The sequence below is a fragment of the Lynx rufus genome, unplaced genomic scaffold (assembly GCF_022079265.1).
Source record: "Lynx rufus isolate CCGP_SWC_20201006 ecotype Redwood Valley unplaced genomic scaffold, mLynRuf1.p SCAF_6, whole genome shotgun sequence".
Lineage (NCBI taxonomy): Eukaryota > Metazoa > Chordata > Mammalia > Carnivora > Felidae > Lynx > Lynx rufus.
Window position 1 is genome coordinate 127,142,963 of NW_025814878.1, and position 72,089 is coordinate 127,215,051.

A 72,089-nucleotide genomic window follows, 5' to 3' on the forward strand; every position below is an offset into this window, starting at 1 on the left:
GAAAAACGACTCTGTTCCTGACACAAAATGACTAGGACCCAACAGCTTATTAAAAAAAGCTATGGTTCAGGGCATGTGAGGACAAAGAGGAGTGGTGAGCTATTTCTCTGTCTTCTAAACTCTGTATTCTTTCATAACTGGGAAAAGACCTCCAGCTTGCAAGTAGCTGATCACACTGGGGACAGCTGGTATCCAGGAACCAATTCAGTCCCATCAGAGCAAAGCAGCCCCATCAGTCATTCCTTCAACATGTATTTTTCAAGTGTCGGCAATGAGATTGCACTGTTGTAGCGCCTGCATTGTTGTGGGTTCTGGTGAAAGACTGTAACACAAAGTAAGTAAGGATCTTGCTGTCCCTAAATATATAGTCAAGGGGGGATGACAGCCAATGAGGATCTAACATGTGCTATTGAAATTTAAAAGAAAGCAAGCTAGCGTGCCTGGGTGGCTCAGTTGATTAAGCAAGCATCTGACTTGATTTTGGTGTAGGTCATGATCGCACGGTTCCCGAGTTTGAGTCTCACTTTGGACTCTGTGTTGACAGTGAGGAGCCTCCTAATGATTCTCTCTCTCTCTCCCTCTCTCTCTGCTTTTCCCCTGCTCATGATGTCCCCCTCTCTCTCTCAAAAATAAATAAACTTTTAAAAAAATAAAAGAAAACAAGCTGACCTAGTCCAAGGGTAAGTATGGATCTACGTAGGGTTCCTAAAGTAAGTGACACATAAACTGAGAACTGAAACAAGAATAGACATTAAGCTGAGAAACAAAATGGGAGGAAAATAAGGAGATTTATGACGTAAAGCCCCTGAGGCAAAAGGTCCAGTGTAACTGGTTATATAGAGAGAGGAGAATTGTTTATAATGATACTGAAAAGGTATATGGGGGGTTAGATAAAGAGCCTTTTAGGCTACAGTAATTATGGATTTGTGAGAGCTAATAGAAATCTATTTCTTTACAATGTGTGTTTGTAAAAATAACTCACTGCAGTATGAATTAAAAATTGAGTCAATAGTAGGTGAGGGGAGACCAATTTTGCACTAGACAAGGAAACAAATGATGTTGGGCTAAACCATGAGGAAGATGATGGAGATAATTACAGGTGGATTTGTTAATAAGTAATACATTTATTTCAAAATAACCAGAGAAGAGGTAAAAGGGTTTTTGTTGTTGTTGTTGTTGTTGTTGTTTTGTTTTTTAGGTCAATAAATAAAAGAATCAAAGACTCATTGATCTGGAATCCAGGAACTACTTATGGAAAACACATCCCAGACTTTTTTTTTTTTTTAATTTTTTTTCAACGTTTATTTATTTTTGGGACAGAGAGAGACAGAGCATGAACGGGGGAGGGGCAGAGAGAGAGGGAGACACAGAATCGGAAACAGGCTCCAGGCTCTGAGCCATCAGCCCAGAGCCCGACGCGGGGCTCGAACTCACGGACCGCGAGATCGTGACCTGGCTGAAGTCGGACGCTTAACCGACTGCGCCACCCAGGCGCCCCACCCAGATTATTGACTTAAAAAAAATCATGTTTATTTTTGAGAGAAACCTATAGACAGAGAGCAAGAGGGGGAGAGGCAGAGAGAGCGAGACACAATCTGAAACAGGCTCCAGGCTCAGCACAGAGCCAGATGCAGGGCTCGAACTCACGAACCATGAGATCATGACCTGAGCTGAAGTCGGATTCTTAACCAACAGAGCCACCCAGGCACCTCCAGATTGCTGACAGAATCAACTAAGGTTATTATGAAATAACATATCTGAGTTTATGTTATGCCCATTCATTGTATTGGTATCCACTTTTATTATAGAAAAAATATATACTGCTGTTTTCTTCTGTCTCTATATTTTCTCTATAATATGGAACTGGCAATAGTTAAATTGTGTAATGGATATCTCTTACCTGATTGATTATAGAGTCTGTCTTGATTATTTTTAACCAATGGAATTATAATTAGATACCTAATTTATGGAAAAAATATTTTAGTAATTAAGCATTTATAAAATTAACAAGTGACTCTGTATATAAAGTTGCTTCTTTTCCATACTTCATATGAAGGAAACAAATGCTGAACATAGATAGCTCACTGGTTTAATATTCAAACTTATACTTCTCATTGTGAACAATAGAAGCTGGACCGAAAAGGCATATGGTCAAACCCAAGGTGTCCTTGGCACCCTCCAGGAGGATCCAGGGCATAAAGTAGGTTAGAATTCCAGAAGCAAAGAAAAAACAAGATGCAGAATTATGTGAGGACAGACTCCAAACCCTTTGAGACAGTCTAAAACTTCTACTCAAAGGATGAGCAAAAAGCTAAGAATTGTCAAGAGGAAGGACTTCTACAAATCCCATCATCACCAAAAAGGTAAAAAATGTGATTCTGGACAATTAACAAGGAGTGGAACCAGGAGAATTTTCTCAAGAGATTAATCTAGACGAACCTGAAGCTCTAACATAGTTAGGGAGGAAACCAGGTTTTATACCACATCCACCAACATCATTGCTCCTAATGAAAGTATTTTCTTGTGGTTGTTACTTTTGCTATTGTGGGAAAACCTCTAGCTTTCTCTAGTATATTTCCTTTTGTTTTACTCTCATGGGTGTGCTATGATCAAATAATCTCAAACTTAGGAGTCAGAAAAACTAAATTCATAGTCCAATATTGCCAATTACTAGTTCCTAGCACATTATTTCAACTAAAGGTTTAATTCACTCATCTGTAATGTGCGGCTAACACACACAAATAGGACCATACAGATGTCAATAAAATCTAATATTATAGCTCAGCAATTATTTATTTTATGTTAAAAACCACTAACAAAACTGCATTTCTTTAAACTTTCTAAAAAACAAAAACATTATATTCCATTGTTTATAATAATTAAAGCAGCAAAATGTGCATGTACCCATCATAGAAGGCCTATTTTTATGTTGTTTTAAAGAGACCGAATACGTAATAAATATATGCTGATATCATGTTGCTTTTGTGTTTAAAATAGTGGGTTATGGACTATTCCCTTCACAAAGATATAGTGTTGCTTAAATTCAGGACCATAGAGTGAATACTTATGTAACTCAGTCTGATCCCCATCCAGTCCAACCATTAAAAAATTCGATGTATTCCCTCTCTTAGTATTTTATAGCTGTGTAACAAATTACCACAAACTTAAGGACTTAAAACAAGACAAAACTATTATTGTCTCACAGTTTCATGGGTTAGGAGTCCAGGTACAGGCTAGATGGGTTCTTTCCACATGATCTTACCAGGCTGACATCAAGGTGTTATCTGAAGCTCAAGGTTCTCCTCCAAGCAAGTGCACCGGTTTTTCACAGAATTCAGTTCCCCGACGTTGTAGGACTGAGGTCCCTGTTTCTAGCTGACTATCAGTTGAGGGTCATTTTCAGCTTCTAGAGGCTGCTCTTATAACTTGGCAGATTACTTCATAAAATCAAGCAGGGGAACCTTTCTCCATCCAAGAGGCTAAGAGTCTTATCCATGGGAGTGACTATCCTGACATAGTCAGAGGTTCTGTCCATACTCAAGGGGAAATGAACATGGGCATCTATCCCAGGAGGCAGACATTTGGGGAGCCATTTAAAAATTCTGCTAACTACACTTCTTACTTCCTTATCATGTTATATGGTAATTTTTACAATGACCATGCCCCTAAAAAGTTCACAAAGTTGTAACAAACCAAGAGGGCAACACAACCCGGTAACTCAATAGCTTTTCCTCCACTGGCAAAATAACTCAATGAGAGTGCTTTGTGAAGGATTAGTCCTGCCATCAAGAAATGATTCTGTTTCTGTTTACATCTGGCCAGATTTGGGGGTAAATTGGAAAAGAGCACCCCATCCCGGGGAATAGAACACTGCCTCCATTTCAGCCTGCATCCACTTCCCTGGGCTGAGTGAGCATCCTTGCTCCAACACAATGCATGCACCTGCACGCAGAGGCCTTGCTTTGCAGGGAGCTCTCCTTCTTTGAAGGGACACGACTCAGGCCTGGCCATTTTATCTTTCTAAAGCACAGATTTCCATCTGTAAAAAGGGAATAGTAACTATACATTGCTTACCCTAAAATGGATTATTTTAGGGATCAAAGAAGATAACACATATTGAAGGACTGTCAACTATAAGATGCCACGAACATATGGTGTGATATACTTCTAGCAGTCACAGGGCCAGGCTGACCCATATGAAACGGCCACTTTGTAGGGCAAAACAGTTGAGCCTCAGCCATTTCCTTTGAATCAACACAAAAGCATAATTATTTAAATGCTACTTATTCCCAAGGAGTATTGGCAAATATTTCTTTTGAAAAATTGTTCTGTGGGTCTCTTACATCACCAGAAGTAGGATTGTAATATTTATAGCCCAGAAGGAAATCTTTTCCAGGAAAAGAGAGGAGAATCTTGTGCCCTCTGGAGGTTTTAAATGGCGACCATACAATCTTCAGTAATATTTTTTTTAAAAAAATTAATGTTTATTTCTTTTTGAGAGGCAGAGCGCAAGCGGGGGAGGAGCACAGAGAGACGGAGACAGAATCTGAAGTAGGCTCCAGGCTCTGAGCTGTCAGCACGGAGCCTGATGTGGGGCTCTAACTCATGAGCCCTGAGATCATGACCTGAGCTGAAGTCAGACACTTAACCGACTGAGCCACCCAGGTGCCCCCAATCTTAAGTATTATTAAAAGAATATTCCAGGGCAGTAGTCCAAGATGGCAGATTAGAAAGATCCTGAACTCACCTACTCCCATGGACACAGCAAATATACAGCTATTTGTGGAACAACTGTCTCTGACAAAGACCTAGAAGCTACCTGAACAACTCCTCCACAACAGAGAATAAAAAGGTCTATAGGAGAGACAGGGATGGTCTCGCTAAAAAACCCACTCTGGCATGATGACCCATAATTGAGAGGGATCTCACAAAACAGGAGTTAGTCCCTCAGGACGGAGAGGTTTGTGCACCACAGCATACACCCCGATTCTTGCAGCCTGTACTGGAGAGATAAGTCCCCAAAATGTCTACCTTTGAGAAACAAAGGGGCTTATGTCCGGGAGACCCAAATGGCTGAAGAGGGTTTTCTCAGGGCTCTCAGGCGGACTCACTCACCCCAAGGCCCAGCATGAAAGTAGCATTTGGAAAAGTGTCTAGGCTATTTCTGAAGGAGTCCCGGTTGCTAATCTTACAGAGCTTTCCGGAAGGGCTAAGGCCCCCTCAAACTCTCTATCTGGCTACCTCAGGCAGGCACGTACAATCAAGTCCCACAATTTCTGCTGCCCACCTAAAGCCAGGAACATGGCCCACCCCTGTGCTCTCCTGCTCCTGCACTGAAGCCTGTGGGCACAGGGACTAGCTGGGGATTCTCCTTGATGGCCTGGCTCTGGTGGCCGTGGGTGGGCGCAGGGATTGTGCACCTGTGTCCCACGGGACTAGAACGACTGTTCTATACAGCCTACCACCCCCAGGGCCCCACACAGACAGCAAACTGAAACCCAGGCTTAGTCTTGCTGCGACAAAGGCCTATTCACTTATTCTGAAAAGCAGGCATCACGTTTACACACATAGGGACTACAGAGATGCTCCCAGACGATGTAGACTGGGAGAGGCCATTTTGGGGGGAGGGGGTGGGTGAAACAAGTTAAAGGGGGTCAAGAGGCACAAACTTCTAATTATAAAATAAATAACTCACGGGGATGTAACATAAACCGTGGTGATTATAGTTAATAAGATGTAGTGTAGGTAGACTTGAAAATTGACAAGAGACTAAATCCTCAAAGTACTCATCGCAAGAAAAAAAAAAAACAAACCTGTAACTTTGTCTGGTGACAGATGGTAATTAGACGTATTGTTGTGTGATCATTTCGCAGTGTATACAAATATCAGATCATTATGTTGTATACCTGAAACTAATATAATGTTATGTGTCAATTATACCTCAATAAAGAAAAAGAATATTTCTGAAAGAATTCTGAGTGAACACCCTGATGAATAATTAAAATAATGCTGCAGACCCTGTTTTGTAATTTAAAAAAAAAACAACAACAAAAAACAAAAACGGAATTGAGTTTCTAGGCTCATACGTTACGTTAGTATCCTAAGGCTTTCTTTGGTGAAGGGTGTGGTCTGTGGGAACCCAACATCACTTCCGGTGTCCCACTGGTTGAATTTCAGAACTATGTCAACTGGCCTTCAATAATGACCTAGGGAAACACAGGTCCTTCCTCAGCTAGACTGTGTGACCTTAACTCTACAGACAACTTACCGGTAATGAGGGAGATAAGAATCCTATTATTCCGCCTTATGTCTGGGTATGGTCTCAGATCTTACTGAAATCGCGCTAGTGATTTCCCACATTGTTATTAGGGCAAGATAATAACTATACAACTTCGAACAGATTTTAAACCAATTTTTATATCATTGTAGGTGGTACATTTTTTAATGTTTATTTATGTATTTATTTTTATTATATGAAATTTATTGTCAAATTAGTTTCCATACAACACCCATTGCTCATCCCAAACGATGCCCTCTTCAGTGCCCATCACCTACCACCCCCCCCCACCCGCCATCAACCCTCAGTTAGTAGGTGGTACATTTGTAATCAGATCACTTTGTTCTTTTGTATTTCACATTTAGGTTTGTTAAAAATCAATCCCAAGCCCTGTGATAGGATCACTGAAAAGTATAAAGCTGGATGAAATCGCAGAATTTTGAAAATTAAAGGCCAACATATAATGACAATATACAAATTAAAATTTCCTCTTAAGTTAAAGTAAAAAAATAATTCGTTGACAGATTTTTGAAAAACGTATTTCCTTAACATTTTCAAAGGGCTCCAAACATCGTGAAAAATGAAAGCAATCAAGAAATGTCTTTGGAATATTCCCTGGTAAAGAGAAAGGGTTGAGGGGTGCCTGGGTGGCTCAGTCGGTTAAATGGCCAACTTTGGCTCAGGTCATGATCTCAGTGGTTTGTGAGTTTGAGCCCCACATGGGGCTGTGTGCTGACAGCTCAAAGCCTGGAGCTTGCTTTAGATTCTGTGTCTCCCTCTCTCTCTTCCCCTCCTCTGCTTGCTCTCTCTCTCTCTCTCAAAAATTAATGAACATTAAACAATTTTTTAATTAATAAAAAAGGGTTGAGGTCACGTCTAAGTACGAGTGAGGAATTTGTAAACATAAGTTATTCGTTCCACTGAATCTTTTTATTTTTATTTTTTATTTTGTTTATTTTTGAGAAAGAGAGCACACGCACAAGTGGGAGAGGGGCAGACAGAGAAAGACAGAGGATATGAAGAGGGCTCTGCGCTTACAGGAGCGGGCCCAATGTGGAGCTCGATCTCACCAACCGCGAGATCTTGACCCAAGCTGAAGCTGGAGGGACGCTCATCCAACTGAACCACCCAGGCATCCCAACTGAATTATCTTATTTTTTTTTAATTTTTTTTTCAACGTTTATTTATTTTTGGGACAGAGAGAGACAGAGCATGAACGGGGGAGGGGCAGAGAGAGAGGGAGACACAGAATCGGAAACAGGCTCCAGGCTCTGAGCCATCAACCCAGAGCCCGACGCGGGGCTCGAACTCCCGGACCGCGAGATCGTGACCTGGCTGAAGTCGGACGCTTAACCGACTGCACCACCCAGGCGCCCCTGAATTATCTTATTTTTTTTTTTTTTAAATTTTTTTTCAATGTTTATTTATTTTTGGGACAGAGAGAGACAGAGCATGAACGGGGGAGGGGCAGAGAGAGAGGGAGACACAGAATTGGAAACAGGCTCCAGGCTCTGAGCCATCAGCCCAGAGACTGACGCGGGGCTCGAACTCACGGACCGCGAGATCGTGACCTGGCTGAAGTCGGACGCTTAACCGACTGCGCCACCCAGGCGCCCCATGAATTATCTTATTTTTAAAGAAGAAATGAAAAATGAAAGTTTCCGGGGTGGAAGCGGAGAGTAGCCTCCAAAGAGGCACAGAAATGGGAAGATATACCTCCTGAATCAAGACCATCAGGTAAGACATGTCATGACTCACTGGCTGGCAGAAGGCTGCTGGATAGCACTATTCGCAGATGTGAAAAATCCAGAGGGACTACAGAGGTCAGAGAACATTTATTTTCACCAGGGTGGGATCCACTGGAAGCTAACGTAATGTTGTATGATGATTTTACCTCAATAACATTTAAGAAAAGAATATTTCCAAAATAATTCTGAGTGAACACCCTAACGAGTAATTAAAATAATGCCACAGACCTTGTTTTTATAATTTAAAAAAAAATAAGCTGGTATTTTATGTTCATGACCTGTCTAATCAGAGCGCTTAGCCGATGATAGAAGTGGGGTGCACAGGACAGTCAGGGTACCCAAGACCCTCAAAGACGCTGTTTCCCTTCTGCTGGGGAGATCTTGGTCATGTAGTCATATTTTTCTTTTTTCTTATTACAGACATTTCTTGTAGTTTTGTTCATTTCCAATAAGTATTGACCTCTTGTATGAGATTCAAGGCAGAGAAAAGATACCTGTCTTGGACTCCGGGTAGTTAACAGCAAGGTTGTTAACCGAGCAGGCATTTAGATGGCGAGATCTACCTCGGCTTCCACCATGGAGACCTCGCCTCGGATGCAAGGTCTTGCTTCCCCGGGCACATCTGGGCCCTGCCAGGCAGGTAGAGAAGGACAGTCTGAGAGGTAACGAAGAGAATAACAAGCTTGGACGATTACAAGACAAGATTACAGGAACCTACTAGCTCTTCTTCCAGCCGGGACTCTAAGGTGGGACCCCAGTGGACCGCTAAACATGGCAGAACTTTGAGGACAAGGTCATACTCTTGACCTGGTCAGGCAGGGGCCTCAGAAGCTGGCTGACTCAGATGTCTGAAACATCATCCTCAGAATGTTCACCTTGAACTCCTCTTATGGCCCGCTTCGACTTAGGTCTGACTGTGCAAAACTTGAGGGGTTGTGAGAGAAAGAGGATAAAGATTGTTGTCTAGCTGAGCTGTCGCCGACCGAGAAGGGGAGAAGACATTGAGAGGCGGGACAAGCCAGGGTCTCTCCAGGAAGAACGGAGCACCAATCAGACACCAGAACTTGTCCCGTGAGACCTCCAAGACCGGCAGCACTGAGCACAGGGTACTGAAGCGGCACCCCTGAGGGCCTAGACGCCACATGCCACAGCCAGCATGCCTGTCGCAAAGAAAAAAATGGGGGAAAAAACACATGTATCTGGAACTTTCTACATTTCCAGTTGGGGGCAACATCAGCCACCCTGGAAGGCACGTGATAAGAGAATTGTCACAAATATCGGACAACTAAAACTGTTTCTAATGTCTATCAGAGACAGCATTATTGAACTTGACCACACACCTTCAACATCTTTAGGACCCGAGCTCATTAACCAGGAACTGCTGTTTCGGAAATAGTTTAAGAACTGGAAAATAGGACCCTAGCATCTATGTTACTCCTGTTGATTGACTGCATCTTTGTGTGTCTTTTCTGAGACACACAGCGTGCTTTTTTTCCTAGTTGCAATGGCTTTAACAACTTGTATTTTGTAACTCAGTTTGGTTTTATGTTTCTTATAATCTTTTGTTTTTATTTCTCTCTCTTTGACGTAATCTTACTGTCTCGGAGCCTTGGATATTTCCTTACTTGTACTCCAATGTCCTGATTTTAGCTTTTCTCGAAAAACAAGAAGACAAACAAGAAAAAACACAGGACACAGCTTTCTGAAAATAGTTATTGTACTAATTTCTATGTCCAATCACGTTCCTTTTGTTGTCGCTGTTTTGTTTTTTGTTTTGTTTGTTTGTTTGTTTCCAGACAGGAAGGCTCAGATCCAAATGTGCCACTCTGATACAGAAATCCATACTGAAGTTTGTTCCAGTAATTAAGTCACTGCCTCTTTTCAGGGCCAGACCCGTGCTTCTCTGCCCTGCTCTGTGAGGCGGGGCTGGGACTCTGAACCTCACTTCCGCTTTGCGTCCTGGTTTCTCGTTGGACTCTGGGATGGGAACCCCAGGAGGAGATGGCAAGCCTGGGGCAGGGAGAGGGGACCTGCTCTTTCCTGTTTCTTTCTTGCGGGCTCCCTCTCGCTCTTCTGTCTGCTTGGTGTCCCTGTGGTCGTCCAGCACCGGCATGGCCTCCTTGCAGAAGCAGCTACATCTAGTTTGTAGTTTTTACAATTTTTGAAGAACCAGCCCCTTGGGGCACCTGGGTGGCTCAGTCAGTTAAGCCTCAGACTCCTGACTTTGGCTCAGGTCATGAGCTCATGGTTCATGAGTTCGAGCCCCGTGTCGGGCTCTGCACTGATGGCTCGGAGCCTGCTTGAGATTCTCTCTTTCTTTCTCCCTCTCTCTCTCTGCTCCTCCCCTGCTTGCTCTTTGTCTCACTCTCAAAATAAATGAAAATAAACTTACATAAAAAAAGAACCATCTCCTTCCTCGGAGTCTTGAAAGCTTTAATAATTCCAGCCTCCTGCTTTTCCCTCCTCAGCCCTAGATGTAGCTTCTCCCAGAATTTGTACCTCTGTAATACCTTTGATTTGTTTTTTTTTTTTTTTTGTCTTTTTAGTTACCTCATTAACACTTTATAGCTAGCTATCAACTCTGCACATGAAATGCTCTCTGCTTAAGTAGCTGGTGTGGTTTCTGCCTCTCCATTGCCCATCACCGGATATAGACTTTACTATCTTCACATCCATATTCTAATTCTTCCTACTGATTTATATTTTTCTCAAGCCATTTTTGTTTGTTTGTTTGTTTCCTCTATTGCTGGTACAAAGGGTGGAAATATGAGGTCTAAAGTTTTTGTGAGTGCATGCTGTATTTTAAGGGAACTACAAAAAAAATTGCAAATAAAAGAAAGGCTTCCAAATGTGGGGAAGGGGGAGAGACCAAAGGAATAAAATAAATGTGGAAAGTTTAATGGAAAGATGGAAACGATGATTTTTTTTAAAAAGTCAAATAACAGTATAACAAAAATAAAATAATAGGAGGAAAAAAATGTATCAATATTTACTATGGATTATAAATAAATTTGGCTTTTAAATGGGAGAAATTCACAATCTGAGTGAAACCTCATCATTCTCTTTAATTTAGCTATTAGTTTATTTGGTAGTTGTTTGCTAACTAAGCAACTAAAACATAATAACCCATAAAATTAATTAGATTCCAAATTCACCATCACTCCTAAAGGGAGTAATGTATCATTGTATCATTTTGATACATTTATTTTTTCTTTATAACCTGTATTTTGTCATCAAGAAATTCATAGACATGGTGCTCTTGTATTTTTAGCTAATCTTCTTTTTAAATAACTGCAGATTCACATGCAGTTTTAAGTTCTCGTTTTGATTTTTTTGTGTGCATGTGTGCATTTTATATAAGTGAATCCAAATATTTTTTGAATTTCAGTGGCCTTAATAAAAATGTTTTGGTTTTTTTTTTTTTTTAATCTCATCACTCAAGTATGGCAGGAAGTAGAAATCAATCAATGGTTTTGTTTAATATAATAATAGCTCCCCAATATTCATCAGGCTTTTACTTAATGTCATCAGGCTGTGAGCTAAGCGCTTCCTAGGGCTTACCTTACTCATCACCAGAACTCCATGAGGTGGATATTGTGATTTTTACCTGCTTTACAGTAAGTCTTTCTAAGCGGTTTTAGTAGGATTAAGTAACATGCTCTAGATCACAGAGATAGCAAGAATAGAAATGGGATGTGATCCCAGGAGAGTTCATACCCTTAAATTTTGCCTTACCTGGATTTGAATCTTTTCTGGGGGGTAAGGAGCATACCCCTGGAGTCTAATATGATGCTTGTAATTGAAATGAACAAACCTGAAGAGGTTAGTCAAACTCAGGGTCATCGTAAGTTAATTCCTTGCTACCATTGTGTGTGTGTGTGTGTGTGTGTGTGTGTGTGTGTGTGTGTAAATACATTTTCATTGCTTAGAAACCTCTAGGTAGTTTGCTCATTGTATTGTGTTTTTTATCTTTGTGTTTCTGTGCTCTAATAGCTCAGAAGTATTACGTACACAAAATATCCATAAGCTTAGGAAGATTCAGCTCACTCAGTGCTCAATGAAAGGAGGCTCAGCTATTTTGTACTCTACAGTGGACATGTGGAACGGTCACAAATAGCACCTGGGCACCAACCCGCGGAGGAACTCTCCTTTCTCCAAAGCTTGACCTATTGACTTTCAAAGACTTGACAGGGTCCGTCATGCTTTACAGATACAGAGATGTGATTAGAACCGCTTTGGCTCACCTGTTCAATGTTCACAGGTGCTGCAAGGACATCCTGATAAAGATGTACACAAACACTGACATAGGTCCTAGAAATTAAAAGTACTCAAATAAAGAAAAAATGCAAAGCCTTTCTTGAAAAGAAGGACACCACGCATATGCATTATAAATTTCAACTGGAGGTAAATCTCAACTTGTTTCTGTATTTAACCCTCTGCTGAGCATTGTACATGGGACATTTCAAACCTGTGTCACTTGCAATGTGTTAGAATCATCGCCTGGTAATTGTCTTCCCTGGAACATAATGTTTCTTGGTAAATAAACTGTGGGCTCCGAGGAGTAGCTATTTTTAGAAAGAATTTGGGAGAGAGAAGAATTAATGTATTGATAATAAGGGGTAAACGTCCAGGAAATGGAAACAGCCTGTCAAAGAATTAACACAAGTATTTTCTGTCTTTGAGGATGAGATGAGTTGGGAGGAGAAGGATTGTCATTGGCCTTTAGTGCGTTGTTGCTGAGTAAGTGAAAATAAATGGAAAATGCGGTTCTTCCAATTTCAAACTGTTACAATATGGTTACTTTCATGCCCTACAGAGAATTCCTGAAGGCACAAACCCAGTCACAAATCAGTACACATCAGCATTTTGCATAAAAGGAAAACATCCATATCTGACTCAAGCAACGATGAAATCAATACAGAAACATTTCCAGGGAAGTCCTGCAGGTTTTGTTATGCATTAACAGCTAGTATATCGTGCAAAAAAATCTTCTGACTGTTTAATAAATCAACTTTAGATCCACAATCCCTAAACTTCCATGATTTTCTTTATCATCACCTAGAGAGCACCCTGCAGACATTAAGTTGCATTTTTCCCCCAACTGTTTATATCCTTATTAGATGGTTTATCCTGCTGCTGGTTTTTTGATGGGTTTGAATACAGGGGTTAAATTCAAATCTTGTAGGCTTTGTACTGCAGTCTCCTCCAAAGCCTGCAGAATATCATAAAAAGAGCATCTGACCAACTCCAGAGCCAAAATGCTGTCCTCAGCTCTCTGGCTTAGCCTAAACCTCTCTGTCAATAAAATTACGCCCATTCACGTAATTGCATTTGATTTTATTTACCACCAAATGTCTGAACTACTGGCATGAGTCAAATAATTCTTTTAGAAACTCCAAAAAGCATACTTGAAAAGGATTTTATGGGTATGTTAAATAAGGATAGCATTTAAATAACTTTAGGAAATGTTAAATATTGTTTCAAATTTTATTGGTGAAGAAATCTATCACCCTATATGTCATTTAAAAAATAAATTTGATGCTCTTAATAACATGGGAACGTCTATATATGATGCAATTGGCACGTTACATGAAGATGCTTATATTAGACAAGAAGGAGAAAATATTTTCCTCTTAGTAACTTAGCAGCCATTTTCATATAAGCAGAACAAAGAAACCAATCAATCAGCGTGGTTTGTTTTGATGAAAATCATCAGATTTTAGGTTAGACCCCCTTGCTGTACAATACCAAGATCTATTGTGATGCCAATCATATTCTGAGTGTATTAAAGATGCCCATTATAGGGGCACCTGAGTGGCTCAGTCGGTTAAGTGTCTAACTCTTGATTTCAGCTCAGGTCATGATCTCAGGGTCATGAGATCAAGCCCTGGGTCAGTCTCCATGATGTGCGTGGAGCCTGCTCAAGTTTCTAAATAAATACATAAATACATAAATACATAAATAAATAAGTAAAATAAAGATGCCCATGTAATTCTCTAATTGTGCCTCAGTTTTCTCACCTGTAAATCGGGAATAATATTGGCTGTCTTGAGGGCACATATGAATTAACACTTAAAAACATGTTTTGTTCTACACCTAGCATATAGTAAGTATGCAATATATTTAGCTGTTAGCATCACCAGTGCCTCAGTAGACTGGGAGTCTCTGAATTGCTAACCACCTAAACTCGTATTTGTTAAATTAATTTGTACTCAGAAACTTGTGACATGAATCCTGAATTTTACAATGGATGAATAGTGCCATTTCATGATTCGTTTAGGTAATAGTTAAATATATAAAAACATGCATTAAAAAAGTGGGTTTTATGTAGCCAAATAGAGCCATAAAGAAACCCTCCCGACAGGCAGGGGAGAGGGGGAGAGAGGCACATCTGGCCAGAGAGCTTTCACAGAGAAATGGGGGGAAAGGCGGGGAGCCCCACACACACCAGGAGAAAGGGTGTTTAGTGCTTATCATTCTTTGCTTCTCATTTCCTACGTCCTAGGGGAGGAAGAGGTAGGCTGGCCAGTGCCCCTTACAGCTAGCTTTTCACTCACGAAAAGCAGCACTCTGGAATTTTGTTTTCAAAAATTTTGTAATGTTTATTTATATTTGAGAGAGAGAGAGAGAAAGACTGAGCGAGCTTGGGCAAGGGAGGGGCAGAGAGACAGAGACAGAATCCAAAGCAAGCTCCAGGCTCTGAGCTGTCAGCACAGAGCCCAATGCGGGGCTTGAACTCACGAGCAGTGAGTTCATGACCTGAGCCGAAGTCGATGCTTAACTGACTGAGCCATCCAGGTGCTCAGCACTCTGGAATTTTTATGAAGAAAGACTCAATGTCCTTTCCACCTCACATTCTGAGCCTCTTGAGTTCAGTAAGTGTTTTTCCTATAGCCTCACAAGCTTGTGAAACAGTGTCAGACAAACTGAGATTTGAATCCTTCCCGTGGCATTAGCTGGTTATGTTTTCTTCAACAAGACACCTAATGGGGGTGCCTGGGTGGCTCAGTTGGTTGAGCATCGGGCTCTTGATTTCTGCTCAGGTCATGATCCCAGAGTTGTGGGATCGGACCCTGTGTCAGGCTCTGTGCTGAGCTTAAGAGTCTCTCTTCCTCCCTCTGCCCCTCTCCCCTGCCTGCGTGTGCTCTCTCTCTCTTTCTCTCTCTCTCGCTCTCTAATAAAATAAGTAAATAAATAAATAAGGTCATGACCCCATGACTCATGAGTTCCAGCCCCATAACGGGCTCTGTGCTGACAGCTCAGAGCCCAGAGCCTGCTTCAGATTCTGTGTCTCTTTCTCTCTCTGCCTCTCCCCGTGTCATGCTCTCTCTCTCTCTCTCTCTCTCTCAAAAATAAACATTAACAATTTTTTTAAAAAGTAAATAAAAACAAACAAAAAATAACAAATAAATTTAAAAAGACATGTAACAATTTGAGTGCCCCCCTCTGTAAATGAGGACAGCGACGTCCAGCTCACAAGGTTGTAAGGATCAGTGGTAAATGTATATGACACCTGTCACAAGAAACATTCAATAGAAGGCAGCTCTTACCAGTACTAACATCACTGCTACTTTTATGTTTTGCTTACATGTCTTACAGTTCCTCCCTAGTCCAGAAGGGGGGAAAATAGACCTGCAATTATGTTTTCATTATTTGAAAGTATTTATTGACTGGTGATTACGTGCCGGGTATCTGTTAAGCACCAATATTTCACTGAACAAGAGGACTTTCACCACTACTCTCACGAGCATTATTACTAGCTAACAAACGACTGGCATTGGATAATTGGTGTCACAGTTCCTGCAGAGCGAAAGTTCAACACGAGCAAAAGCATGAGGCAGGGAAGATTGGAGTAGGGTCGGTGAGAGCTGGAGATGAGGGGGTTGGCAGGGTGGGGGTGCTCGTGGTACCATATAGAGATGATGGAAGGACGAGGGACGTTCTCTCTCTGTGCCTCATCTGCAAAATGGGGAGAAAGTCAGCACCTACCACCTACGATCATCCCTGAGATTTAAATAATGCTAGAGACCTCTTTAGAGAGTTCTTATAAAGATTAAATGAATATATGGGAAGCCCTTTATAGAGTATGTCACACGGAGAAGTGTTCTAGATACTAGCTGTGATGATGTTGGTGAGGTAATCGAGGAGGAGACTATGGAAACAGAAGTCGGCATGTGCCCAGATGGTGAAGGTCTTCACGTGCTGAAGTAACATAGTAAAAGCTTTGTGGGGAAGCTGGGTGTTTCAAGATGAATGAGCCTCATGGCTCCTGGGTGGCTCAGTTGTTAAGCATCTGACTTCTGCTCAGGCCATGATCACATGGTTCATGAGTTTGAGCCTGGCATAGGGCTCTCTGCTGTCAGCACAGAACCCACTTTCCATCCTCTGCCCCCCCCTCTGCCCCTACCCCCTCTTAAAAAATAAATAAACATTACAAAAGAAAAGATGAATAAGTCTCTACCAAGGAGGGTTGTGGGGTGACGTGTTAGAGGAAGGGCATTCAGGGCGGTGATGTATTCCGGTAGCTGTCCGGCGTTCAACACAGCTCGTCAGCACAGTCTGACAGAAATTTTGATGCAACCCACATATGATTTTTTTTCTGTAGCCACATTTTTAAAAAAGTGCACAGGAAAAAAAAAGTGAAGTTCGTTTTCCCAATATATTTCATTGAACCCAATGTGTCCAAAATGCCAAAATATTCACATTTCAGTATGTTAATATAAACACATTAAAGAGATATTTTACATTCTTTTGTTCATGCTAAATCTTTGATATCTAGCATGTGTTATACTTGGAGCACATTTCGATTTGCGCTAGACACATTTCAAGAGCTAAATGTATATGTGGCTAATGGCTACCATATTGGGCAATGCCAGGCTAGACGAGCATTTCCTGCCCTTTATTCCAGCCTACAGAATGGACCCCTTATCCTAGATGAGTAGATACACAGTGGGACGGCATAGAGATGGAACGGTTACATTTACCTTTTAGCAAGGTCACCTACTGCTGTAGCTGCATGGAGGATGAAGTGAATGAAACAGATGAACGGAGCCCAGGAACCAGAAAGCCATGGTGGCCGACCAGGCAAGGACTTGGGAGCTGGAATAAGGATATAGCAATGGGAATGGAGAGGAGAACAGAGTCAAGAGATGGTAAGGAAGCCCAATGCACCAGATTGGGTGACTAAGTGCACATAAGGCTGGGGAGGAAAGGATGTGAGAAGAAAAGCCAGGTTTCTGAAGTTCATGTCTGAGTGCCTGCATCGTGGCAGTCACTCGGTCAGGGAATGGTGGGGGGAGGACTTTTAACTGAACCGTAAACAGAGGCAGTACTTTGTGCAAAAGCAAAATCCTGCTATAGATCTGGACTCCTCAAGAACATTGTTTGCCATAAAGTGAGAAGGCGTATTAATCACCTCCTCAATCAAACTTTTAAACTTAGACCCAGATCTCTTTTACGAGGACATACTGTTTTTATTTCCTGTTTAAGCCAATGGACGCGCGGAATCCTTAGTCATTAGTTGGTTGTTACAGGGCACGATAGCGTGAATTCTGCAGGCAGAATGTCTGGATTGTAATGCCAACTCTGCCACGGACTGTGTCACCTTGGTCATTGCTTAATGTCTACGTGCCCCGGTTTCTTCCACTGTGACAAGGAGTTGGTGCTAATGCTGAGCTCATAGCTTGGTAAAATGTTCAGAATGATTCCTAGCTTATAGTGAGCACAGTATAAATGCTTGTTAAATAAACACTCTTCTGGGGTGCCCGGGTGGCTCAGTTGGTTGAGCATCCGGCTTCGGCTCAGGTCATGATCTCGCATTCGTGAGTTCGAGCCCCACAGCAGGCTCTCTGCTGTCAGCACAGAGCCTGCTTTGGATTCTCTGTCCCCTTCTCTCTCTGCCTCTCCCCTGCTCTGCTCTCTCTCTCAAAAATGAATAAACATTAAAAAAATAATAAAATAAACATGCTTTAGGCAACCTGATAGAATGTAACCTCTTTGAAAATAGAGAAGCTTGTATTTTCCTTGTCCAAAACACTTACATTTTATTTGCATGTGAAGAGATAAAAAAAATGCTATTTCAAATTAATGCCAAAAATTTTCATTAAAGTGATTAGTCAGAAAGTATCTGTTTTTATTCAAATGTATTTTTACCTTCTGACTATGGGTTATGGTCACGAAATGCAACAACTAGTGACAGATGATCCTTTAACATTTTTAAAAACATTTAGCAAAGAACAATGAAAAAAAGAAAAAAAGGAGGTTTTCTATTTTAAAAATATCTTTTCAGGGGCGCCTGGGTGGCTCAGTGCGTTGAGCATCCATCCGACCTCAGCTCAGGTTATGATCTCACAGTTCGTGAGTTTGAGACCCACCCTGGGCTCTCTGTTATCAGTGTCGAGCCTGTTTTGGATCTTCTGTCCTCCTCTGTCTCTCTGCTCCTCCTTCCCCCACGCTCTTTCAAAAATAAATGAAACATCACAGAATTTTTAAAAATACCTTTTCATGTATTTTCCTTATGTCTCCCTCTGAAATTGAAATGTTCATTTGTATCCTTAGTTCTTGGGAGAATACAAGCATCTATAAAAGAAAGGCTGGCTTAATTTGTATTTTGTCCTGTTTTATTAAACACCCATTACGTTCTATAAGAAATAGCCCAAGACAATTAAGTCAGGGGTTTAAAAAATCTAGGAACCGTTTCAGGATATTGTGTTCTTAATTCTAATTTGTGCCAGACTTCATATTAAATAGTTTATGCAAGTGCTGGGGTCTCACACTCTGTAGATTGGAATGTGGTCAATTCTATTTGGGCTGAGTTAGGGAAAAAAGGAACACCCACACACTTGATAGAGGGGCCGATCTCTCAAGATAACGTGCATTTCCTATGGAGGTTGGACAGAGAGAGGATGGCATTTCCAGGTAGACAGGGCCAGTAACCATAGAGAAAGATAAGATTATGGCAAGCTCTCTACGAGCTGTGAGTTGAGAGGGCTTTACCTAATTACAGGACAATACTGTTAGTGCTCCATAGATGGAACATCCCATAATTTAGAAGAAAAGAGGTAAGGGATACTTAGACTACTTGAGAAAACTAGAGAAAGCCTCACATAGAAAGAGACATTCCATAACATTGAGGAATTTTTCAACCCCGTGCTCAAAGCAAAAATGAACTCTAACTGAAGAAGTCGACGTGTTGAACAGAGTTACATCACTTTTCCTTCCGATACGGCATTAGGGATAACTCCCTGCGAAGCTTTTCTCTTTGTTTTCCTATGAAATATCTGAGGTTGGAATTCTCTGGGTGCAGGAGTTCCCCACGGTTATTTCATTTAGGAAATCAAGTGCCTTTTGAGTATCACAAATGGGGAAAGTTTTTTTGTTTTTTGTTTGTGTGTTTGTTCCTTGTCCTTTCCAGAGTCTGAGAGAGGATGAACAGGGAGAAAACCAGGGGAAGGTGTTTCAGGTTATGGACTCAAACGACCAAACTGAGGCAGATGACATGGCACACGGGAGAATTACATTTCTGCTACTTGTGGGGATGAAAGGATGGAAGGAGAGAGCTAAAGGAAGGGCTTCTGATTCCATTTTTGTTTATTTTGGCGATCTCGGCTTTCTTGGTTTCAGACACTGTCTTGAATCAGGTCCATCCTCTACACTTTTTCTCATGTTCTCACTGCAGCCTCACAAGGGTTCCAGAGAACCCTTCAGTGATCTCATCTTCCAAAGAGCACCTCCCTGTTGGGCAGGTCATTTTAATCCAGTCAGAAAACCGCCGGCTACGATGCCGGTTCCATCATAGGTAGACCAGATAACCGACACAATGTGTGGGGACAGGGTGGGAGGCATAATCTTCAGTTAGTTCCCCTGACTACTCTTTATATCGGCCCTCCAAACACCTGGCACTAGCAGTCTGTAAACACATATAAGAAGTTGACTGTTTCTCGAATGAATTTACATCCAGATTGGAAAAGAGGTGCATTTTAGTGTAACCAGATAAATGATTTTTGAACATAGTTCTATTGGAGTACTCCATCACAAAATGATATTATTATTCATTCATCTTGAAATAAATGCAGCAAAAGTAGCAGCAAGCCCATCGGACCAGGAACCAAGAAGCCTGGTCTGTCTGTGTGATCTTGAGTAAGTCACTTGCCCTCAACTATAAAACGAGAGGCTAAGCTGGCTGTTTTCAAAGCTTGCCTTCAGTTCAGCCATCATGTGAGTAAAACATCTAGGTATCAGGTAACTTGTGTGGGTGCCAATTTGTCATGCTTCAAATCTAGCAGGATTGTTATAAATACAGGATTTCTCAGTTTGAGAAAAGGAATCAGTAATATCATTTTAGATCTGCTAATTTAGCAACCTAATTTGTAAATCTAACCAATTATTCATGATGACCTTAGGGGGTTTGTAGGATTATGGTAATAAGTTGAATGAAATTCTGCTAACCTAGGATCTTAAACTTTTATATAAACATTTTTGGCATATCTTATCTACTTTATGATCTATCATTGACAACTTAATCCAATTACAACAAGAAATAGTTGGCTGCTTAAAATATGCATGCAAGAACCTAAATCAGGGTCTTGGCACTAAAAATTAGGTATGTGAGGAATCAAGTACTAATATGAAGTTCTAAATATAGAAATTTGTTCACTAATAAGGTCTAGAGCTTGAAAATGAGGCCAGCATTGTGCTTTACGAGCTAAATAACCACAGTTAAAACTGAAATTGGGAACTTTGGACAAACATTTAGATGCTGCTGCTTTGAAGTTCAGAAAAGTAATATGAATAACAGCAAACGAATGTCACATTGATTTTTATTTGGGTTAATTACCAACATTTTAGTGTGTTTTTCTTTTTATATATACAGTTCTTTGAGTGAGTAATAGTCTTTGAATGGTTATAGAATATTCTTGCTTAGTTTGTAAGTACAGAAAAGTTTTGTTTTTAAAATTAACTATATATTTTGTTATTTTTGTAAAGAAAACCAATTTCTGCAAGAGTTTAAGTTAATAAGCGGTAATATTTCTTAGTAAAATTCTATCTGTACAGATCATAAAACTTCCATAGAGAACAAGTTATTTGCTTTTAGAAAACAAGAGGTATTTCTAACGTTATTCTAAGGTGCAAATTCTCATGACTGGAAAATACAAGAGTCCAATTATTTACATCAAAAATCTTCAGCCAATCGAGTAAACTACACATGGAATATAAATACTTTGAATCAGAAATATCTGTATTTAAAGCAGAGTTTTGCTTTTTTCTAGTTATTTATTTTTAAGTGCATTTAATTTCTCTGAGCATGTTTTTCCTCTGTAGAATGGCTTAATGTTATATAATTGTTGAGAATATTAGTAAAGTAATGTATGTAAGGGCCTAACAAAATGCTAGCATATACAGATGCAGAGACAGTGTATCTTCTGATTAGGACTCTACGATTAGCCGATAATAGGCCCCCAACAGTAATTTCTTACAACAATACCAGAAGCCCCGATGGGCGTCGCATATTGAAATATGCATCCATAATTAGGTTTGATCTACACCATCTACGTTCCTTCCCTGAGTCCTTTGCTTAAATGCTTAACCCTCGGGCCTCACTGTACTATATAAACTTCTGCCCTCGCATTGTTTCACTGAGCTTAACAGGACCCTCCTGAGAGAAAACTGGGCATTGCTGTCCAGTTAATGGGAATCATAGTTTGCAAACACGTTAGTGATGGTGTTGTTTGGGGGATGTTAGCTGCCAAATACTATTTAAGATATACTTTTCATTTGCTCTGAAAAAGCCACACTGCTTTGAAAGTCCTTCCAGATTCCTTTAAATGAAATCCAGAATATGTTAAATTAGAACCATTCCTTAAAGATACGGATTACACCCTGATCTTATAGCAAAGTACGCAAATTAAGCTGACTTTGAGATTTGTAAGAAAGCACAGTTCTTTCAAATAATTGCCTAATAATAAAAGGAACTATCAAAATGTACCTTTGCTTATCAACTAGATAGATGGGCTTAAGTATTTACTTTATTTCAAAATTGCACGTGCATGATCTATGGCCAGAAAGCAACCAGCTACCTTGGATGGCTCACAGTCCTACTCAGAGCAATGGGGCAGGGTGCCTTCCACATCAGAATTTGCTCTCCATTGAGTCCGACAGGCTAGAGCATGGTGACCCTGGCGCATGAATGGGGCAAGGTCCATTTATTCACTCGGGATTCTGCCTGGGGGCTGGACTACTGAATGAGTGATATGGCTTTGGAGACACCGTAGAAGGCAAAGGCTAATCCATTTTATCAATATGTTCATGATTCTGTTTGTGCTTCTGTGCTTTGTTATTTTAGGTGTTAGTTATTATGATCCGAAACATGTGCATATTTCGATCGTTGCGTTCTTTTTGCCAGGGCAGATTTGAATACCATATGCTTCCAGTAAACGAGAGAAAGTTTCCTCTTATGTGGGATTCATTCTTTACTATCTGTTAAGTGAGATGGCCTGCGTTTCAGGGTCACAGGTGTCTGATGCCCTTATTTTCCCTTCCTATTCTGGTAGATATTTGAAAAGCTTTAAAATTTCATTACGGAATGAAAACTCGCCTTTGATAAGGCATATCCTTATATTTGCTTTTGGGTAGTGTGGAATTCGGAATCTGGCACTGGCTCTAAGTCAGCCACTTACATAAAACTGGAAAAAGGATGATTTTTGACGTTGCCCTTCTGACAGAAGCCTGTTGGCATAGATGTTGCTGTCTCTCCAAATGTAACTTTGCATCAACTAAGCTCAAAATTAAATACGCCTTTTCCGAAAAGCACTGAAATTTTGGTTTTGAAAAGACCCATTAAAAGTCTTGATGATTTAAAGATGTTTTTTTCATAGTTTTACCAGGAGAAATAGTAGTTATTATGACTCTCATTTCATAGATAATAGGGAGAAAGGGTCTCCTTTTTTTAAAGCTAAATGAGTTAGAGGAGGCCACAAAAGTAAGCCCCAGTTCTTGTGAGGGTTATAATCCCTAAGGGTGCAACTTTCAATTCTGATTAAGGACAATGGCCTAAAAATAAATTAGAGCAATCCCTAAAAAGTTACATGTGAATAAATATTTTAAACCTTTAAAAGCACAAGTTCTTTTTATATTGAAAACCCAGTGCATAGCTGTACAGTTACATTTGAGGGAGAGCCATTTCTAAAATTTATTTTACTCTTCTTTGTGGCTTTAAAGGATTCTGTTAATACGATTTAATTTTGATTTTGACAATTAAACTTTCTATGTAATGAAAGGGCAGCAGCAGTCGTCCACGGAAGAGACAGTAAGTGTTACAAGGGATGGTACCTTTGGAAGTTTCTGAGTCTCAAAGTTAACATTGTAAAAGACTGCAGTCTAAAAGGGAGGCTATGTAAACGTGTTGCTCTAGTAATTAAGTATATAAGTGACTTTCTTAATATCACCTTCTGCACTGTTCTTACAGATATCTTGCAAATATAAATTTACCAGAGAGACTTTTAAAAATAAATATCTGGGAACTTTTACTTCAGTTATGTAAAAATATACGTTAAATAAATCACCTTTATTCAGAAAATTATATTAGCCATGTCAGAGTCAGCCTGCTATGTATCACTTAAACAGTCTATACTTCCACAAAGAATGGATTTGCTACTTGCATAACTTTAAAAATCCAGGTCAGAAGGAAAACAAAATAAAATCATGCCCTCCCCTAAATCATACAAACAGAAACCCAGATGCTTTCAAGCTGAAAGACTTTCCCCATTAAGGTCAAGCCTAGTTTGTAGAAGAAATGCTCCATTATATTTTTAAGGTGTTGTTTTAGAAAGAGAATAATTGTATCCAATCAACATCCACAAGATGTTTTAAAACCTTCTAAAAATATCTCCACCAATCTCAAGATCAGTTACTGATGCTTGTCCCGTGGGTCACGAGTTAGCTGTCCTGTTTGCAATGTGGCTGGACGACATTCTCATTTTCACTCATAAGGTGAGAAAGTATCCAGTTCATTCTAAGGACTTTTTTTCTTTCCAGTGGTCTAAATATGGGGGTAGAGATTTGGAAGAGGTAAGGGCATGTATGCACTTATGTCTATTTGTTAATTTAACCATCTTTATTAGGATGTTAGAATTTGCTAGAGCTATGTGTATGTGAGACTGCATGATTTTTACACGGATCTATTTCATTCTGAACAAACACTTGCAACTGTGCCAAATGCATGGAAAACTGTCCCATCCTCGTCTTTCCCGTCCCCTCTTTTCACATAGCCATAAACGACCCAGTTTAGGAGCATGCAAGCTGATACGATTCTTTCTGGTTTTTATTCTTCTTTAGAAAAGGGAGATCGCACACGCATTCTCATAGACAAACTGCTGTAATCAGTAAAGTTTGAAGCTGACACAGTTACAGAGTCCTGCTTGCCAAAAATAGGATTTCATTTGTACTGTCATTTTTTCCCCTGAACCAGTTTTGCCAATGCTATAGGAAATGCCAACTTTGGGCATGCAGGATTGGGGACCACGACGTTTCAGTAGGTGGCGCTTCAACACAGCCCACCTGCTCTAGGGCTTACACGTGTGCTCAACTTTCTAATACCTGAGGTGCATCGGAGAGGCTTGGCCCAGTTCGCTGATAGTGCAGCTAGATTGTGATCTCGGCTAATAACTACCCAAATGCAGCTGAAGCATCGAGACAGCAGGACTGTTAGTCTTGTTCACACACACGCATTCACACATACCTATGCTAGCTCTACTTCTAAACATACAAACTGGGGAAAACTGACCTTAACGTTCCGATGGCAGTTCAGTCATTTCAGGTTCACGTGGATTCACGGATTGACTGAATTGGTGGACATCACATTTGCATATATGTGCTCTGTTATTTTTTTTTTTTTCTTAAGACACACTTTTGCAATGTCTAGGCAACATTTTTTTCTTAGTAAAAGAAAAAAAATAGGACCTTCCTTTTTCAAGTAATTTTACTACTTAGATAAGTGAAAGAATACGTGAAAATGCCAACCGCTCTGTTTTTAATTCGGGAAAAGAAAGCATCTGCAGCAGTGTTCCCTAACATGTCCGTAAATTGACATAAACCAGGATGATTAAGTGGACGATAAGCCACGTGTCATTGACAAACGGGAATAGAGGATGCCCGCAGTGAAATGTACTAAAAGGAGCTTCACTGCACCAAGGAAGCTCCCTATGGTCCATTGACCTGAAGATATCTGCAAACTTCATTCCAAGAAAAAGACGAGGAGAGAGAACAGAATACTTTAGCAATAACTAGCCACTTGTCTCTTTAAAAAAACGAGAAACTGACAGCCCTTCAATTTTCTCCCCGATTTGTCGCCCAACATTCAGAGTTCAGAATATCATTTCAGACATTTTAGGTCGTTGTATAATTTGCTAATGTTTTCTTGAAATCTTCCAAATATGCATTAAATAGATCTTCCCTTTGAAAATATGGTGATATTAGGAAAACTCCCCTTGCTTCTTTTTTTATGAATTCTTTGCCTTTCAATCTGCTGCTTTCCTATGCATCAAATGAAAACATACATTTTAGGATGTTGGATAGAATAGCACGTGAATTTAAACTAACCTGTACAATCATTGTTTAATATATCATATTGGTATGAAAACTAAATTTATATATAAAGTAATAACATTGATAACTGATGCTAGATAAACTAATTAAATGAATGAAACAAAAAGATAAAAATAAAGTTTTTGTGTCTCCTAGATCATCGTTTATTCTGTAATTCATAGAAACATAAAAAAAAAATTAGCAGAAGGATGCATGTTGGGTTCAATTATATTTCTAAAAAACTTTCAGAGAATCAAATATAACGACATAATAAAGAACGGTAATATAATGAGTTTAAAATAATCACTGATTTGAATGTTGAACATGATTTTTACCTCTCTGAAAAGGCCAATGACACAAAACAATAGTGTCAGCTGTCTCTTTCTCTTTTGTACATTTCTTGACAGAATTATTACTGATTTAAAAGAAACCAACTCAAATTCAATTCTGAAAACCCCTCCCTCCTTCCTCAAAACCACAGTATGTATCACTGCTGTAAGTTTCAGATTCTCTTTTAAGAAACGTATCTGTCTTACGAGTGTGTGTCTGTTCGGCTTCTATTCTGTATATTTTTAACAGAACATCCTGAAGAAAAAGAGGAAAAGAGGCCCTCTAAATTTTCACCTCTTTGTTATTAGAATATATTGACATCTCTTGCTTCGTTGACTTTTTATTACAGTCCTGAGGTTAAAAAAAAAAAAAAAAAAAAAAAAAAAAAAAGATTCCCAGCGTCAGCTCAGCCCTTGTCTATGGTTCCAAGGAAAGGTTTCTGGCATTTCCTCTTTGCTTTCAGCTTTGTAGATAATTTTTTCACTCCATCTTTTTCCCTCACTAGAAGTAAGATCCAAAACAAACTTGCAGGTTTAGTATTTTTTTTTTTTTGCCTTTTCCAAGGGTTTCATGTCACAAAATGCCAACATAAAGGATAGCCTTGTACCGGGCCCCCTTTGCCACTCCTTCTCCACTGAGGCCCTGGCATCTGTCAGAGAGGAAAGCTCCAATCTGGGCTCCCTGCTGAGCCGAGACGGGGCTGCCTCCCCCAGCACAGGGCCACACCGCACCAGAGCCAAAACACGGGACCATCTGATGCGAGTCTGGCCTAATGAAAGTCCAGCATGGGGCTAAATGAGTTTCCACCACTGCTGGGTGAGGGGCTAATGATAAAACAGCTCCCTGGGCTCACTGCTGCTGTTGGTATCTTTGTCAGGGCATATGGCAGTTGGCTGAGTGCCTCACTTGTGCGATTTCCTATCGGATTTATCCTGAGAACGCGTGTTGTATTCCTGCTTTCTCTCTATACTGTCTGTCTCTCTTTGGTCTCTTTGCTGCCTCTTCTGTATTCTGACGGTCTCGGTGTGATTGCTGGGTCATATGTAGTTTCTTCCTGAAGTATATGTGAAACTTTCTTTCTTTCTTTCTTTCTTTCTTTCTTTCTTTCTTTCTTTCTTTCTCTTTCTTTCTTTTTCTTTCTTTCTCTCCTTTCTTTCTTTTAATATGGATAGAAAAGCAGAAAAATGGAAGAGAGAAGGATACTGACTGTTACACCCAGCGGGTGATTCTGTTTCCTTTAGCGCATCGGAGCTAAAGGCGTAAATTTCACAGAACCAGAGGAACAATCAGCTTGAAACTTGTTGAATACAGAGATGCTAATTAAAACCTTCTTCTTGATGGTGTGTTCTCCCCCAATCCGCATCCCATCCACCTCACCACTTATATAACCTCCTGTGACAGCACTTAGGACTTTATGAGATATGGTAAACATGTGGTTTCAGAATTTTTGTTCATGAAAAATATTTTCAGTCAATTTAATGTTAGGTTTCAATCAGATACTAGACAAAATAATAGTTACTTTTGTTTATTCATCATCCTTATTCTTAAAACATGTAAAGAAGAGGTCAATTTTAGAAGATTCTAATTTATGGGTGCACTGGATAGATAAGTTTTGGTTTTCTGGAGATAGTGTTGTTTGATATGTGCAGATTTGTATCACAGTTTCAATTGCTATGGAAACATGATTACAATAAAAATAAAGCAAACTTCCAAATGCTAAAAGCATTTCAAAAATGTGTATTTTACTCTTTTAACATTTATAAGCTCATTACACCTAAATAAAGATTTTGATGCCAATTCTTATATTTGAACATTGCCTGCATATAATTGTATCTGAATTCGATTTGTTCTGATCTGTGATTTGTTCTTAGATCCTTTCTTACTGCTGCTATTAAATTACATGGAGGCTTAATATAATGGCATATTTTATCCTTTACATAAGAAAGAAGCACATCTAAAAGCAACAAGGTTAGGCAAAAAATCCTAAAGTTTAGATATTTTCATATTTAAAGTCTCAGTTTTTTGGTTCTCTTTACCAAGGTCTCTCTCTCTCTCTCTCTCTCTCTCGGTCATTGTCATTCAACTTACATTTCTGTCAGAAAACTAGGATTTAAATAAAGTATATGTGAAATCTTCATGGCTTCAAGAAATAGCCCATTTCAATCTAAAGATAAGTGATCCTTTCATAAACTTGTGCTGAGAAATTCTAAATGAAATCTTTTAAAAATCACATGCTTCTCAGTGAATGAACCCATGTGCGTTAGGAAGTTCCACATGGGCTCCAGCAGCCACGCGGTCAGTGATATAATCTAAATGAGATTGTTTTCTTGTAAATTGCGTGGTGCAGAAATACCATCACGTTCCACATGCCGTATGCCCCATTTTAATTTATTCCCATGACAAAAACTCCATTAGTATAATTTTGGAACAAAGTGAAAATGATAGGAATTTTCTGTGTCACCGAAAAACTAAGCCGCTTTCTTCTTAAGGACATATCGCTTTAAAAACTCAAGAATATTCAGTTTCTAACTTACAGAATTTCTTCTTGGTGCAAACATTATTCAATTATTTTCAAGTCTGCAAGATGAAAATAAATTATAACAGTTCCCTATATTTTTATACATTACTTTGTAGGCTGTCCGGAATGATAAAAACCCCGCGTTGTTTTTTTGTTTTCCTTTACTAAATTTATTAGATGTTTTTATATGCGTATACTTTTTGAGGTTTGCCGTGAGCCAAACAAAGCTGCGTCTCTCATTTAACACTTACAATCATATATTACTATATGATTCCTTACTTCCAGATAAACATGAGATAATATGGAATAGTAAAAAGAAGAGTGGACTAAAAGCCAGGAAATCTGAATCATCATTACAATTCTCTCACCTCATAGGAACATGGCCCTTCCTATTTAAAAACTATAAGAGCCCTTAATTTACCCAATTATGTGTCAGACACTTTTCTCCTCCAGGATCTCATTTAGTCATCACGGCCCCGCTTGGAGGTAGTCATCGCCATCCTGATTTTAAACAGGCACTGAGGTTCAGAGAATTACAGACACATGTACCCAGAGTCCCACAGCAAGGCAGACACCAGAGTTTCAAACTTTCACGCTTCAAACCTCATGGTCTTCAAAAGGGATTCTCATGCCACCTTCGAACATGTTTATTCTCTACGAATCACAACTTGGGGCTAGAAACGTTTGGGATTGGGTCTAGAAAGTGTCCGGTTTCTATCTCAGCTTTGAAATTCTGAGCCCGCTGTGGTTTGCTGCTACTAACTATCTTCTCTGCATCACGAAGTGAGTGAGGCTGCCCTAGTGTGGAAGGATAATCCAAGTCCCAGGATGGACCCAAGCTGACTTAAGAGGAAGCATGAGGGTGAGGTCAGCAATCAACCACCAAGAGATGGCCATCTTTGATCGTGTAACTACTGGTACGGAAAACATCGAGAATATTTGGGATCTTTTTAGCTACTGATGATTTTTAAGTTATCTGCGATGTAATGAATTAGCCTGCCTGGGAAAAAAGAAAATCAAGAAGGAAAGATCCTAGCTTTCGTAGTTCATACCAGCTTCTCCTGATTTGACCATTTACTTCCAAAATATTAGCTGAATAAATGAAAAATGTTTTCATTCTGTAATTACAGATCAAATCGGTAGATTTCAAAGGAAACATGGATTTTCTTTTAGTAAAAGCCTATTTTTATATCCCCCAATGAAACACTTAGTTTCTCAGAACATCTTTGTAGTAAAACTGCTGGGCAAAAAGGTTACAAAGCCCTATTTGTAGTTGATCTTTTTTCCTCTTGCTAAGATACTTCTTGATAGTTTTTGATTAGCAGATACGTGAATGTGTCTTTAGTGTGTTTTTGCTATTAATATGGAGAATTAAAACGTGGATTTATATTATCTTAAATTGGAAGAAAAAACAATCCAATAAGTTCACACTTGCTTGTATCTCTAATTCATTATATATGCATATATACACACGTACATATACATTATACGCATACATAGAGAGTGTGTGGGTGTGTGTGTGTGTGTAGAAACCTGGCCAGGTCTTACCTGATATAAATTCATTTGTCAGAAAAATTACTTGATGCAAAAATATTTTTAGTCTTAATTTGTTCAGCTTGGGGAGATTATTCAGACTTCTCCTTTAGGTATATTAATGTGCTTAATAACAGGATATTGTCCCAGAGCTCTTTGAAGGTGTTTTGTAATATACTCTACAGTATCTGCTCTGTATTACTCTTGTAAAAAGTGAAAAATAAGTCAGAATTCCAAAATACCTCCAGCACCAAGGATTTCAGGTAAAGGACTGTAGATCTAGATTTATAAAACCTTAAAAATATACACACTACAGGGGCTCCTAGGTGGCTGAGTCGGTTAAGCATCTGACTTCAGCTCAGGTCATGATCTCATGGTTTGTGAGTTCGAGCTCCGCGTCAGGCTCTGGGCTGACAGCTCAGAGCCTGGAGCCTGCTTCGGATTCTGTGTCTCCTTCTCTCTCTGCTCTTCCCCTGCTCATGCTCTGTCTCTTTCCCCTTCAGAAATAAAAAAACTTCAAAAAAACTTAAAAAAAAGCGTACACACTAGCACACAACACAATGTAAGCACCTAATAAAATAAATATAAAAATAGCTTCACAAAGTCTTTTATATGCATGCCATATATCTAATATCCATTATATATTAATAACTAAGTAATAATAGCATAACACATAACAATATATGACTTAAGAGTTGGGATTAATGTCATTTTAAGCTTTCAGCATCAGAATAGATCATTTTACCCCAAAGAAATCCTATATTTTGCAATATTTATTGAATAAGTAATAAATAAAATATATCGTATATATATATACATTTGTTTGTGTATATTCATATATATAGAGAGAGAAACATATACACACACACATATATGTAAAATATGTACATATGTACATGTGTAAAATATGTAAAATATATATGTGTGTGTGTGTGTGTGTGTGTGTGTGTGTATTTCATCTCCCAACTGGTTCAAGTTTTGCTCCATCCAATGGTGATGTTTCTCTTCAGTCATAACTTTGGAGATGCCTAATCTGCATGAAAAAATGCATTATGTGGCTTGAAGATCATGGGCATTTCTCAACACAAAGAAATTATTGACAGAACACAGAATGCACAAGGTATGTATTATCTCCTTCTATATGAGGGATGGAAATATGAAAAAAAATGTATGCCATGTAGTTGCTGCAGGAACAAAAACGTATCTTATGGAAATTGTGCAGGTTCTTCCTATCAGCACATTTTTAGTTGTTAGCCATAGAAAAATACATTAATGTCCCAGATGTGAATTTGGAACAATTAATTTTGCATCAGTAGCGCTGAGTGATATCAATAAATCATATCGAAGTGATTTTAGAGTAGGTACATGGCCTGCCACTCGGAGGATGCACAACTTCTGCTTGTCTGCTATACCCAGGCAAGTGATAACACATGAAAACATGAACGGCAAAGCAAGTCTAGAACTACAGACTTCAAACAAAGAAGTTTTGGAACACACCTTGATTATTCAGAATTGTTTCCAATGATTATACCATATAACTCTATATTTTGGATACAGGTATACATAATAACGCCCACAATTGTATTTTTCCTGTTATTTTAAAGTATCTTCTTGAAATACAAGTTTGCTTCTGCCTAGACAAGTTGAGGCAATCTCATTATTTGGCAGATTGCAAAATACTAACGGCTGGTTATACTTTTTCTTTCTATTGAGAATCTTTAAGAAAGTTCCATATATTTATTTTTTTCTATATGAGATAAATGCATTTCTCTTATTCACTGCAGGGTATACAGAAAGTCTTCTGAGGGTGTCCTTTTAAATTCTTTTCCACATACCATGATTTCTCATTTTAAAAGTTCCATATATGATATGTTTTCACTCATATGTGGATCTTGAGAAACTTAACAGAGGACCATAGGGGAAGTGAAGGGGAAAAAAATAGTTACAAACAGAGAGGGAGGGAGGCAAACCCTAAGAGACTCTTACATACAGAGAAAAAAGTGAGGGTGGATGGGGGGGAAGGGGAAAATAGTGATGGGCGTTGAGGAGGGCACTTGTTGGGATGAGCACTGGCTGTCGTATGTAAGTGATGAATCACGGGAATCTACCCTAAAAATCAAGAGCATATTTTACACATGTATGTTAGCCAATTTGACAATAAATTATATTTTTAAAAAAGTTCCAAATATTACTTTATGTGTGGGACACTACATTTTGCTTTTGGCCAAGAATTTTAAGTCTCTTTACAAACATTAACAATTGCTGTGGGCCCGATAACAGCCTTCACATCACTCTGGGGCATGGAAATATTATATTTGCCCTTCCTGAGTGGAGCGATTTGGTCATTTGCAGGTATTAATTGGTGACAGTTCAGGGCATAAAAACTCAAGACTTCATTACTTCCCATGCGGAAAGTCATCAGCCCTCCTCTTTGTAGTTGAAAGAGTAGACTCATTGTATGCATTAGGCTTTATAGTCGCGTGTGGAATATAAACGTGTTTTAGTAGTGCTATAATCACAGCCCCTGGGAGCAGGAGTGAAATCCCTTTCTAAACCAGGTTAACACGGCTCCACCAATCAGGCTTGCAACTGCAACATAGGTCCCAGAGGGGTAGTGAATGAACTCCGCTTGGCATGAATGAGACCTCTCCTTGGCAAGATGTGGGTATAACTACAAAACCTTTGACACTCATACCGGGCAATGAGCATTTATACAGTGTTTTACAATCATCAGTTTGTACATAAAACAGCCTTACAAGCTAGACATTATAGCTCCATTTCACAGCCGTGAAAACTAAGAAGACCATTTGCCCTTTACCTGAAGATGTGGCATAATCTTGGTTCCTAGTCTTCTTGATGCCGATATTTATTTTAAAGCTGACACAAAGTGCTGAGTTGAGCGGATGGCTTCCAGATTCATGATGAAGAAACTACACACAAACTAATGGAACAATGTAAGTTTTAAGAATTTAAAGCCTTCCCTATGTCTATAGAACTGCATTGCTTAATGTACTCTCTCTAGTGGAGAGACCACAGAGAATGAGCTCTGTGGACCCCGTTTTCCCTCTGGTTTTAATACTGTTGCCACTCATTCTTCTTCATTTTCCACACACTGACTTCTCTCTTGGCATTTTTCATAAGCAAAAAGGCATAAGAATTGAATATAAAAATTCAAAAAGAGTTGGGTGGCAAACACCAAAACTGAAGTCATTTCCCTATTCAAATTGTACTTTATTGTATGAACTTCAGATTGGAGAAACTAACTTGGTTGCCCGGTTTTAAATTGTCAATTTAATGTTAATTTTTTTCACTTCATTTTGTATCTATAGGAGATGATGGGTGTCAACTAAACATATTGTATTAACCATTTCACAATACAGATCTTCCTCAACTTACCGTAGGTTTGCATCCTAATCAACCTGCTGTAAGTTGAAAATATCATGTCAAAAATGCATTTAATACATTTAACCTGCTGAACACCATAGCTTAGCCTAGCCTACCTTAGACCTGCTCAGAACACTTACATTAGCCTATAAGTGGTCAAGCGTCATCTAACACAAAACCTATGTTATATAATAAAGTGTTGACTATCTCATGTAATGAATTGGGTATTGTACTGAAAGTGAAAAACAGAATGGTTGTGTGGGTACAGAATGGTTGGAGGCGTATGACCAGTTGGAGGTGTTCTGATAACTAGGACTGACTGAGTTAACGTATAAGAGAATCTGCCTTAGATTGTGAGGCGAACCCACTTCAAATTAACCATCGTTTGGAGGGCAGAGGTATGGAAATACCCTATGTGTAAAAAAGTATTAGACTGAGGAATACACCACTCTCTCTCATGCTTTTTATCTAAGCTGTTTGATAAGTTTTGTCCAACTATTAAAGTGGCAACATAATCAGGGTCCTCGATGACTCCAGGCCATGGACAGCTCCTGATTCAAAACATGATACTTTAGATATTTGACTATGATGAGCAGGTTGTTTCTTGTTACATTAATTAAAATGAATTTGAAATGATACACCATACAGAATGTGATCATATACTGTTTAGGATAAGCAGCCCTCCATCAGGAAATATTGAAGTCTGTTTTTAGGAACTTGAGAGCTATCTCCTATCAAAAGTTGAGTTATGATAGGTTGAATGTTGCAGACTCCGTTAAGTTAATTTTATATTTTTTTACTCATACATTAAATATATATATATATATATATATATATATATATATATAATCTGTAAGGTGCCTTTCTAGAAATAAGATGTTTTTTAATCCGATAGTATTTTAATTCTACTTTACGTTCATTCACATTTTAACTGTGAGGGACTGCTAAATTTGTATCACCCATGGTTTCTCATTCTCGTTTCAATAAAGAGATAAATCTTCCAGGAGAGTATCCTTAAAAGAAATTGGAGGGGCGCCTGGGTGGCGCAGTCGGTTAAGCGTCCGACTTCAGCCAGGTCACGATCTCGCGGTCCGTGAGTTCGAGCCCCGCGTCAGGCTCTGGGCTGATGGCTCGGAGACTGGAGCCTATTTCCGATTCTGTGTCTCCCTCTCTGTCTCTGCCCCTCCCCCGTTCATGCTCTGTCTCTCTCTGTTCCAAAAATAAATAAACATTGAAAAAAAAAATTTAAAAAAAAAAAAAAAGAAATTGGAAAATGAAAGATTTTATAATATGGAGACCTTACGATGTAAAGAAGTTCTCCACGATGAGATATATCTATCCTGTATAGAATATTAGTCTTATAATGTGTTAATTTCAAGTGGAGTGCATTAATATTTATTTATAACATTTTGATTCCTGTACACTTTTTTTAAATTTTCTTTTAACGTTTATTTATGAGACAGAGAGAGACAGAGCATGAACGGGCGAGGGTCAGACAGAGGGAGACACAGAATCTGAAACAGGCTCCAGGCTCTGAGCTGTCAGCACAGAGCCCGACGCGGGGCTCGAACTCACAGACTGCGAGATCACGACCTGAGCCAAAGTCAGACGCTTAACCGACTGAGCCACCCAGGCACCCCAGATTCCTGTACACTTAAAGAAAATGTTTAGTATGGGCTTTGCCTATAATTGTACAGCACCTTTTATGGAACCACTTGCATTTGCCACATAGATCTTGCTTATCTCTGGCTTCGTTTTTAGTCCAGTTTCCAACCCCTCTTTGCTTGAAAATTCATTCCAATAAGTAATAAAAAAAAAAGAGCTGCAATTTGGGGTGATGTCTTATGTGCCAGACACTATAGTAAGTTCCTTGTATGTATCATTGCATTGATTCTCACAACTCAAAGAAGAAGGAATTATTATTTCTATTTTAGGGAGTTGAGGTACAGAGAGATGAACTCTCTGGCTTATGATCTTGTTTAGAAAGTGAAGCTCCAGTTTGATATCAAGTCAGACTGATACTAAAGCCCATGTTTTTCACCCCTGCATTATTCTTATGTCAATCCATCTTTGTACAAGGTAATTTTGAAGAGAACAGAGAAGGGGTTAGGTTGAAGCAATAAGTTATCTAACCTACTAGAGTCTTAAGTTATTTTCTAAAAATTGGAAATAATCTCAACAGTTTGTGAATCCTCACAAATCCTTGAGGGGTGTGCCTGGAATCTATTATGTCAATAATACTCAAATTTGGAAATACAGCCACTAATTCAACAAATACATACGGAACACCTAACTGATCTGAGATAGACAGGTGTCAGATACACATGACCAAGACCAATGGGAACTCGGCTTCCATGAGTCTTGCATTCCGGAACGGAACTAATAGTTAAAAAGCAATCCAAGTATCATTAAGATAATTTTGAACTGTGAGGAGTTCAAGGGAAAAAAAATAGAATGAGGTGATAGAGAATGGTCTATACAGAGGCTGTTTTTATGAAGACGAGAATAAGCTTCTGTCATCCAGAACTGTGAAACTAAATGACCCCAAACAAAATATATAGATTTTATATTTTATATAAATATATAAATACATTTTATATTTGTGCAAATTTGGCATTTACTTCCTTCCTTCCTTCCATATTTACTTCCATAGCAAAATAATGTTTTGGATTACTGTTAAAATTACTGAGATGCCTCCACAAATAGTAGAACACAGCTGATGGCCCAGGAAGCTTATCCTGTGATTTTCAATATTCCTCCTCGTTCTGTTGGAGGGCAAAGCATTTGAGAAGGGATTAGTGAATATCCTGTTATTGGTAGGGGTGCACACTCCACTCTTCTGTGAAGATCTTTCTAGAGAGTGTTAACAGAATGAGAATGGATTTAATCATTTCCTTATAAGTTGTTCACAACTAAACCTTTATCCATCCTTAAATACACACAATATTCTCTACTCCAAAGCACTAAAGATGGGACATACCTGTGAGATTCTCTCTCTCTTCTTGAAAACTATGTATGTGTACACAATTATGTATTGGTCTTCAAAATTTAGCAGAACATAAACAGTGTTCTAAAATAGAGCATATAAGTCCATATAAGATATATCAGACAGTGCTGGGACCATATCTCAACAATGTTTGGGCATAAACACACATAAAGGACTTTCCATTCCTAAATGGTTCATACGATAATGGCTTTACCATAAATGTAAGGTTGGCACCTATGTTGTTTAAATTTTTAAAAATTAAAAATAAAATCATCGTGGGGCTGGAAACTGTCATCTTTTCAATTCCTTAGCTTGGATGGAAGACTTAATTTCCAGAGTTGTAACACATTTTTCATATATTAAACTTGGGACTGTTGATTGTCTATTTTCCTCCAAGGAAAGCTTCATGGGCATTTGCCTCTCCCCCAGATCATCATCATTGATTCCATTTAGCCTCTGACTGTGATTACTTGCAGCTGGGGTCCATTTGCAACAACATTTTTATACGGTGTACAAGATTAGAGCAAACAAACTACTTTGACTACAGTATTCTCCAATTACATTAATTTCATCCACTGATGTCTTTATTTCCTTCCTTTCCAATTTAGCTGTGTAATGTGAAAATTGGCCCTATTTTTGTGCCTATTATGATGTTCTTAATCCTCTCTTTCTTCCCACATGATGTTAGTTGCATAAGAGGACTTCACAAACAAGCTCTTATAATGGGAATGAGTAGATTTTCCTTCTTGTGGAGGAATCCCAAAATGAAGAATCCAGTTAACTCTCCAAACTGTGAGTTGGAGGGCATATGTCTTTGACATCTATTAAGAAAGTGTATAGCAGTAATATAATCTATGTCACCTAAACTTAAAAGCTTTCCATATCTCAGAACAGAATCACAGTAGTTTGAGCTGATAAAGTGGAGAAAGCTGTCCAAGGAATCATGGGATTGAGTATAGCAGACTCTGAAGAATTAAAAAAGAGAAAATACAAAAATTGAAAAGATAGAAAAGGAATAAAAAGAAAGAATAGATAAAGGGAATATTTAAATAGGAATAAAAAATAAACAAAAAAATCCTGTTGCATATTCTATCAAGTTGTAGAGAATCAGGTTGGTGCAGCCTACCCCCTGGACAACGATACATGAACAGACGGGAAGACCTCCTGAGATATAGTGCTCCCTTGGATGAAGAAATACAAAAAAATACCACATCAGACAAATAATGGCCAAGATATAATTACAATGAGACTCATATGTTAAGATTCAAGGCAAAAAATTAAATACGTGTGCTAAGATACTTAGTGCATATTGACAGTAGTTAATGTCAATTTTAATTGTCATTTGTCATTAAATTAATTTGTCATTAATGCCAAATTTAATTGTCAATATAATGTTAATTTTTTTACTTCATTTTGTATCTATAGGAGAGGATGGGTCTCAACTAAACATATTGTATTAACCATTTCGCAATACAGATCTTCCTCAACTTACCGTAGGTTTGCATCCTAATCAACCTACTGTAACTTGAAAATGTCATGTCAAAAATGCATTTAATACATTTAACCTGCTGAACACCATAGCTTAGCCTAGCCTGCCTCAGACCTGCTCAGAACACTTACATTAGCCTATAAGTGGTCAAGAGTCATCTAACACAAAGCCTATGTTATTCAACAAAGTGTTGACTATCTCATGTAATGAATTGGGCATTGTACTGAAAGTGAAAACAGAATGGTTGTGTGGGTACAGAATGGCTGGAGGTATACTGATGGTCTACACTGGTGCTAACAGCACAGAGCCTAACATGGGGCTGAGGCTTAACCGACTGAGCCACCCAGGCACCCCCAATATAAATATTTTTGCAATTAAGAAAAATAGTGTAGCTTTCATTATCATATATATATATATATATATATATATTTATATATACACATACATGTTATTCTCAAGTTAGTTAACATACAGTGTAGTCTTGACTTCAGGAGTAGAACCCAGGGATTCATTACTTACGTATAGCACTCAGTGCTCATCCCAAAAAGTGCCCTCCTTAATGCCCACCATCCATTTTCCCCCCATCGACCCCCAGTTGGTTCTCTTTATTTAAGAGTCTCTTATGGTTTGCCTCCCTCTCTGTTTTTATCTTATTTTTCCTTCCCTTCCCCCACGATCATTTGTTAAGTTCCTCAAATTCCACATATGTGATATCTGTCTTTCTCTGACTTATGTCACTTAACATAATACCCTCCAGTTCCATCTACATTGTTGGAAATGGCAAGATTTCGTTCTTTTTCATCACCAACTAGTATTTTTCATCACCAAGTAGTATTTCACCACCAAGTAGTATCACCATTAGGTAAATACTGTTCAATCAGAATTTGAGTATTTTGCTGGTCTGGCATGTGGTAACTATCACATGACTTCCTGGTTTGTTCTTTTTTGTTTTTTTTTAAAGAAGATTATCATGGGGTAATTAGAAGAACTGTATAAATACGCCAGTTCCATGTAAATGTGTTATATAATTATATTTAATACTTTAGATAACATTAGAATTTTTTCATGCTGGGAAATGCTTGTAGTCAGTCACCCTGGACCTAAGGTTGGGAGACTTAGGCTGTCTAAGCTCCCTCATGCATTAGTTTTCTTCTTCTTCTTTTTTTTAATGTTTATTTACTTTTGAAAGAGAGAAAAAAAATGTGGGTGAGGGGCAGAGAGAGGGAGACCGAAGATCCAAAGTGGACTCTTCATTGACAGGAGAGAGCCGGATGCAAGGCTGAAACTCCCAAACGGTAAGATCATGACCTGAGCCGAAGTCAGATGCTCAACCGACTGAGCCACCCAGGTGCCCCTAGTTTTGTTTTAGTTTGCTCACTCTGACAAAGTACTCTCAGACTCAAGCCTCACTGTAGCAAACAAAAGTCAGCCTGATCGCTGTGACGTTCCTACACTATGGGTAAGAGTCGGAGACAACTCACATAGACAGTGAAAATTAGGCATTTGTGTCCAGATTTGAGTGACTTCAGAGTCAGTGCATTTATGTTTTAGTAATTATGTATCTCGGTTAAAACGATATGACTCCAGCATTTGTGTTTGCCTTGTAAAATCAGAAAGATGTGTTTCTTTACTCTCAGTATTGTAGTGACAGATTTATAGAGACTTTGACAACAATTTCAAGAGTTTAGTGTTCTATCTTTCTGGCCGCTTCTCTCCATTATTGTGACTAGAACACTGAAAGAAATGTGCAGTGGGTTCCAGGGCGCTTGGGTTCAAGTTCTAACTCTGCTACTTACCATCACTGTACCCTTAGAATAAAAGCTACATTTTCCTGATATTCATTTTTATTTGGCTCTTTCAAGGGGTTGATAAAAGGATCTATGGCGATAATATATGTAAGGATGCTTAGGAGATACGGAAATCTTGCCAAAGCCTACTACTTGTAATAATCAGGACGTACACAAATATGCCACTTAAAATGACGCTCTGGTCTTTACAGTATCTGAAAGCATCGATTACACTCGAGTTACAACTATCCGAGTTGCATTTGTAAAAGCAAATCAAATTATTGTTGTTATTGGAACTGACCATTACCATTCTAGTATAAGGAGGAAGCCCTGTAATAAAACAGGAGTCCTCGAATTTGGGTTCTTGCGCCTGGGTTCTGGCTTAGTTCTACCCAATGACAAAACAAAGACTTGAGTCTCAATTGCTCCCTACAAGGCAAAAGATAACAGCGGTTAGGTTTTCCTCCCATTTTCTCTCTATGTTTCTAATAATGTAATTGTTAACAGAATAAAATATTATTATTTTTAAGGTAGGTGATTTCTTCTTTAACTCCTTCTTCTCTTTATCTTTCCACTTCCCTTCATTTCTTATTGGATTCTGGGTTCCTGTGAGAGTTTGTATTTGAGGGTTTATAAAAAACAACTATAAAGAAATATAGATCTCTGCAATCTTGATGCTTCAATTTCTTCCACAATTTATAAATTGTTTCTAACAAATCTTACATTATGACAACTGAGTAACTTGTAACATTTTTAATGGCATTTAAAAAAGTAATTTAGGGGCGCCTGGGTGGCGCAGTCGGTTAAGCGTCCGACTTCAGCCAGGTCACGATCTCGCGGTCCGTGAGTTCGAGCCCCGCGTCGGGCTCTGGGCTGATGGCTCAGAGCCTGGAGCCTGTTTCTGATTCTGTGTCTCCCTCTCTCTCTGCCCCTCCCCCGTTCATGCTCTGTCTCTCTCTGTCCCAAAAATAAATAAACATTGAAAAAAAAAATTTAAAAAAAAAAAAAAAAAGTAATTTAAAAAAATTTAATTTAATTTTTTAATTTTTTAATGTTTATTTTTGAGAGAGAGAGAGAGCATGAATGGGGGGGTGCGGAGAGAGAGGGAGACACAGAATCCGAAGCAGGCTTCAAGCTCTGGGCTGTCAGCACAGAGACTGACACGGGGCTCAAGCTCACAAACCACAAGATCTTGACCTGAGCTGAAGTTGGACGCTTAACCCACTGAGCCACCCAGGAGTCTCATAAAAAAAGTAAATATTTTAAAATGAGAATTGTGGGGCGCCTGGGTGGCGCAGTCGGTTAAGCGTCCGACTTCAGCCAGGTCACGATCTCACGGTCCGTGAGTTCGAGCCCCGCATCAGGCTCTGGGCTGATGGCTCAGAGCCTGGAGCCTGTTTCCGATTCTGTGTCTCCCTCTCTCTCTGCCCCTTCCCCGTTCATGCTCTGTCTCTCTCTGTCCCAAAAATAAATAAACGTTGAAAAAAAAAATGAGAATTGTAAGTTAGAAGAAAAAATAACAGTTTATTCATAAAACCAGTCCCCTGCCTGACTATCCAGTTAAGGTAATTTTTTTTTTTTTTTACTTTATCATTTTTAACCATGTGAAAACTTGCTCTAAAATCCTGTGACAGGGCACCTGGGTGGCTCAGTCAGTTGAGCATCCGACTTCGGCTGGGGTCAGGATCTCTCAGTTTGTGAGTTCCAGCCCCGCGTCTGGCTCTGTGCTGACAGCTCAGAGCCTGGAGCCTGTTTCAGATACTGTGTCTCCCTCTCTCTGCCCCTTCCCCGCTCATGCTCCGTCTCTCTCTCTCTCAAAAATGAATAAACGTTAAAAATTTTTTTTATTAAAATAAATAAATAAATAACATCCTGTGAAAACTTGCCCCACTTTTATTCCTTCTTCCAAGTCTGAAACCAGTTGTAACAGTTCTTATGGCATCCTTTGCAAAGCTCCCAAATGATGATTTCTCCTACTCTACGTTTTTAAACGGGTTTGGCACCCTGATATCATAAATTAAAAGACATTAATTATAGTTTCACAAATAAGACCGCCTTTGATTAGGTTGAGGATGATATTATATGTACTCATACACACAATCCATATTTAATACTCAAGATCAATACAAAACCACTGCCAAGGTTTCCCTTACTCCACCCACCTTCAAGTTTTTTCTTGCCTGGATCTTAAACTTGTCTGATCCACAAGCAAACATTTTTATTCCCAGTTAAACTCATTATTACACTGCAAAGTTAGTTGTGAAATTTCACTTTGGATTCTTTTTTTTAAAATAGGAACTTATAAATGAATGGAATAATGTGTTCCTTTCACACTCTTGGACGGATTTCTGTTTCAAGATTTTCACACATCTTTTTCCTATATCATATAGATAGTACTATGGCTTGGAAGTCACTAGTGAATAAGATTGTAGAGTCAGTCTTCAAAGTCCCCATTTTTCTCTCAGCTTCTACTCCCTCCAACACACCCTAAACAAGCCAACATAAATCACATAAATGGAAGAAAGCATTGAATTTAGACCTCTGGGTCTTGGAATCCAGTCCCAGCTACAGTGGAAACTACTTGGAAAGCCCTGGAGCTTTTATTTAATTCTGCAAATTCATAATGTCTGGATGCGGTAATCTCTAAGGCACCTTATACACTACAGTTTTTGATTCTATAACTCCTGTTGACACATTTGATTTCAGTCAATTATAATATCTCAGTCCATATTCCTTGCCTAGAAAATATATCTACTCCCATCCTATTTTTATCCACTGTATCAAAATGCTCTACTACTGTATTTTGCCAGGCTATATAGCCTATTCTCCCTTAAATAATAATTATCACAATAATCTAATGATCAATCAAATCTACCACTATAAGTATATTCCGTATACATGCATTGTTAGTGCTTATTTTCTTTCATATTATCCAAGTCTTCTCTTTAAAACTTGCTTTTGAATGTATCATTCCCTCAAAGTTTCTTTTGCAACTTTTTTCTGTTCCTAATAAAGTAGGCATAATAAATGTTGAATGAAGGTTGGGATTAAATTACCTTTAAATATCAATATGTTAATAATTACAGCAGGTAGTATGATATTTTGTTTTTTTACTTTTTAAATATTCTAATACTTAGGCAGATTGTTTGAAAACTTCATTATAAAGAGGATGGATGATATTATTTGTCTAAGGAAAACATCAGGTTCTGCTGATTAACTTGAGCAATAATACATACTTAACTCTGAAATTAGAATTCACAGCTTACTTGCAATAAGGATGCATTCTGCGAGAGAGATTTTACAGTTGTCATGAAAACAGAACAAGCATATTATAAAGATATATATATATATATATATATATATATAATAAATTTCTTATGTTTATTTATTTTTGAGAGAGAGACAGAGTGCAAGTGGGGGAAGCGGCAGAGAGAGAGGGAGACACAGAATCCAAAATAGGCTCCGGACTCTGAGCCATCAGCACAGAGCCTGATGCAGGGCTTGAACTCACAAACTGTGAGATCATGACCTGAGCCAAAGTCAGATGCTCACCTGACTGAGGCCCCAGGCACCCCATATAAATATGTATTTTTTAAAGGAGATGAGAGAGACCACATACTCTACTAGAAAATCATTGGTTCATCGAGGAATTAAGAGACAGTTAAAAGAAGAAAAAAAGAAAGATACAGAGCCAGGAAGTCAGGATGTAAAAGCTTGACCCACAATATGAGAGAATGATTATGTCTTTTAAAAAAGAAAGAAAGAAACAAAGAAAGAAAGAGAAACAAAGAAACAAAGAAAACTGAAAACTCTTTGAAAAGGGCATAGTGACTTATTCATCTTTTTATGTCAAGTCCTGAGCCCAGTGTTTGGCACATTGTTGGTCCTCAATATATAAAGTGAATTCAGAGAAGAAAGGATTCTAAAGCTTGGTATCACATACATAATCTGCACTTGAGTTTATCTGGTTAGTTAAGTACTTAAACTTCGAGGAATCTATTCAATTAGGTACTTACACTAGGACAAACCTCTTGGTTTTTCTCTTCTAACTTCTTAAGATAACATTTTTTAATATAAACAAGATCATTAACCTACTGAGCTAATGTACACACTAATGTATAGTAGAAATTTTCTACTATAAAACTTACTGCAAACATGGGGTCAAGTATATCTATGTCCTAAAGTGGGTCATAAAACTGTAGACATTGTATATCTTTTACAATAGTTTCATGCAACTCAACCTAAAATGTAATTAGACAATTCTGAGGCGGTAAAATATGTAGGTGTGTAAAACTCAATTAATTTTGCTTTACCTACTTCTCGTAGAGAAAGACTTTATGAGGAAACTTTAATTGGAATTCTGTTCGATGTAGAAGAAAGGACCATGACTTCGGAGTCAGTGAGACCTGGGTTTGAACACAAGAGCTCCCAAAGAGTCGTGTAACCTCATTAAAACTAATTAATTTTCTGAAATGTAGTTTACCCATTCACACAGTAGGATTTTCTTATGGCATACTATATGGACTAAAGAGAAATATTTATGGAAGATATATATCTAGGTCTATTACATATTTAAACAAAGAAAACCAATTGAAAGGAAGCCTTTGTAAGATAAACTAGCGTTTCAAACTCAAGATAGTCTCTCTACCTCAGTTAAATTCCCAAGTTATCTTAAGATGTCTTAAAATGAAGTCAAGATAGCAATCAGGTAGTAGGAAGGACCTGAGAAAGGGGAATGAATAAGTCATCACACACACACATACACACACACACACACACACACACAACCAGACATAGCCTTATATTATGAATGCTAAATTATTGTGCCAGGAGAAGGGAGGTAAAACATGCTGGGAAATGATTTCTTCTCAAATAATGAATTCCCTATCATTTAAAATGATCAAAGACAATGGAAATTTTATGTTCTAAATACTGCTAAGAGATATTCTACTTTCGATTGGTTGAATTACATTTAATATCTCTTCTAAAATCTCAAGTTCTACGATTGTACAAAAACTTAAAAGCTCAGTTTAGAACATCAAATGAAGTATTTTTAGTTTTGCAAAACTTACTTCAAAGAAAATGAGCAGATTTCTATAAAGGGCTCAAATGATTTCTTAGAAATCAAATAGCTCTTGCACAAGAACAGTTTGATGACTTAACTATAAATGAATCAGAAACATATGGATTAAATTTCTCATGAAATACAATAAGAGGAGAGCAGTGCTTGGGAAAAATCTTCTTTTTGGGCTTCTTGAACCAAAAATCTTTGGAAAATTGTTCAAGATGTTTAAATGACCCCCAAAAGCAGTTGGATTTACTCTGGCCTGCTATAAGCAATTTGAAGCCTTTAATTTCCTTTTTTCTATTGTCTCTGGACAAAGTTCAAGTCAATTTTCTACCAGCTGTTGACTATCTCTGTTTAGTACAATGACTTTTCACTGTTGTTGTTTTGTTAAGTGTTTTTTGTTTCTTTTACACATTTGAAAAAAAAAATGCCTTAAAAGTTTTGACTGTTAAATATTTCAAAATATTTGTCATGACTATTTAAATCTTACCCCAAAAAGTCTTCCTTTGCCAAATCATTTGACTTAAGGGTGGAATTCGTAATATCAAATTGGATTAGAGAGTTGACAAAATAGAAGGGCCTGGAAGCAAATCTCTAGGGGAAGTGCAATATTTGATGCAAATAACATTGGCTTGAGTATTTAATAGAGAGAATGGGAACTTAAAAATAAAAATGCCATTGGGAAATACCATCATGTTAAATCAGAAGCAGTGTTTCAGTTAAAATTTACCATGAATAACAGTATAAGATTCAGAAGTTGACGCTCTTGTAAACTGTCAAAACTTTCCCGCATTATGAAATGAAGATGATTTACTTCATTTTACTTATTTTTTAATTCAATCCTTAGAAGTTTCGAAGTTTTCTTGTACACTTAAAATGGCATAAATATTAAAAATATTGTTTTCGACTTTCCTTTCAAAATGATACCCACCTCACATGCAAATTCTCAGCAAAGAAGATTTCTCACAGACCACAGCTCATGATTTGCATTCAACTTAACAATGTTTGAATGGTAAGTGGACATTTAAACATATTTTGGGTGGCTCAACTGAATGCCTATTTAGCTATGGTCAACACGCAAGGTTTTAAAGATGTTAATAAGTATTAGCAAGATGTTGACTATTATGAGCATTAGACTTGCAAAAGCATGTCTTCTGTAGTTAAGGTCATGAGGGTTTGGTGTGGACAGTACAGGGCAGTATAGATTATGTTGCTGGTGGATGTAAGACGGGGAAGAGACAGCTTGTGCTCATTTGATTAGAGCCAACTGAGGAGACCAAGGAATTATCTAGATTGGAACAAAAAACGGTCATTGAATTACTCACCGAATTTAAAGTTGTGTGAGCAAACACACATTGCCTAAAATAAGAATATTATGGGGTCTCCGCCCGGGAGGATTTTCTTGCACATACATAATAATCAGGCTTTGCTTCACTGTTTTTCTTCCAACCTTCAAGCAAACAAACATAAAACTGCCATCCCAAACTCAATACTTATTGTAGGATCTTCTTACCCATCCAATTTTACACTATTGTTGTCTGAAAAAAAGAATGCCTCACTCATTAACAAGTGCATTTGTGAAATCCATCGTTATTGCATTAGGGATATAATAAAAGAATTTTTCAAATGCTGTATTAACTATGCTGTCTTAGTGTAATTTAGCAAGAAATAGCTCAATTGACTCAATCAGTGAAAAAAAAAAAGCAGCACAGTTGTAGGTTCAGTTTTATGTCAGAGAAGAGTGTCCATATATAAATGTTTTACCAACTTGTGATCTGCTTGTGGGATAATAATTTTGAGAAAAAAAAACACTAGTACCTACTCAATTGTATAGCTAAATAGATTAATCAGGGGAGCCTGGGTGGCTTAGTTGGTTAAGTGTCCCACTTCGGCTCAGATCATGATCTCACAGTTTGTGGGTTTGAGCCCTGCGTCGGGCTCTCTGCTGATGGCTCAGAGCCTGGAGCCTGCTTCAGATTCTGTGTCTCCTTCTCTCTCTGCCGCTCACCTGCTCACACCTTCTCTCTCTATCTCAAAAGTAAATAAAACATTTACAAAATTTTAAAAATAGATTAATCTGGACACAGATTGTTTTAATATATATTATTGCTGGCCCATGCAAAAAAAGAGAGAGAGAGAGAGAGAGAGAGAGAGAGAGAGAGAGAAAACAAACAAAAACAGAACAAAACAAAAACCCAAATAAATTGGTTTGTAATCAACCAAAGAGTCAGTTAGATTATACATTCCTCAAGCCAAGTAGGAGTTTAATGAAGAGTCTTTGAAGGAAGAAAAGGATTTCTGTCATCTTGGCAATTATTTATTTTGTTAAAATTTATCTGAATATCAGGGGAGGAGTGGATGGAATGGTAGTGGAAACACTAGGCTGCCAAAGCAGGTCACTAGTGAATAGTTATTAAGATCTGCTGGGACCCCACATATCGTCCATCTAATCATTTACTCACTCATTAACTACTCATGCACAGAATTATAGGCCAGGCACTATGGTAAGTACTATAGACATTGAAACAAAGGAAGTAAAACCTGCTCTCTTGAGCTTACCATTTAGTAAAAGAGAGTAGATACGTTAGTTATAATGATGAAGCACTATGGTAGACATATAGAGACAGTACATGAGTGGCAGAAAAGGAGAAGTAATCTAATTCTACCAGGAGCAGGGGTGAGTCGTCAGGAAAGGTCTCAGAGTGGCAAATCCTAAAAGATAAGTAGTTGTCTCCCAAGTAGATGGAGAGAAAAGAAGTATTTCAGGCAAGGACACAGCTTGGGAAATGCACAGAAGCAAGAGACAACTTAGTTTGGGAAACTCCATGGACTTTGGCAGAGCTGGATTCCCAGATCCATCATAAATTTTATCTGCATCACCATGATACTGAAGGAGCACTGTATGAGTCCCTTTTTCTGTTTGATCTTTCGGTTTTCTTCCTGCTCTGGTCTTTGCCTTTGGGAAGAATATTTCCAGATTCTCTGTTATTTAGCTTGGCATAGCCAATATTTGGCAAAGCTAAATATTGGTGCTAGTGGAAGACTAGAGAAAAGGGAAAGGAGAGAAGCCAAGCCATCTCTCCCTTTCTTGCTTTCAGTGTGTGATATCTTTCTAAAAACACCAGTGTTTGTCTCCTCTGGAGCCCCAGCTACCATGAGACCACCCCTCCCTTCATGGTCGCAGACGATTCTGGAGAGGCTCTGACGTCTGGCAAGATCACAACCTCCATGGTACCTGGGCCTATGAGTGGCTGTTTCTTTAGTTGCTTTTTGTTGTTGTTGTCAATCTCTATGCTGCCTTACCATTTCCTCTTTAACCCCTCAGCTCTCTTGTCATCATTGCAAATCCCGACATTAAATTCCCTCTGCTTTTAAGAAAGGGAGTGATTTCTGATTTTTTGAATAAGCCTTGATTGATTCAGATACTAGCAGCCATCCATATCAGAAATCAAAATGTTCCCATTTCATACTGTGGTATACAAATCATTTTATTCTGCAGTTGCTGAAGAATAAATCAAAATATCAACCATATTAAATCTCTTATCCTTGAAAAAAATATATATACACTAGCCCAAGATTCTTAGATTTTTGTCAGTCATGTCCATGAAGACTTGATTCAGGGAAACATTAAAGTAAACATCTGAATTATCTTGGTATTTTTATTTTACAATGCCATAAGAAAAGTGAATGGAACGATTTATAGGCCTGGCTGACAATAGTCATGATTAAAAGTATTTGCCAATAACTCAGGAGCATCGTTAAGCTTACTCTGTCCTAGCTCACAGTGTCAATTTTTTAACACCTATTTCGGACTGTTCTAGCCAGTGCTGGTCCAAGTTGGCATCTCCTCTAATGTCCTACTGCTATTCCCTCTAAGAGCAAAAAGAGCCAAGGTTGGATGGCTGTGATTTAAATGGTGTTAAGGACATAAATTAAATAATCATATTATACTAAAGGATAGAGAGCTTTAAAAATCAATAATGCTGCCATCCAGCTGTCTCTCAAGTCTTATGAATAACTACCCGGTACTTTATGGAGCTTTCTTGTTGTAGTTTGAAGTTTCGTTTACTGATACTAACTCTGTAAGGTATTATTTACCTTTTCAGGAAGGAATTTTAACTGAAATGTATTTAAGTACGTCTACTATTTCTCATCTGGTAGAATCATAACACTTGTCATTGGTTCTAGGAAATATTTATCTTATCATCTACTGTCATTAAGGTATGGAGGCGGTAGGGTCTCTGAAGGGAGGACTCCTATCACTTCCTGAGTTTGAAAGCTTTGCAAAGTAAAACAGAGCACGGCACACGTGCTCCAGAAATAAACATCATTGCTGATAAAGGTTAAGGTGGTGAACTAATTTGGGGTGGAAGCCAAAAGGATCAGATGGGAGAAATTCAGTATCTGGTGGATATTTCCACCCAGTTATAGTGACAGTGACCAGGGCTGGCTTCCCCATCTCACCCCATCCCTCTATAGGGGCAGGAACTGCCTCAAGAAGGGCAAAATAAAGGGGCGCCTGGGTGGCTCAGTTGGTTAAGCATCCGACTCTTGGTTCCAGCTCAGGTCATGATCTCCCAGTTCATGGGATCAAGTCCTGCATTGGGCTCTGGGCTGATAATGCAGAGCCTGCTTGGGATTCTCTGTCTCTGTCTGCCCCTCCCCACCTCTCAATAAATAAATAAACTTAAAAGGGGGGGGGCAAAATAAAATGTTTATTCTCTGTGGTAACCTGAGCCCCAAGAGGAAATTTTGGGAGTCAATCCACATTCCCCAGGGCAAAGTGAGTAAAGGAAAACAAGAAAGTCAGGATTTACAGCCAACTAAGTTTCCTCTACTTATAAATAATGCTCAGAAGTAGAGGAGAAACATTCACCCCAAAATGCAGCAGACAAGGATGTCCAATATAGCTATACATATCAGAAAACATATCAATGCTAGTATATGCTACATGTTAATCACTGTTTTAGGAGAATTTGCTTATATTAACTTGTTAACACTCAAAAGCACCCTCTGAGAGAAATAATTCTCTTAATCCCATTTTACAGATTTGGAACTAGAGACACAGGTTAGGTGATATTTTTAAGATAGTACATCAATGGAAGAACCGGGTTTAAATTCAAGCGATCTGGCCCTACAATCTGTCAACTTCAACCCTACACGTTGTATTCATTCTGTAACAACACATCAGCTTTAAAAGAATACAGAATAAGCAGAAATTACTTCTACATGGGTTTTCCTCATGGCGAAGGCAATCCTTCCAGATAATGAGTAGGACGCTTCTCCACGAAGTAAAGTATTTCGATAAGGAGGCAACAACCTTCAAAAATATGTGGCAATGGAGAAGCCTGTGGTAAGTTCAGAAGGCAATGAATAAGTTAATTTGATTTCAGCTGAAATTTTAAATATTAAATTAGTGGAAAATTAAGTTTAAGCATTTTAGTTAGGCCAGATCCTACATAGGGTTCATAGACCAATTCTACATGGATCAGGTCTCGGGTTTTATCCTGCAGGATGTGTCTATTCAAAAAGAATTTGTAGTGGGATCATGCCAATGCCTTAGAAACGTTATTCTGGTAGAAGATGAGGAAACTAAAATAGATAAGCAGAAGATGTTAGAACTTAACATGATTATCAGAAGCCACAGTCTTTAATATTAACCTTCATGTTGTCAAATAGATGATCTAGAAGAAGAGATGATAGAATTTTGATGTTTATGAAGATAATAGGTGGGTTTTCAGGAATTGAAGAAAGACATCAATACATAAATGGTAAGAACCATTTGAGAATCAAACAGTTTAGACAAAAATAAGTGCCCCTCTGGATGTTTGGTGTCAAAATAATAGAATATTGAAGAAAAACGTTAAAAGTTACTAGAGAAAGAACGATTATATTCAAGTGTTTCTTTTTTTCTTAAGGCATAGAGAATGCAAGTGGGGGAGGGGCAGAGAGAGGAGGAGAGAGAGAAAACCAAGCAGGCTCCACGCTTTTTTTTTCCTTTTTTTAAAATTCAGGTTAGTTTAAATTCAGGGTAGTATTGATTTCAGGAGCAGAACCCAGTCATTCATCACTTTCATACAACACCCAGTTCTCGTCCCGACAAGTGTCCTCCTTAACGCCCATCACCCATTTAACACATCCCCACTTCTCTCCCCTCCAGCAACCCTCAGTTTGTTCTCTGCATATAAATGCCTCTTATAGTTTGTCTTCCTCTCTGTTTTTTGTCTTATTTTTCCTTCCCTTCCCCTTTCCTTGGATCTTGAGCCCACGAACCCTGAGATCATGACCTGAGCCGAAACCAAGAGTCAGGCTCTTAACCGACTGAGCCACTCAGGTGTCCTGAAAGATTATATTCAAACTCAAACATAATAATATGACATTTGGAAGCCATCTCACAAGAAAGAAATAGATGCCAGAAAACAATGGAATGATATCTTAAGTTGCTAAGGGAAAAATAAACATCAGCCTATAAATATTTACTCAAGCTATTCTGCAAGGTTGGGTATAAAATAAAAACATGTTCAGAGAGAGTGAGACTAAGAGATTTTACCAGTGGAAGAATTGCTATAGAATGTTTATTTTTTAATAACAATTAAACAATAAGCATGGAGTCCCAGAAAAAAGACCAATAAAACAGAGAAATTGACATTTTAATAAATTAAAAGATTAACATTTTAATATAACCATTGGTGTCAGAAAGACAACGCTAAAATTTTGACTCATATCATTAATTGGAAATGTGCTAAATAGATATTTAAACAGAAAAGGTTCTGTATCATATACTATAAGACAACAGAAGTACAAAATAATTTTAGATTTTGCCTGAAAACTTTTACCTACAACTGTATGTCAAACATTAAATACTAAAAATTAAAACAACAGAAAAATAATCTCTAGATTCTGAGCTACAAGTGGGATACAGGAATAAACTCCAAGATTTACCAAGCAGAAAAAAAGTCAATACATGCTCAAATACACCATAATCACAATAAATTAAAAAAAAAAAGCTAAACTCACTACTTAGAAGGGTGAATAATTAGCTCAGATTTTAAAATACCTAAGGCAATAAATCCAACTCTATGCTCTTAAAAGAACTGCATAAAAGATTTGAAATCAAAGAAATAGAAGTGATAAATGCAGATGTTAATAAAAGGTAAGCTACTCTAGCAATGGTTAATATCCGACTAAAGGATTTTAAGGTGAAGTGAATAAGGATAAAGAAATAAAATCCTGAACAGATAAAAACTATCAGCGTATATATATCTAATAATCTAGTATCAAAATAAATAGAGCAAAATCTGTCAGAATTAGAAGGTACAAGTAGAAGTACAACGTCCTTATTAAGACTAAAAATGTAAACATATACATACACACACACACACATACACACACACACAAGTACTTGAAAACATATATATATATATATACACACACACACATATGTGTGTGTGTGTGTATATATATATATATATGTTTTCAAGTACTTGTGTGTGTGTGTATATATATATATATATGTTTTCAAGTACTTGTTAAACACTACATTCTCAGCTGTTAAAGTGCTACCTATAGCCTGTAGTCAATGCTCTCTTGGGCGTTATTATAGAAGTTGCTTTATTATTTTTTTAATTTACTTATTTTTATCTTTTTTAAACATTTACTCATTTTTTTGAGAGACAGAGAGAGACAGTGTGAGTGGGGGAAGGACAGAGACAGAGGGAGACATAGAATCCGAAGCAGGCTCCAGGCTCTGTGCTGTCAGTACAGGGGCTGGACTCAGGAACCTTGAGATCGTGACCTGAGCCGAAGTCGGAAGCTCAACCAACTGAGCCACCCAGGCGCCCTAGAAGTTGCTTTAAACTACAATTCTGATGAGCTTGCAGGGCTGGTCATTGTGACAGTCTGTGTTATCCGAGATGAGGCTTCAACAGGACCTTGCAACCAATGTGCTCTTCTTCCAGTATGATGTTAAAACTCCTCCCTTAGAGGGGCGCTTGGGTGGCTCAGTCGGTTGAGCGTCTGACTTCGGCTCAGGTCATGATCTCACACTCCATGAGTTCGAGCACTGCGTTGGGCTCTGTGCTGACAGCTCAGAGCCTGGAGCCTGTTTCAGATTCTGTGTCTCCACCTCTCTCTCTGCCCCTTCCCTGTTCATGCTCTGTCTCTCTCTGTCTCAAAAATAAATAAAAACATTAAAAAGAATTTAATAAAAAAATCCCTCCCTTAGAGAAGTGAGGTCCATGTTTCTTCCCTGTAAGGAAAGGAAAGCGACTGTAGTAGAAGTGTCATTCTTTGGTGCTGTGTGATTTCAGAGGTTAAGTCATAAAAGACAATACAACTTCTGCCTGCTTCTCTTGAGATGCTTGTCCTGGGGACACAGTAAGCATGCTGGGAAGCCCAGGTCACATACAGATGCCACATGTAGGTGTTCTGGCTGACAGCCCCAGCTGAGGTCCCAGACATGTGAGGGGGAAGCTTTTTCTTAAACAGCCCTAGTGCAGGTCATTGTCAGATCGTAAATACATGAGAGAGCCAGAACCACCTTGTTGAGCTGAATCAACTCCCCAGCTATAAAATATATAGCAAAATAATCATTGGTGTTTTACCCACTGAGTTTAGGAGTTACTTGTGACACAGCAATAGATAACTGGACTATGCGATGGCTAGTTTTGTCTTGAAATTGTTCCCTCTTCGGGCTACAGTTCTGTTGGATATCTTCTAATTGCCTTGTACAAAAAAATGACTGGTTGCTTTGATGCTTCCCGTTGGATCCTGCCAGAGATTCCCCTATACCAGTTACAATTGCTGAGTAATACTAATCACCTTCAACTTACTATTCTTTTTCTTTTTTTTTTTTTTTTAATTTTTTTTTCAACGTTTATTTATTTTTGGGACAGAGAGAGACAGAGCATGAATGGGGGAGGGGCAGAGAGAGAGGGAGACACAGAATCGGAAACAGGCTCCAGGCTCCGAGCCATCAGCCCAGAGCCTGACGCAGGGCTCGAACTCACGGACCGCGAGATCGTGACCTGGCTGAAGTCGGACGCTTAACCGACTGCGCCACCCAGGCGCCCCTTACTATTCTTTTTCTTATCCTTCATACCATTAAGAATATTACTTTGCGATGAAGCCACCAGCTAAGTGGTTCCCTGCTGATAAAATTTTCAAGACACGATCAAATAATTTGCTTCATATTAAATTATAAGTGGCCGCATCAGAAACTTAATAAGTATTTGCAATTTTTGTTTGTTTCAGTTTTGTTAAAATACGATTGATGTACAGCCCCATATAAGTCTAAAGTGTACAGAACAATGATTCAACATACATACATATATTTACGGAATGATTACCAACAAGTTTAGTTGATGTTCATCACCTCATAAGTATTTGTAATCGATGTTAAAGGGTTATAATAATCGTCCTGAAGATCTGTGGCATGAGTTGGAATCATGAGGTTAAAACTCCTCCTTCCTACAAAAATTTGAGTATGAATTTGGAAAGGTTTTCGCAATACATAGAAATACGATGGGGACTGGGGGAGGCACCTGAGTGGCTCAGACCTGAGCTTGACTTCAGCTCAGGTCATGATCTCACCGCTAGTAAGTTTGAGTCCCATGGCAGGCTCTGTGCTGACATCTCAGAGCCTGGAGCCTGCTTTGGATTCTGTCTCCCTCTCTCTCTGTCCCTCCCCTGCTCACCCTCTGTTTCTCTCTCTCTCTCTCTTTTTCTCTCTCTCTATCTTAAATATAAATAAGCATTAAAAATTAAAACATAAATAAAAATAAAAATAAAAGAAATATGATGGGAAATTGACCTAAGTTTTCCAAGTGGAAACCAAGAAAAGGAAAGGCGCTGTCCATTTTTTCAGCTTTCTCTCCCATGTGTCAATTGTGAAGAAGTCATTACGGCTGGCACTAAAAGAATAAAGGTAAATAAATCCCCAAAGGAGAGCTCTGAGTCTCCTCCCCCCAAAGTGACAAGTTAGTATCAAATGGCAAAAGTGAATATGAAATGTAACGATGTGAAAGAAAATAATATGATCTTTCAGCTTACGGTAATTTGTAGGTGACAATTTTACTTTGTTTTCGTGTCCAAATGGAAAGACTGTACTCTTTCTCCTTGTTCTTTCTTTTAGGCTTTCTGCCTGTGGGTGTTACATATTTTTCCCTGCTTCAACTAACCATGTCTGAGCAGGACAGCTGACCTTCAAAAGCAAATACGATTAAAGCTGAACAAATCAGGTAATTACAATAAAAATGTGGCTTGACAAACAACCTCTGGACAGAATTACACTTCTGTATATACACTACACATTCAATTAAAGTGATGGGAAATGAGGAAACTAATGCCTTTCCCTCAGATTTTTAACGTGCCGACATTCTACATTCTGCCATGGATTAGTGAAGACATTAGGAGAAAAGAAAATTCGCCAGTAAATTTATGCAGGGTCAGCGTCCCTTAAGTGTGGAATGGCATTCTTCTTAGAGCCTGGCTGTGTCATTCAATTTCAAAGGAATTTTTATTCTGCCATATTCTAAATTCTTTACTCATATTTAACATGTTAAGGACCTATAATTGCATAAGATTTCTTATTATGCATGTATGACTTTCTCTTATCGTAAGGATTCGCTGCCATGTATGTACTGGTATAATCACCTGTACAAACCTGCATTTGACCAATGACAAATCGGTAGCTAGCTTACAGTTAGAATTCAATCTGCATGCATGTACATCTAACTCATCCTTATTTTCCTAAAAGCATTGTACACCATGATAATATAATAATTATATTATATCATTAATTATATGATTAAATAAATATTTAATGAGCTAAGTGAAATCAACCTTATAATTTTACTTTGCCCTACTGAACATCTTAGTTTTATTATTATTTATTTATTTCCCCTCCTCCATAAAATTGTACAGTGGAAAATCTGTATTTCATTGAAATTTTGTTTGGACGGTTTGAGGTTTTATCAATAGAAGAAAATAAAGTCAAACCATCCAGTTTAAATTCTTTAATCCCAAACCAACATTTTGTTGTTGTGCTTGAAAACGATTTTCCTTCATTTTGTTTGTACTCTGTTTTTATAATTTTGCATTAAAGCCAGCATAAAATCCTATATATTCATACTATGGTGGTACAGATACGGTTCTAGAGATATTTCTTTCAGGAATAGCTTAACCTGATTGATGTCATGGTGGTGGACCATGAACCTTTCCATGATGAACCAATATGAACTTTTATTATATCACCTCAAGTATAAATAAGGGCATTAGTCAAATTTATAAATGAACCATCTCAAGAATCACTTTTTACAAACCAAAGTGCTCAGGACCATACCATCACATTTGCTAGAAAATTGGAGAAATGCTGATAAATCCTAAATTTTTTTTTTAATTTTTAAAAACATTTTTAACTTTTTAGAATTGACACCAATGTCTGAAACTCCAGGCTCAGTCATTGGACAGTAACAACAGTCTTTTCTCTCCTTTAAAAAAAGAAAACATTAATGTTTTTAATGTTTATTTATTTTTGAGAGAAAGAGACAGACAGACAGACAGAACACTGGCAGGGGAGGGGCAGAGAGAGAGGGAGACACAGAATCCGAAGCAGGCTCCAGGCTCTAAGCTGTCAGCACAGAGACCAACGCAGGACTCGAACTCCCAAGCCTTCGAGGTGTAAGATCATGGCCTGAGCCGAAGTCAGCCGCTCAACTGACTGAGCCACCCAGGCTCCCACAGCAGTCTTTTCTCTTAATTGATGTTTCAAGATAAATTTGCTAACAGTCTTTATTTATTTTCTAGGTACTTCATAAAACATCTCTTATCTCACCAATGTAATTACTAGTTACTCATAAGTCAAATCTGTATCACCTTTTCCTTCAAAGTTTCCACGTTTCCAGTAGGGCACAGATAATCAAGCTTCTAGGCACTTATCTGCTTTTATCTGTATTGATTCTATTACCCTGAGCAAGTCATAACATTTCTCTGGCTTAGGAGGCCTCCCTGCTAACATGCAGGTAATATTTCCTGCCAACTTATCTTATGGGTTTGTTTCATTAATTGGATGAACCAGTGTATGTGAAACTACTTTGTAAAATGCTGTAAAACTGTATGGTGTCATGATTATGTGGTTGTGCTCATTTAATAAATGCCCCAATTAGAAATGAGTACTTCCTGAAGGGGATATATATGTTATTGTTTAATTTGAACTTTAATCCCACCACTTAGAGGCTGTTAACAGAAGTTCCCCCATTAGCCAGTTATGTGATCTTAGATAAGTCCTTTCCCTTCTCAATTGTATCTACAAAACAGAGTTGCAAATAATTCAAATATACCTCAAAGGTCCCTGTAAATACTAAATGATATGAATGCCTATATCCATTTTTATATATCAGTACACAGTCACGTAGAATATTTGTAATCAGAATTACATTTTCTAACATTTTATCATGAAAAATTGTAAACAGACAACAAAGTCCGCATACACACCATCTACTTAATATTTCAGTATGGTTTCCTTATTGTATATCTATCAATTCATTAATCTATCAAGACTTCATTTTAATAAAGATACAGAACTTTAGATCTGGAAAGACCTTAAATAGTTTGTTTTCTTTTTAATGTTTATTTATTTTTGAGAGAGAGAGGGAGAGAACAAGTGGGGGAGGGGCAGAGGGAGAGGGAAACACAGAATCTAAAGCAGGCTCCAGGCTCTGAGCGGTCAGCATAGAGCCCGACACAGGGCTCGAACCCACACACCATGAGATCATGACCTGCGCCGAAGTCGGACACTTAGCCTACTGAGCCACCCAGGCGCCCCAAAAATTTAAATAGTTTTTAATCCAGTCCCTTCTTTTGATGGATGCTGTAACTGAGGACATAGAACGGGGGTAAGCTGCAAACTATAAGCTGCTCTTGGTTGAAAACCACTTTTCTGAAATGATTTTTGTTGATTTGAACAGATGTTCAAGGTTCAGCTACATGCCCCAAAATCATTTTTAGTTAAAACAAGCAGAATGGATTTTGTCCATATCTCCACTCTGTATTGGATTTTCTGTATAGAGAGCTGTATCTGCAAGATCAAAACTCATTTCTGCAACCTACCAAGCAATTTCTACAAGTGCATCTACCTTTCGGTGACAATCCACTTCTCCTAACCCTTCCCATCATGCCGTTAAGTATTAGCATGTGAAAAATTGCATCTGTCAGAAATGTAAAAATAATTATGCCCACCTTGGTCTTTTCTATTTAATAATTTGGGCCATGGATTGGTAACCTTTGTTTTGCCTACTGTGCAGTCATAAATTACTTTTATAGATCAAGAGAATTTGAACTTTCAAAAGTGCTGTTTTAGCTTAAAATGTTATGATTTAGATATTCTATTTATATAAGAGGAAACAAGTGACAACTATAGTAAGCATTTTTTTTTATTATTCTTTGTTCAAATTGTTGCCTTAGTGGGGTTTCTTACCTCAAAATAGTAGTATATCTAGAGGAGAGAGCTTGACTACATTATGTAGGCACCAGGAGTTTAATCACAAAAGGGGGTGCCTGAGCAGCACAGTAGCTTAAGCGTCCAACTTCGGCTCAGGTCATGATCTCACAGTTCATGAGTTCAAGCCCCGCAATGGGCTCTGGGCTGTCAGTGTAGAGCCTGGAGCCTGCCTCAGATCCTGTCTCCCTCTCTCTCTGCCCCTCCCCCACTAGTTCTCTCTCTCTCTCTCTCTCTCTCTCTCTCTCTCAAAAGTAAATAAGAACTTTCTTTTTAAAAAGATGAAATTTCTTAAGTCAGTCAGAGAAAGGCAGATACCATATCCTTTCACTCATATGTGGATCTTGAGAAATTTAACAGAAGGCCACGGGGGAAGGGAAGGGGGAAAAAGTTACAAACAGAGAGGGAGGGAGGCAAACCATAAGAGACTCTTAAATACAGAGAACAAACTGAGGGTTGATGGGGGGTGGGAGGGTGGGTGATGGGCTTTGAGGAGGGCACCTGTTGGGATGAGCACTGGGTGTTGTATGTAAGCCAATTTGACAATAAATTATATTTTTAAAAGATGAAATTTCAATAAATAAATAAATAAATAATCACAGAAGAAAGAATCTAGGACTTTCGAGGCAATGTAAATGGCCTACAATCTCATTAAATTACCACTTTAATCACTTAATATATGTGGACTTCAGGAGATCCACTGGAATCTTTCAATCACCTTCAATTCATATTATGATATTTGGAAAGCCATATAAGTTGTTTTCCATTAAGCTAGAAAGGGCTAGTGAATTTTTAAGTATCAATTGCAAGGTAACATGAGATAAGCATTCTGGATTACTATTGTTTTTTGCAGGTTATTGGCCTAAGAAGAAATAGAAGTCCATATAAACATTAAAAAAAGAAAGTCTACCTTTTAAACTACTGCCTGTATTTACAGTTCTTTATTTAATAATTTTATTCTTTTAAGTTTATTTATTTTGAGAGAGAGACAGAGAGAGCGCAAGCAGGGGAGGAACAGAGAGAGAAGGAGGGAGAGAATCCCAAAGCAGGCTCTGCACTGTCAGTGTGGAGCCTGACACAGGGCTCGATCCCACAAACCACAAGATCATGACCTAAGCCGAAATCAAGAGTCGGACACTTAACCGACTGAGCCACCCAAACCCCCCTTATTCTTTAATAATTTTAAATATGACAGTGTTTTAATCGAACTTTTAGCCATTGTAGGCTGTATTATTTAATAACTGGTTCAGTACTGTAGTGTATAGTTTCTTTATATAAATGCAACTTCAGATGATAGACATAGATATAGAGTCATTCTTACCCATGCACTTTGTAGCTCCAGTTAGAATGTTTACAGTATAAAGGATTTATTTGAAAATGTGTTGCTTTTATTTCCTTATCTGATAAATGTGATATGATAATTTTTTCATGGCATTGTTTTATTCCTCCAAATTGCAAAAATCATCTTTCTCATAAGTTCCCTGATAGTCCCACAAAGTAGGTAATTGCTGTACATTATCGATTGCATTTTGCTATTGGAGAAATCAAGGCATTAGTATAGGTCAAGTATTACTTGACCGTAGGCCAAACATTACCCGTGAAACGCATGGAAAAATCACTCAAGAAAGCCAATCTTCCACCATGCAGAGTATTGTTCTCTTATGTTGCAACACATCCGTCATTCAGCTTTTAGAAGCACCATTCAAGAAAAGCAGCATGATCCTTGATGATAAGGGCAGATCTGTTTTTCTGCCTAGGTTATAGCGTTGGGCTTACATTAAAAAAAAATTAATAAAGGAAGTGATAAGTGATTGTCCAATGAATAACAGAATGAAAAAACACAGGAGTGATAAGGCAATCTAAGTGTGTCAATATTCAAAGCACTCAGAGTTTCAGAATGGTTGCGTTGTTTTGAATTTATAACCCTTTCTTTACTCTGTCTTTTTGTATTTATATTAATGGTGACTATACATCAAAGAGAGAGGGTAATGCTGTCTATAGTTTACCTCATGCATACCCTTTGGTCCTGTTTATAAGAAATTCTCCACTATGGCCCAAGCAGGGACTAAAAGGAAATGGGAGTTGAAAAAAAAAAAAATCATGAAATTCCAGCAGGGTGAGAACGGAATCTTATTTTTAGCACTGCCCCCTGAAAGCTGGAAAACCTGTATTACTTGAGATACCACAGCCTTAAACAGGGTGAATGATGACAAATGGCATGGAGAAAAGAAGTTTCTGAGAACAGTACCTTGGGTTAATTATCTGTCAGACCCCCTACCACCCCAAAATAATGCAAGAGTGTTCTAAGATTGGGTTAGCACTTAAGGAAAGAAAACTCACTTGCTTCCATTTCATGTAAGTTTCCCTGTTTGTTAGCACATAGTGGTTTTCTTCTAACTTTGACATGGCAGATGTCTGGACATTGGCCAATAGCCACATCCTTGACTAAGATCTTGCAACACAATTTCCTTGGGAAATAATATTTGTTCATGTAGAACTCCCTCACTCGGCTTGGTTCAGTGCAATGGAAACAAAAACATTATTGTTAATTAATCTGTTTGCAATTCTATTCTGATCCACAGCTCTAAGAAATATTATCTCCGAAATCTTTGAATATAGTAGCTGTTAATCAGTCTTAAGTGTTCATGTTTATCCTCATTCAAAGCCCTCATTTCACAAAATATTTCATGCCTTCTGCACACCAGTGATGAATAAGTTAAGTTTCCAATTGTCATGCGAGTTTGTTTGCTTTTTCAGTGTATTATGGCACATCACCTTTGGAAGTTTGACAAAATGCTGTTTATTTGTCTCCTGCCGGGATGCCTTGGTCTCCTACAGGGTTCGGTGGTTTATGTGATGTCATCAGCAGAGAGCACGCAGGGGTGTCATATCAGATGGAAAAGGGGGATCTAAGACTTGACTGAGAGAATCTGAAAGCAAAACATATGAGCTAACCTTCCCTCTTACAGCCTTTATCTGGGACAGTCAGCATGAAATTAAGTTATGACCTATATAGCTTGACTGTACTGTATCTCGGGATGCAAACTTTGATCAAATATTTTTCTTCTGTGTAATGAAGACTAGCTTTCTTGCAATGGATTTTACCTACCTTTACCTACCTTTAAGGAGGTAGGACAGTTTCTCCTACCATTGAAAACCCCCCCCCCCGGAGTTACGCGACATTTATTTACGTACAACATACAATTAGGGTGTGTGAGAGAAATAAAAGAATTCTCTTTTTCATCTTCTTTTTGCCCTCTTCCCTCAATAAATCCGGCTGCTTACCAAACAGTTGCTTTTGATCTGATTATTTTTAGTATCCATGTGAATGAAAGAGAATATGCTGTTTGTTAAGTGGCTGTAATAAACTAGAACACTGAAAATGCTGTTTCAGTGAGATTTATGTGGCGGTAGCTGGAGTATCACAATGAAGCTAGAATTCTCCGATGAGAAAAAGGGCAGGGTCCCTCTGGGAGTCGACTTGCTCAGTGGAGGGATGTACTCCCAGCTAGACCCCCGATTGCGAGAATACTGTAGTGCCTTGTTTTGTTTCCCTTGCTTCCTTGCTTGCTTGTTTTCCAGCTTAGGAGGAATCCTGGAGTCTTAACTATTCTGATGCTCTCATGATACAGGCGGCAGGATTGCTCAAGATCTCACAGGTCCTGAGAGTCCCATATTCTACCGCCTTTTGATTCTTATAAAACTCTAAGTCATAGGTGCTCTATCAGTGTGGGACAGATGATTTATGTGAATGTGTGACCGACATAACCTTTCTTTTAATGCCTACAAGTCATCTAGTAGCTAAGCACAGCCACAGAATGTGCAACTTCCAACCAATGGAACAAAGGCTCTTTGCTTAGGAACTCCATAATAAAGACCTCCATTGTCCCTCCCTGTCCCATGTCCAATGTGCCGCTGGTGGGATCAGCTGTGGTCATAGCCCACTGTATGGAATAATTCTGGTGAGACTACTTCTGAAAGTCCAAGGGACCCACGGGGGCCTGATGCGATAGGAAAATGCGAGATGCTGGAGGATGTTTATCTCGTCAATATCTGAGAAAGTCTAACTCTTCCCAGAAGAGTTCTCTTCTGATAGAAATGATTCCCCCGAATGTAGGCACTGCCTGTTCTCTTTTAAATACCTAAAGTTTTTACCTTTCCCTGCTTTTCTAAACATGCATCCCGCAGGACAAATACTCTCACATTCCCACTGCTCATGACACCCCAGTATATATGCCAATGTCTATCTCCTACAAATCACCTCTGCTCAGGAAGATTTTTATAAGGGTTTATTTTTACAACCGATATTCAAAACTATACATTATACATTTTGTTTTGCTTTTGTTTTAAATATAGTACTTAATATGATATCTCAAAGTACTCTTAAGTCTAAGGTTCCAATTAACCCCAGGCTCGCCCTCGTGGTTAAGAATCCGTGAGTGTGAATTCGCATCGCCTTCTGAAATCCCTGTTCCTTCTTGTTAACTTTGTGATTTGATGAGAAAGCTGAGATGAGTTCCCAACTTCTGGGTGATTTTAAGAAGGTTTAAAAATATACGGCATTAAACCCAGGTCACTGAGGTTCTCACAGGCTTGACTGTAAAAATACCCATCTGCGCAAATATAGTGAAAATAGAAACTTTTGCCCAGGTGAGATCAAATGAAGGAAGCTTGCCAAAGATGTTAAGTTTCCTTCCTTTGCCTCCTTCACCCGCAGTCATTCTCTCCCACAAACTCTCAACCCCACACAGTCCTTTTGCTAGGATAATCCAGCACTTTCCAAAGAACGCTGCATTTTTTTTTTAATTTTTTTTTTTATTTTTAAAAATTTTCTTTTCAACGTTTTTTATTTATTTTTGGGACAGAGAGAGACAGAGCATGAGCGGGGGAGGGGCAGAGAGAGAGGGAGACACAGAATCGGAAACAGGCTCCAGGCTCTGAGCCATCAGCGCAGAGCCCGACGCGGGGCTCGAACTCACGGACCGCGAGATCGTGACCTGGCTGAAGTCGGAGGCTTAACCGACTGCGCCACCCAGGCGCACCAAAGAATGCTGCATTTAAGACACTAATACTGTCCCTAAGCAAAAGGGTCCCATGGTCAACTAAGGAATAACATGGTCAATGAAAGAATAACAACAGAGAGATAGCTTGATCAACTGCTGAATGTCAACAAAATAAGCAAGCTTATTTATTTCAGGGTTTCTCTATGGCTTTAGTCAGTTTTCCTTTATTGCAACTCTCCTTGGGGTAAGTATAGGAAGATGGACAATCCACACAAATTTTTTCAAGTTTAATTGGACACGGGACAATTTTTTCCCCAAGATGTATTGTACAGGTACAGTGTTTAGAGGGATAATTTTGGAAAAACATTAACCCACCCCTGCACATCCCAGCGCCTTATTTTATTTCCTCTGTTAACACCTTTTATGCATGCTATTTAATTTTTCTCTTCAAATTCAGTAGTTTCTCTCAAATGTAAGTGATTACTTGGTGCTCATTTTTACATCCTTCTGGAATAATATACAGCAATTGCTGTTTCAGAATTCTAAGTGGTATAAGAGAACAAGCCACCTCCACAGTTGACAATCTCTTGAGCCTGATTCTTGCCAGCTAGTAGAATACAGTAGATTACCAATATGGATCTAGATTATGTATCACTTCCCCTAAATCAAGATATGCAATTGATCACTGTTCATTCTGTTCAGAAAACATTACAGCGTATACACATGCACGCATGCAATTCACTTTTGCATATCGTCGGAAAACCACTCACAGTATTCCGGTAATAATTGTGTTAAAATTCATGATTAAAAAGCCTAGCTTATTCATTAAGTGCTACGTGGAAAATACTATGGTCCTTTTTAACAAGTGAGAGAAAAATTATAGTCAATGTTCTTTTGTTGAATGCTTAAGAAAATAGATCTCACTCTCTCCAAAACAGTATTTCTCAACTATTAGCTTATCTTAGAGGAAGAAAAATGCCTCATCAAAGGCTATTTGTTTTTATTAAATGCAAGGTATTTTGATCCAGTATTTCTCACTGTGTGGAAATGTGCTGGACAGTACTTGCTCCAGTGGTAGCAGCTGTCCCTAACATCTCTTTGGTTAACCAAATAAGGACGTATGATCTAAGTACTTCGTCTAAATTTACCTAAAGGCAACATACTAACATGATGCATTAAAGGTAGGAATTAAAGTTCTGTTACCAAAAATGTCTCTAGGACCCAAAATGATAATGCTTACTAAATCTCCATCTATTGCAGGTTGAGGACACACTGGAGCGTCAGTGTTGCAAGAAAGACTTGTGTTACATCCAAAGACTGCCCCGGAGCTAGGGGCAGGATAACTCAGGGAAAGCTCTCGTTGTTCTCCCTCTGTGCGGGCATTACCAGAGGAGTGCATTCTCTCTGGGATCACCAACCGCTGCCCTGTGGTGGGATGTCTTAGAACCAGGGGGACCAAAAAGAAGTTTTGGCCGGAGATTCTAATACCCTACGAGTCACACATACGTCTTTTTACATAACCAGACCTCCCAGCTGAACTCTCCGGGGATCTCCCTGGGCCCAGCTGCAAATCATCAATCTTACTGTTATCCATCAACAAGGCTGACAAGCTCACACAAACCACCCCTTGGACCCATGCTCGCAAAGCAAGACCATGAATCAGTACTTTTCTCGCTAAAGGGGAAGTGCAGAGCAGGTACATGGGCCAAACAGCCCAAGCCACTTCTAGACCTACTAGAACTAACCCTCACAGAAGACATATTTTGACAATTTCTCACTGACGGATCAACTGTGGTGTGATAACGTGTGATTTGATATTTCTATTTTTTTATTTGCTTAATGAGTTGGTTTGTATTCAAAATTATTTTTAATGTTTATTTTATTTTTGAGAGAGAACAAGAGAGAGCGTGCACGCGCACATGCGAGCGGGGGAAAGGCAGAGACAGGGAGACAGACGATCTGAAGTGAGCTCCACACTGACAGCAGAGAGACCAATGTGGGGCTCGAACTCATGGAACCGTGAGATTATGACTTGAGCCGAAGTTGGTTGCTTAACCAACTGAGCCACCCAGGTGCCCCTTAATGAGTTGTTGTTGTTGTTGTTGTTTTAAAACCCACTTATTTAGCACTATTTTCATGGCTTTCCAAATCATATCTCATTCAATATCTCAGATTACAAACCTTAAACAATATGGTAGTGGAATGAAAGAATGAAGATTTTTCTTCTACATTATATTATGAAGATTTTAAACATACAACAAAGGTGAAAGTGAATACACTTCTATTCACCACGCAGTCTCTAAACCAGTAATGGTTTACTATAGCTGTTTATCATGTAGGTATCAATCTATCCATCCTCCCACCAAACCATCTTATTTATTTTTTTTTTTATTAAAAAAAATTTTTTTCAACGTTTATTTATTTTTGGGACAGAGAGAGAGACAGAGCATGAACGGGCGAGGGGCAGAGAGAGAGGGAGACACAGAATCGGAAGCAGGCTCCAGTCTCCGAGCTGTCAGCACAGAGCCCAACGCGGGGCTCAAACTCACAAACTGTGAGATCATGACCTGAGCCGAAGTCGGTCGCTCAACCGACTGAACCACCCAGGCACCCCTAAACCATCTTATTTTTGATGCACTTCAAAATACACTGTAGAAAACAGAAGCATCCTCTTAAATATTCAACATGTATTAAGTGGAGTTCAATATTTGTTTACCATTTTAATGTTTTTTTTTAATGTTTATTTTTGTGAGAGAAAGAGAGACAGACAGAGACAGAGAGAGAAAGAGAGTGTAGGGAAGGGGCAGAGAGAGAGAGAGGGAGAGAGACTCCCCCACAGGCTGTCAGTGCAGGGACTAATGCAGGGCTCGATCCCATGAACAGTAAGATCATGACCCGAGTCGGAATCAAGATTTGGACACTTCACTGACTGAGTCACCCAGGCAGCCCTACCATTTTGAGGAAATCAAATTCACTACAGTCAAAATGGAAATTTTAAGTATACATTCACTGCCTTCTCACAAAGGCATGTATACATCTCTGTAATCCAAATCCTATCAATAACTAGACATTGAATCAGCCCTTGTCACTTCATATTCAATCTCATCCTCATTCCCTAAGTGGCGGTTGCTGCTGTGACCTTTGACAGCCTTGGATTACTTCTGCCGATCTCATAACTTCATATAAAAGGAATTCTATGATGTGTACTATTTATGTGAAGCTGCTTTGTTCAACACGTTTTTGAAATTAATAAATGTTGTTTTGCATGCTAATAGTTTGCTTCGTTTTATTGATAAGTAATGTTTCATCGTATGAATAGACCACAGTCCATTTATTCATTCTGCTGCTGGACACCTAACTCTGTTCCCAGTCTTTGTCTGTAATAAATAAGGCTGCAATGAACATTCTTTTACAAGCTGCTTTTTTTTTACAAGCTGTTCTATAATTTCTCTTGAGTCAATGGAACGGCCATGTCATACGATGGTAGACTCGTGTTTAAATTCCTAATTTCCAAACAGTTTAAAAATCTAACTGCCATTTTACAATCTCACCAACTGCATTTAGAATATCTTTTCCTCCAAGTCCTCACCAACTTTTGGCATTATCAATTTTTTTTTTTTTTTTAGTTTTAGCATGCAGGTGGCTGTGGAGAAGTATCTCACTATAGTTTTATTCAGATTTTCTGAATGATTAATGAGTTTTTTCATTTTTCATGAGCTTAATATCCATTTGCATGGCTGTTCAAATATCTTGCCTATTTTTTAATGGGTCATTTGCTTGTATCATCCAGTTTTTCATGTTCTTTATATGCCTTAGATGCCAGTCCTTTGTTAAATATGTAGTTTGAAAATATTTTCTTCCCGTAGCTGATTTATCTATATATTTTCTCAGCCATATCTTTGATGAGAAGGAGCTGTTTTAATTTGAAAGTAGTCCAATTTATTAACTATTAAATCTTATGCTTTGCTTTCTGCCAAAGAAACATTTGGCTAGCCTAGGTCATGAAGGTCATTCTTCAACGTCAGGGGTGCCTGGGTGGCTCAGTTGGTTAAGCATCTGACTTCAGCTCAGGTCATCATCTGGCAGTTCATGAGTTCGAGCCCCGCATCAGGCTCTGTGCTGACAGCTCAGAGCCTGGAGCCTGCTTCGGATTCCATGTCTCCCTCTCTCTCTTCCCCTCCCCCACTCACACTCTGTCTGTCTCTCTCTCTCTCAAAAATAAATAAATGTTAAAATAAATAAATAAATAAATAAACAATAAATAAATGAAATACGGATGTTCAGCATTCTAGCACAGTTTTTGGAAAAGACTTTTTTTTTTAATCCATTAAATTTCTTCGGCACCTTTGTTGAAAATTAAGTGAATGTATATACTTCAATCTATGTCTGGGCTTTTGTTTATTTTACTTTATTTTTTATAAATATGGCTTCCAGGCCTTTTTTTAAGTTTATTTATTTTGAGAAAGAGAGAAAGAGAGCATGAGTAGGGGAGGGGCAGAGAGAGAGAAGGAGAGAGAGAATCCCACGCAGACTCTGTGCTGTCAGCACAGAGCTCAACCCAAGACTCCATCCCACGAACCGTGAGATCATGACCTGAGCAGAACAAAGAGTTGGACACTTAAACTACTGAGCCACCTATGTTCCCTGGTTTCTGGGTTTTTAATTCTCACTTGTTGATTTTGGTTTTGTTACTGTGGCCATTTCCACACTTTTATAGTAAATCTTGAAATCCGATAACATAAGTCCTCTAATTTTTTCTTCATTTTTCAGATTCTCTAGCCACCCCAGGTCTTTTGCACTGCCCTTCACCTTTAAAGTCAATTTGTCAGTTTCTACAAAAATCTCTCTAAAAAAATATGATGAGTATTTCCTTCAGTCTGTAGATCAACTAGGGTAAAATTGACATCTTAATAATGACAATTTTGGGGTGCTTGGATTGGCTCAGTCGCTTAGACGTCCAACTTCAGCTCAGGTCATGATCTCACGGTTCACGAGTTTAAGCCCCACATTGGGCTCTGTGCTGACAGCTCAGAGCCTGGAGCCTGCTTCGGATTCTGTGTCTCCTCTCTCTTTGCTCCTCCCCTGCTCATGCTTTGTCTCTCTCTCTTCTTCTCTCGGAAATAAATAAACATGAAATTTAAAAAATTTAAAAAATAACAATGACTATTTTAACCAATGACAATTGTATGTCTCTCCATTTATCTTGTCTTTCATACTGTTTCTCTGCAGTATTTTATAGCCTCCGTTGAGAATGCTTGCATCTGTCTTTTATTGTTATTCTTAACTATTTTATGAATTTGATCTTATTGTAAATATACTTTTTAAATTTTCATTTTCCGAATACTTGCTGCTGGTATATATTAATGTAATTTATTTTTATTTATCAACCTTATACTCTGTGAATATATTTAATTTCTTGACTAATTTTTCAAGCCATTTTAAAGAGGTTTTTTTTTTTTTAGAATTTTCTGCATAAACAATCATGTCAACAAATAGACTTTTATTTCCTCTGCTATCATCTTTACACCTTCAGCTTATTTGCTTAGTTATTAAAACGGCCAGGGTATTTAGTTATATGTTGAGTAGAAATGGTGAAGTGTTTATACTTTCCTTATTCCCAAGTTTAGAGGAAACTTGTTCAATGATTCACTATTAAGTAAATTGTGACCATAAGTGTTTTGTTTTGTTTTGTTTTGGTTTGGTTTTTGTTTTGTTTTTATAATTCCTTCAACTTGAAGAAATTACCTTTTATTTCGATTTTATGGAGAGTTTTGAACATGGTTGCAAGTTGACTTTTGCCAAATACTTTTACGTATTTACTGAAACAGTCGCATGATTATTCTTTTGATAATATGGTGAATCGTGTTGATTGCTTTTAAATGTTATCAGCTCAGCATTTCTGAAATAAACTTCACACGATCATGATATATTATCACAGATGGCAAGTATTTGCTAATATTTCATTAATGACAAAATTCCTCCGAGTCATGGGTTATAATTTTCTTCTCCTTTAATGTAGTTTTCAAGTTTTGGTATCAGAATTATTCCTTTTTCTCAAAAGCAGTTGATAAATAATTGATTATTTTCAGTTGTCTGAAAGAGGTTAAGACTGATACTCTTTGGGATCACCTGGGTGACTCAGTCCATTAAGCGTCCGACTTCGGCTCAGGTCTTGATCTCGCAGTCCATGAGTTCAAGCCCCGTGTCGGACTCTGTGCTGACAGCTCAGAGCCTAGAGCCTGTTTCAGATTCTGTGTCTCCCTCTCTCTCTGCCCCTCCCCTGCTTGCTTTCTCTCTCTCTCTCTCTCAAAAATAAATAAACATTAAAAAATTTTAAAAAAAGACTGATACTCTGAATGTTTGACAGAATTCACACCGTGAAAGGATCAATCCCTCTGTGGGGTGTGATGTGTGTGTGTGTGTGTGTGTGTGTGTGTAGATTTCATGAAGTTTTTTCAAAATATTGCTTTATAATTATTTAATTTTATTTATAAGTTACATTTATTACTTTATACTTATTTACAATTATACTTTTATAATAATTATGCTGTCTTAGGATATGTAATGAGAACCCCTTGTTTTATTTCTAATATTGGTCATCTATGCCTTCTTTTCATTCCTCAAAGAGTCTTTGCTAGGGATTGATAACTTTTGTTGAGTTTTTTAAAGCACCACTTTTATCCTTGTTAGTTTTCTCCTTGTTTTGCTTTCTATTTTCTTGACCTCTACTCTTATCCATATCACTTAGGATTTAATTTGCTTTTCTTTTTCTAGCTACTTAAGATGAAACTTAGCTCATGGATTTTTAGGTTTTCTTCTTTTCTATTTTTTTTTTTTTTAATTTTTTTCAACGTTTATTTATTTTTGGGACAGAGAGAGACAGAGCATGAACGGGGGAGGGGCAGAGAGAGAGGGAGACACAGAATGGGAAACAGGCTCCAGGCTCTGAGCCATCAGCCCAGAGCCCGACGCGGGGCTCGAACTCACGGACCGCGAGATCGTGACCTGGCTGAAGTCGGACGCTTAACCGACTGCGCCACCCAGGCGCCCCTCTTCTTTTCTATTATAGGAATTTTAAGCTATACATTATCTACAAATTTCTTTAACCACATCTTATAAATCTAGATATGCCATGTTTTCAATGTCATTCAATTCAAAATGGTTCTGATTTCTTTCTGATTTTGTCTTTAACACTGAATTATTCATAATTTTGCTGTTTAATTTCCAAATATTTAGAGTTTTCTAGGTATCCTCTTATTGGGTTTTGATTTAATTTCATTGTTAGAAAATAAACTCTTTGTGATTTCGGTCATTTGATTACATCCAGGCTTGTTTTATGGTGCGATGTGTGATATAGGTCACTGAATATACCACGTGCATTTGAAAAGTCAAAGTTGCTGCTTTGGATCAGATTATCTACATCTTTAGCTCTTACATTTTATTATATAGAAAAATGACAAAACAAAGTTGATGTCTTTATTGATTTTTCTTTGACCTAATTATTCCATCAACTGCTGAGAAAGTAGTGTTAAAATATCCAGCTATGATTGCAAAATTGTCTACCTCTCCCAAATCTCTTTCTAATTAAGCCCATTTTACTTCATATATTTAAAAGTTGGCATTAGGCACTTATGATTGTTATGCATTCCTTCTGAACTGACACTTTTACTCTTATGAAATATTTTATTGCTTGTAACACTTTTACTTCAAGTTGCTATTATCTGATAATAATAACAATAATGACAGCAATAGCTTCCTTCTTACCATTTGCCTGGTCAAACATTTCCATCCATTTGCTTTCAACCCGTCTGCCTTTATATATTAGTGTACCTTTTGTAGATAGTATATTGTTGGATCATGCTTTTTACCCATTATAATTTTTACCTTTCATTTGTTTTATTTAAAAAAAATTAAAGTTTATTTATTCATTTTGAGAGAGACAGAGACAGCATGAGCAGGGGAGGGTAGAGAAAGAGGGAGAGAGGGAATCCCAAGCAGGATCTGCCCAAGCACAGGACTCGAACTCATGAAACAGTGAGATCATGACTTGAGCAGAAACCAAGAGTTAGACACTGAACGGATTGAGTCACCCAGGTGCCCCAGTAATTTCTACCTGTTAATTGGAGAGTTTTTACATTACTATTTAGGTCATTTGAATCCTTTTAGAAATCCATTTTATATTAACTAATGGCTTTCGGATGTAACTCTTATTTTTTATTTTATTTTTTTTTTTTAATTGTGGCTCACTTAGGGATTGCAATACACACCTGCACTTTGCATGCTCTTTCTGGAATTAGTGGTGTACTAGGGCAGGTGTACAGGTGAATTTGCCCACTGTCCGCCCCTTTATTTATGCTGTAGTGGTCATCAGTTTATACCTACAGTCATTAATTACCGACTCTGAGATACAATGTTATCATCTTTGCTTTAAGGAACTGTGTCTACTATTTTACATAAACTGAGAGGAAAATGTGTGTTAAATTTATCCAGATACACCATCTGACGTCCGCTTTTCCTTCATGCAGCTTTGAGTCTCAGTATGGAACGATTTCTTTTCAGCTTAGAGAACTTCCTTCAATGTTTCTTACAGGGTAAGTTTCTTAGCACCTAGTTATTTTGGTTTTATTGATGTGCATATGTCTTTAGCTCACTTTCGCTTTGAAGGCTGATTTTCCTTGGCATAAAATTCTGAATGTATTTCTACCTTACTGCTCAGTGCTTTAAGGATGTTTTACTATTGTCTTTTGGCCTCTGTGTTTTTAAATTGGTAGTTGATAATATTTTGAACTGCTGTTTCCTTGTATATAATGTCCTGGTATTCGCTAGGTGTTTTCAGGATTTTCCTTTTATTTTTATTTTTTTTTATTTTTTTTAACGTTTATTTATTTTTG